The sequence below is a fragment of the Triturus cristatus genome, chromosome 3_2 (assembly GCF_964204655.1).
Source record: "Triturus cristatus chromosome 3_2, aTriCri1.1, whole genome shotgun sequence".
Lineage (NCBI taxonomy): Eukaryota > Metazoa > Chordata > Amphibia > Caudata > Salamandridae > Triturus > Triturus cristatus.
The window spans coordinates 52604919-52677007 of record NC_140584.1 but is presented as its reverse complement, the minus strand read 5'-3'; positions in this window follow the sequence as shown (position 1 = coordinate 52677007).

Sequence of the window (72089 nt, the reverse complement as noted above, 5' to 3'; positions counted from 1 at the left end):
GAGTGTTGACGTTGAATAATAACTTAGGTTATGAAGGTATATGTATTGCCAATGTGTATATTCAGAAAGTAAAAGCAAATGATTATAAGGTGGACCTGGAATGCTTAAAAAAGGATCTGGAGGGTTTATGTGATATCTACCCCAGAAGTGTGTTTTTGATATTGGGCGATTTCAATCATAGATTAAACCCCTTAAAAATTGATCTATGGTGTAGAGATTTGTTAAGTGCCTACAATATAGAGACTGCTAAGTTCCCCAGCTGTTACACCTCACCTCAAGATGTGGTGCTTGGACAATTGTTGGGTTCTATGGGCCTGGTCTGCGTAAATGGAAGAAAGGATGCAGATCGGCCTGCAAAGCGCACCTTTATAATAGGGCAGCAAATGTGTCCGATAGATTATGTTTTTTTTACAGGTTTGGAGTTTTGATCTAATCAAACATTTTGAAGTAGTAAGGGTTGAAGGTAGTGACCACTACCCATTCCTGATGAAATTATATGTAAAAAGGGCTCCCCAAAGACAAAGAGCCTTACAAGTACAGGTAGAATGTCCAAAGCGACTTACAACTCATATTACAGAAGAATATATACAAAAACTAAGTGCATTCCAGCTGACATTCACATTAGAAAATGTATTACCAAAGGAGGATATTACCTGGTATGAAGATATAATAAGGCAATTGGTAGAATGTCTCAGGATAAAAATTAAATGTGGTAAACATGAGTTAGCAAGTAAGGAAAAATTACACAGTAATAACAAGCCATGGTTTGACGAGGATTGTCGCAAAGTAAAAGCCAGCATTAGGCAAAAGGAAACAAGTCTTAGAGGTAGATACAATGATGAACTGTTACTTAACCTTCAGAAACTAAGATCAAAATATAAAACAATCATTAGAGACACAAAAAGAACCTATAAGGATAGATGCTGGGTGAAGTTATTAGAGGCAATTGAAGAAAAAATGGGAAAGGCTTTTGGAAATTAATACAAGAAAGCACTGGTAAAGTTGTAGGGTCCTTGCAGTGCTCCATACCGGAGGACAAGTGGGTCAATTATCTAGAGGAAATTTATGGGAAGTGGCCAAGGATGGTGGAAATAAACACCATTATATGGCCAGGCATAAGGGAAGAAGTAAAAGAGCAATTCTTCCCCAGTCACATTAGAAGTATAATAGCCAGGCTAAATTTAACTCGAGACGCTGGCCCAGATAATTTGCCGGCTGTCATTATAAAAACGAATCCTGAGTGGTGGTCAGAGTTTTTTCGAATATGTTCCAGGGGATACTTAATACAGGGGTCATGCCAGATATTTGGAAAGAGGCAATTGTAAGACCAATACATAAAAAGGGCGATGTAAATTCCCCTAAAAACTATCGTTTAATAAATCTCTTGGACATAGGTGAAAAAGTATTTGCTAAAGTAATTCTGGGATTACTCAAGGATTGGACAGATGAAAAACAGATAGTCCCCCCCAGAACAGGGAGGGTTCAAAGAGGGACATTCGACAGTTGATCACTGTTTTGCTCTCTGGTCCATCGTGCGGAAGTCGATCGAGCAGAGGGGCAATTTGTTCTGCTGCTTTGTGGACTTCCGCGCAGCATTCGATATTGTGAACCGGGAGCAGCTGTGGTCAACTCTGCTAGGGTATACTATCCAGGGTGATTTACTGGCCTTGATCCAGGCCATGCATACAGGGAACTGGGCCCAGATAATCTTGGATGAGGATGGAGGATTGTCTAGGAGGATCCAGATCGGTAATGGGCTGAGACAGGGGTGCGTACTTGCCCCCTTACTTTTTTCCCTGATTATAGCTGACCTGCCCTCAAAATTAAGAAAGGTTAGAGGGGCTAGCCCGAAACTAGGAGGAAACCATATCTCCTGTTTATTATATGCAGATGATATGATAATTATGGACCAGACAGAAATTGGTCTACAAAGAAAATTAAACATGTTTAATGAATACTGTCAACTTAAAAAATTAGTTGGGAACATGGAGAAGACCAAAATCCTATGCTTTGGAAGAAGAAAAACAAAGTTCTCCTGGTATCTGGGCACAGAGACGCTGGAAAAAGTAACAGAGTACAGATATCTGGGGATGTGGTTTGCGAGTAGCCTGCAATGGTATACCCACCTTGATGCATTAAAAATGAGGGCATCGGCTTCCGTGAAGGGTTTAAAAAGATTTAACAGTGTATATGGAGAGAGGAGCCTAGCGCGCATCCAAGATGGTCGCGTGAGCACAGGGCTCCCCGGACCCTTTCTGCTCCTCGGAATTTATCCTGAGAATATCCTGATGTGGTTTATGGAATCTGGGAGATGAAGACCAGCTGAGCACATATCTCTTTTCAAAAATCAACTCGGACCTGGGAATCCTGAGTTGTCGTCGTCGGAACTTTTGGGACCCGCCCGACGGAGGTGACCGGGGTGAAGGTGACCCGTGGGGCCGGGCTGCAATTGAACAACAGCGGCTTCAGCGCGGTGCCAGTTGCCGATCCACCACTTTCGGTTTCGGTTTTGGACTTCAGGAGACCAGCTGGCGGGTGCGCTCGGGGTGGCGAGGTGCTTCCTGGGCCTCTGCACGAGGTTTTCCTCCACCTGCCACTAGAGTGCCTATCGCCTCGGACCCCCTATACCGACATTTTGAGGTCTTCTTGCTGGTGCCCTTACACCTCTGGATTGGAGGTCCCCTTGAGTGACCGTGTTCACATGGGGGGCAAAGGGGGTCCCGAGGGGCGCAAGACCAAGGCCTCCCTCCGCGGGGGAGCGGTCCAGAGCAACAACATGGACCGCTACACCCAGGGCAGAGGGTCCCCTGGCGCTGCTGGCCTCCCCCCGGACGCTGCAGGGGGAGGCACGAACGTCTCTACGGAACTTTACCTGCAGGACATTATGGGCGCCATCGCTGGCATCAGGGAAACCATCGCCACGCAATACGAGGCCCTGGCCCGTAAGATCGACACCGTCGCGATTGATGTCACCCTGATCCGGGCCGACCTCTCCAAAACTAACGAGAGGGTCCAGGCCCTCGATACACGGACCTCCACCCTCGGTGCGGAGGTGTCGGATCTGCGGGCCGCGCTTGGAGACATCAGGGTGGTCAACGATCATATGGCCCGGCGGCTTGAGGACTTCGAGGGACGGGCCCGACGCAACAACATCCGCGTCATAGGTGTACCGGAGTCCTCCGACGGCCGCCCGGTTGACCTCGTGGTCGAGGAACTTATCCTGCAACAGTTGTCCCCGGCTGGCCTAAGTAAGTTCTTTGCCGTGGAGCGGGCCCATCGAGTTCCGGGCGGTCGGCCACGGCCGGGGGCCCCCCCGAGGCCTATCGTGGCCAAACTATTCCACTACAGGGACCGCGACGCTATTCTGCAGGCCTCACGGACCCACGGCCCGGTTCGTCACGAGAACTCGACCATCAATTTTTACCCGGACTTCACGCAACTGGTCCAGAAACAGCGGATGGGATTCCAAGGGGTGAAGCGTCGTCTCCGCGAGCTGGGCCTAAAGTATTCGATGCTCTACCCTGCAAAACTCCGAGTGGAACATGGGGATCGGACAGCCTTTTTTGACTCTCCTGTGGCCGCAAGTGACTGGCTGGACTCGCTGCCGGACGGAGGTGGCCGTCCCGGACCCTCTGCGGGCACCGCAGGTGACGGGTCCCCTTTAGAATGACTTTTGGTCCTTGATTTTGACGTTTTGCACTGTTCAGTTTGGTCTTACTTCTTTTGTATATTGTGTTTCACCAGGACCTGTGAGGGGGGCGGGCGGGGACGGGTCCCTTTCCTCCTCCGGGGTCTTTTCGTAGAATGGGGTTAGTGGGGCGACAGGCACACTGCAAGTTGGGGGGGGGGTTTTGGCCCGCAGGGGTGCAGGGTGGGGGGAGTTGGACTTGGGGTGGGGTTGGGGGGGAGGAGGGGTTGTGTTGTTGTGTGTTTTTTGTTTATTGGGCGAGGTATTGATTTTTGTTCACATCTGGGAACTGTGCTGCAGGCTGGGGGACCCTTGATCTATTGGAGGGGATGGGGGGGGACGGGTTGAGGCTTATGTCATGGAACGTCAATGGGTTGGGGGACCGTATCAAGCGGGGTGTAGTGCTGCAATATTTGCGTCGTTTGACTCCTGATGTGGTGTTTCTCCAGGAGACGCATCTGGTTGGTAATGTTTGTCATGCAATGAACAGGGGGGGATATCGCCTCGTAGCCCATTCTGGTTTCACAACTGGTTCCAGGGGGGTGGGCATTCTCCTGCGAACCTCCCTTCCGGTGGAGATCACTAAGATAGTCTCTGATGACAGAGGGCGCTATGTGTGTTTGATTGGGAGGTGGGAGGGGCAGCCCCTTACCCTGGTTTCAGTCTACGTCCCCCCGGGCCTCCAGAACTCCACCTTCACTGACTTGGGTCGAATGCTGCTTGACCTTCCGGACAGCCTCCTGCTCATGGGCGGGGACTTTAATTCTGTGGTTTCGGGTGAACTGGATCGTCACCCACCAAGGACCCTCCCCGCTGCCCAGGCATGGCTGGGTGGGATGTTGGAGACCTTCGGCCTGGTGGATAGCTGGAGATTAATGCATCCGACCCAATGTCAGTTCACCTTTCACTCGGGGGCGCATGGGAGTCTCTCTAGGTTAGACTACTTCCTTATGCCCGCGGCGCAGACTGGTCGGATTAGAGAGGTCAGGCACCTGGCGCGGGGTATCTCCGACCATTCTCCGCTGTGGCTTCTTTTTGACACCGGGTCGCGGTCTGCAGGGCGGATCGCTCCCATTAACCCATGGTACCTGCGAGACCCTACGACTCGCGACAGCCTGGTTAAGGCTATGGACCAATACTTCCTTGATAACGAGGGGTCGGTGTCGTCTGCAATGTCCCTGTGGGAAGCCTTTAAAACCGTGATCCGCGGACACGCCCTCTCCCAGATAGTGGTGGCTAAGAAGGTCAAGAGTGAGGCAGTGGTGAGGCTGGAGACTGACATCTCGGGGCTGGAGTCGGCCTTGGAGGCGAATGTCACTCCGGACGGGCTCCATGCCCTTAGCCTGAAACAGTTTGAATATAGGTCCCTGGTCACTGACGCGGCCAAAACTATGTATAGGGAGCAGCAGGGTAGACTGTACGACGCCGGGGACAAGGCGGGAAAGTTGATTGCGTGGCTGGACAAAAAGGAGAGAGTGAATCGTGTGGTCCCGGAGTTGCGTGCTGCGGAAGGTGTGTGTGTGACTGAGCCGGATGAGATTGTGGAATGTTTCGCCGACCACCTCCGGGCTGTGTACTCCCCAGTGACTGACAGAGATGAGGACGACTCTCGCCTTCTACTGAGGGATATTGCCTTGCCCGGCCTGTCCGTTGAGGACCGTGAGCGGCTGGACGCCCCCTTGTCGGCGGATGAAATAGCGACCGCGATCCGCTCCCTTCGCTCGGGCAAGGCTATGGGTCCCAACGGGCTGCCCATTGAGCTATATAAATTGCGCCCTGATAAGCTTGCGCCCTTCCTCAGTCGCATGTTCCGTGAGTCTCTCGCGGCGGGTTCCCTTCCGGCTGACCAGCGTTTGGCCACGATAGTCGTGATCCCCAAGGAGGGCAAGCCGCGAGACCGCTGTACTTCTTACCGGCCTATTTCACTGCTAAATGCAGAGCCTAAAATCCTGGCGAAAGTCCTTGCCAATCGTTTGTTGAGCGTCGTGTGCGATCTTATTCATCCGGACCAATGCGGCTTCATCCCGCACCGCAACACCGCTCTTAACTTGCGGCGTCTTCACGGCGCCCTGGCCAGGGCGGAGCTCCTCTCCGAACCGGCCGTGCTGGTTTCTTTGGATGCCACGATGGCTTTTGACACCATCGAGTGGCCATTCCTCTGGGCTGTCTTGGCTAAATTTGGCTTTGGGGAAGGATTTATTGGCTGGGTGAAGCTTCTTTACACGGGACCCATGGCTCAGGTGGTGGTGAATGGGCGCGTCTCTCGGCCCTTCGCCCTCGGCAGGGGCACGAGGCAGGGGTGCCCGTTGTCCCCTTTGCTCTTTGCTCTCGCCCTGGAGCCACTCGCTGCTTGGCTCCGCTGGGAGCCCTCGCTTAGGGGGATCCGGTGGGCCCCGGGCTTCGAAGATCGGGTCTCGCTGTATGCGGACGATATTCTCCTGTATCTCACCTCACCGCGGCAGTCGCTCAACGTCCTCTTTGACGTTCTGACTTCCTTTGGGAACAATTCGGGTCTCACGATCAATTGGTCTAAATCCTGCGTCTATCCCATCTCTGGTGGTCCTCCTCTCCTGCCGCCTCGGCTTCCGATCCAAATATCTCTGAGCGGCTTTAAGTACCTGGGGATATACGTTTCGCTGGACCCGGTGGCTCGCTATGAGCAGAATCTCCTGCGTCCACTCCGGCGATTGCGGGAGGACACGGCCCGGTGGTGTAGGCTGCCCCTGTCCCCGCTGGGTCGGGCCGCGCTGTTCAAAATGATGTCCCTTCCCAGGTTCCTCTATGCACTCCAGAACTCCTTCGACGTTATCCCGGTGGCCTACTTTCGGGAGGTGGAGAGCCTGCAGAGGAGACTGGTGTGGGACGGGCGGGCGCGTATTGCTCTTGCTAAGCTTACTCTCCCCTGGTACGACGGGGGCATCGCGCTTCCTGACATTCGCAGGTACTATTGGGCCTCGCAGCTATCGGCCATTAACCATGCCACGTATGCGCCTGGCTTGAATCCGGCGTATGAGATGGACAAGTTCCTGCTTCCCGGCGGGAACTATAACAGGGCACTTTACTCCCGCTCGGCTGGCCGGACCCTTACGGGTCCTACTAAGATTGCGGTGCGGACCTGGAGGGCTGCCACTGCGGCCACGGGCTGGAGTGAGCGACTAACATGTGCTACTCCTTTGTTTGCCTCCGACCGCCTGGGCAGCCTCTGGACTACGAAGGGGTTTGACCAGTGGGATACGATTGGTATCAGCAAAGTGGGAGACCTGTGGCATAAGGGCACGGTTAAGACTTTCGCGGCGCTCCAGGCCGAATACGAGCTTACGGACAGGGAGTTCTTCCGCTATGCCCAGGTTCGACACGCCCTGCTCTCGGTCTTTGGGGAGGGGACCAAGATCCCGGTTTCCTCGCCCCTCGAGGACCGCATACTTGACGGACATGTCCCTGACAGTACCATTTCTTTAACTTATAAAAAACTGATTAATCATCGGGCTGACCTCTTTGTGCGCCTCCGGGAGGCTTGGATGGGGGATGGGGTGGAATTGGACGACGAGGACTGGCAGTCTGCACTGTCGTCCCCCAAGGAGGTCGCCATTCCAGCCCGTCTCCGGTTGGTACAGCTCAAGATTCTTCACCGGGTGTATGTGACGGGTCCTCGCTTGGTCTCGATGGGATTTTCCGACGACGGGCTCTGTAAGCGGGGTTGTGGGCTCAGCGCCACCTTTCTCCATATCCTGTGGGAGTGCCGCGAGGTGGCGGACTACTGGCGCCGGGTCCATACGATTATGGGACAGGTCACTGGGGTTGTGCTGCTGCCGGAGGTGCGTCGCTGTGTCCTGAATGTGTGGGAGCCCAATGATTACAGCGCGGCTCAGACTCGGTGGGCGGCCCTGGGGAACATGATTGCCAAGAGAGATATAGCGCAGCTTTGGGGCGCCCAACGGCCGCCCACCGTGTCAGTATGGAAGGAGAATATGGACTGGTGTATGTTCAGGGAGAAGACTGTGTATGTGGCCCGTGGTAAGCCGGGGGCATGGGGTAGAATCTGGGGGCAATGGAATGCGTATCGCGGGGGTATCTGTACGCCCCCCCTGGTGGACACCGATATCGCCATGTCCCCCTGACCCTTGATGGTTCCTGGCACCTTTTGTAATAACTACATATGGACGTTCATCTCCCTTGACCCCCCCCCCCCCCCGTCCCCAGCCTCCCGGTACTCCTTCCTTTTGCCGACTGCTTAATGGTCTGCACTGGAGTTCCCCGGAGGAAGCCTGACCCGCACTGTTTGCCCTTATGCCTCGCCTTTTGTTTCTCTTTTAGTTTTTGTGTCTGTTGGACTTAAGTCTCCTGTTCCTTTAGAACTATCCGGAGCCACTACGGGGCTGCGCCCCGGGACTTGACTGCAGCCTTGATAAATGTATATTTCATTCTGTACCTAGCGGCCGGCCCTGGTGGTTGTAGGCCCGTGCTTGTAACCGAATTATTGTTCAATAAAAAATTTAAAAAAAAAACAGTGTATATGGAGAAATGTTCGATAGGCCAGTTTTAAAGGCCTATCTAGCAATGGTTCCTCCACAATTCCTGTATGGCGCAGAGGTCCTCTATTTAAGTGGCAAAATAGATGGGACAAAGAGGAGGGAAATATTCTTAAAAGCTTGTTCTCGCTGCCTAAATCATCTATGGTACAAGCAGCAAGATTAGAACTGGGAACCACCGCTTGGGCTATAACAGCTTGCATGGCTTTATTATGTTTCTGGCAGCGTTTAGGATCAGGTGAGGACCAAAAAAATCTCACAGTGGTGTAAAAATGAAATATCCAACAGTGAGTTGACCTGGGCAAAAGAGACAAGAACCTCAATAAACGAAGCGTATGGTGTGTTAAAGCTAAAGTTGGGCCCTCAGTCCCCCCATTTAAAGATAGATAAGAAAGAACTTAGGTCACTGGGAATGGAAGTGTCTCGAACACATGATCAGGAGTACCTCTTACGGAAAAGCTCAGTTTCCCATATGGTCTTGGCATGGAAAAATGATTTACATTACCCTTATATAGACAGATTACCTAGTTGTCTGTTACGGCGGGAAGTGCTAAGATTGAGAATTGGTCTAAACCCCTGTTACGCGAATAAAAGGGTCAAAAACCTAATGATAGATAGCAATGGAAAATGCACTTGCACTTTGGGTACTACCTGTGATATTTTACATATTTTACTAGATTGCTTGAAGATTTTAGATATACGAAAAGAGATTTTAGGTCCGATTTAAAAAAAATATGATATTAAAAACAGGAAGCAAGCTGTAAATCTCTTAGTAGGAATGATGAACTTAGATATAGCCTGTGCTATTGGGAAATATATAAATAAAGTTAAAATGTTCCTTAAATGTAAAGAGTACTGATGAAATCTACAGCCTTTAAGTTATTAGGAGAATGAGTTATTAAAGGATAGAAGTATTGGGCGAGACATACCAGAAGGTTTATGCGCCTTAAGAATGGAATAATTGGTTTTAACATATTTTAAGATGATATTTATCTTCTATTTTAAAGAGAATTTGTTGCATAGGCTTGTAGAAGATGTATTACATATTCTATGATACTGACTTGCTTATTTTTAGTGAATAAGATGCTGCTTGTTGTATACTTTTATGGTTGTAAAAAACCGAATAAAGTTTTATTGACTGACTGACTTAAATCAAGTATAAACTATAGAAACCATAAATATTTCAGAATAATTACACATTTTCAAAATAAATCTTCCAGGAAATTACATTGAAACCCTCCAACAAACATTTATTTTTTGTGGTCAAAAGATTTGTATGAATGGGAATCACAACAATTTTTCTTGATAAATAATGCTACACATGATGGGACTGTAGTACCTAGCTATCTGATTGGCCAGCCGCAAACATATAAGCAGAATGTTGCAGTGGCCATTACTGGGCTCAGTCCCCAGACGTTTCAAGTTGTCCAAAGTCTTTAATCACACTAAACTTGCGCTCTTCAGTCTTGGACTGCTTCAGTTTTTAAAAAAAATTATAAGGGAGCAGGATAGGGATACTAAGACCCTGAGTCCTTGTGGGGTGGGGGGGGATGGCTCAACCCATGAGAGATTAAAAAGTAAAAATAATTTCAAGCTGTGGGTCCTACAGTATTCCTCCAGTGGAACTCCGTGAACTTTGTCCCGGCCTACTTATACTACTATCCCTCCTGGGGAATAGGCCATCAACCAAGACTCTACATCCATCTCTGTCCTGGGAATCAATACAGTAGAAAAAAATAAAAGACAAGGCAATATGCTAAAATCATGGAACATTTGAAGAATTGAAATAAGGGCCCAAAAGGTTTAAATCAAGATGAAGAACTCTTTGTGCATCTGCTTTGAAGACAATTTTACTTAATAAAACAATTGAGGATGCTACAATCAAGATGAAGTTGATGGAAGAGGCTAACCTGGATTAGCCTTAGGACCGCTTGGACAGCTGAAAGATTACTTTCTAAAAGTTACTTTTCATCAATATTTATTAAAAATTGTACTTCACTATTGAATTGGATCCATATTTCCTCCTGAGGCGGAAGCCGGGAGTTCGTGTGCGCTCTTTTTAAATCATTGTGTGTCACAATTACTGTGTTTTTTAACTGCTGCACTTACTTCAATCCCTGGCATCTTTCAGGACTTCACCCTTGACTCGACCGCGCAGCGGAGCTAACACTGCTGCGGTATCGCAGAATTTGAAAAATATCTTGCCGCCATTGACAGCGTGCGACGAGGCCACGCCCACTTCGAGGCCACGCCCCCCGCCCTCTGGTATAAAACACTGACTGAGAGCGCCTTGTACCCAGATCCATATTTCCTCCTGAGGCGGAAGCCGGGAGTTCGTGTGTGCTCTTTTTAAATCATTGTGTGTCACAATTACTGTGTTTTTTAACTGCTGCACTTACTTCAATCCCTGGCATCTTTCAGGACTTCACCCTTGACTCGACCGCGCAGCGGAGCTAACGCTGCTGCGGTATCGCAGAATTTGAAAAATATCTTGCCGCCATTGACGGCGTGCGACGAGGCCACGCCCACTTCGAGGCCACGCCCCCCGCCTACTTCTCACTCCCTGATAAACATGTGTATTCACCGGACGCGCAGCGGACGGGCACAGCGGGCGCACCGTTTGCGCGCCGAAGGCGTGCCTAAGGCAAGCCCGTCTTCGCGCGTCATCGCCAAGACATCGCCTCTCGCCGGTCCCCCTGCTCAAACCACTCGAACGGCACATCACTATGATAAAAACTGCCTCCTTGCACTAAACCCGGGCCAACGCTGCGATAAGCTACTGGGCTGCATTGGACAGACCGGCCTACATTGTAAGTCCTGTACATTTGTCACACCTAGGCCGTGCCTACCCGGACACAAAGCCAGTACATTAAAACACACTCCGCTCATGATTCTTCAGCTCAATGTCAGATCTCTGGTAAAGCACCATCCTGAGGTCAACACTCTATTGACCGATGAGAACCCAGACATACTATTTCTGTGCGAAACCTGGCTGAAGGATGAGCTTACCAGCATTCCTAATCTTACGCTGACGGATGGATTCTCTATGATATCCATCAATAGAGACTCTAGGGGAGGTGGCATAGCTGTTATTTACAGAACGCTATACTCCTGCTCTTTTATGAAGGAAGACATCATGGGATGTGAGTGCGCCCGCTTCAAAATCACTACTAGCCCTCACTTCTCCCTTTCTGGCCTTTTCATCTACCGACCCCCGGGGCCCACTTCTAAATTCACGGAGGAACTCCTAGAGGCTGCCCACACTCTGGTTGTGACCTCCGCCAACTTTACTATTTTGGGAGACTTTAACCTCCACTTTGATTCCCCCTCGGATCCCATCATTAGCAACCTCCTGGCAGACTTTACAGCCTTACAGCTGATCCCGCATATCCACTCCACTACGCACTCTGCTGGTCACCTTCTTGACCCTGTTTTTACCAATATCCCGGAGGCCAAAGCCGATCCACCCAAACCCATGGGTTGGACCGACCACTTCCTTATTAAATTTGTGATATCGGCTGACATCCAGCCCAATAATGATCTGCCTCCCTCCTGTCTTAAGCGGCCCTGGCACAAATTCCAAAATAAGGAACTCTGCATTATCCTAAGAGAACTCAACTTTGTAACCACTAAAGACATTAATACGTCCTATGCCTCTTTTCAGGACTGGATCATTAAAGGACTTGACACTCTCATACCAGCCAAATGGACTAGAGGACGTAGCTCCCCCTCTAACCCCTGGTACAATGACAGGCTGAAACTCTTAAGAAAGGAATGCAAAGTAGCAGAACGCAACTGGAGAAAGGATTATAAGGACAAGGACAAAGCCTCTTACCTGTCCAAACTAAAATCATACCATAAAGCTATACGCGCGGCCCGCGCATCCTTCCACGCCAAAGAAATTGATTCCAGCCCCAACCCCACAAAAACCATTTTTAAACTAGTTCAAAAGCTGCAAAATTGTGGCAATCTTGCCTCGTGTATCTCCTCCACACAGCAGTGTGAGGACCTCGCCACCTTTTTTATTGAAAAGGTAAGGAAAATTTATAGCACCTTCTCACAGAACCCTTCGGATTACATTAGCTCCTCCAATTCTCCCTTTAAAGGTACCAGATTTTCATGCCTACCGGAAATCTCCCATGGGGATCTACTCATACTTTGCAGAAAGGTTAAATCCGGCGCCCCCTCAGATCCCATGAGGCCGGCTCAATTTCTAGAGGCACTGGACTTCTTTCTTCCATCCCTGGCCACTCTTCTCAACCTCTCTTTTTCCTCGGCAACTGTTCCTACTTGCTGGAAACAAGCATGGGTCACCCCCATTATCAAAAAGCCGACCTTGGACCCCACAAAGCCGGATAACTATAGGCCCATCTCACTGCTTCCCTGGGTATCCAAACTAGCAGAAGCCCATGCTAACATCGCTCTATCAGACCATATGGCCCGAAACAATATCCTGGACCCTTCCCAGAACGGGTTCAGGCCAGGGCACAGTACGGAGTCTGCCCTTCTATCCACCACCGAACATCTTCGGAAGAAATGAGATGCCGGTCAAAGTGCTGCGCTGATACTGCTTGATCTCAGTGCAGCCTTTGACACGGTTTCCATAACATCCTATTGAAACGCCTGGAAGATATAGGGATTAGTGACCTGGCCCTCGATTGGTTCCGTTCGTTCCTGACGGACAGATCCTTCCGTGTCTCAGCACCTCCGTTCACCTCCCGGTCTCACTCAATTGACCAAGGCGTCCCGCAAGGTTCGGCACTCAGTCCATCCCTTTTTAACCTGTACGTACAGCCCCTCGTAGCAGTGGCCAGAGAATGGGACCTCACGCTGGTGTCGTACGCCGACGACACACAGCTGGTGATCACCCTTACTGAGACCCCCTCTACCTCTGCCACGAGATTCAGGGATGGACTGGCTGCAGTCGCCCAATGGATGACGGGGAACTGCTTACAATTGAACGCAGGGAAAACTGAGGTGCTGCTCCTTGGTAAGAACGCCAGCTGTTGGAGCGACCATTGGTGGCCTTCCTTGCTGGGCCCCATCCCTCCCCCCAAAACTTTGGTAAAAAATTTGGAAGTTTGGCTGGACCCATCGTTGAGCTACCAAACACACACCAAAAGAGTGGCAGATACGTGTGTGGGCCTGCTGAGAAGCCTTAACCCCATCCTTGGCTTCTTCGATCCCAAAACACGTCAGCTCATAGTCCAATCTATCATTCTTTCCCGGCTGGATTATGCTAGTGTCCTATTGTTAGGCGCTAATAAAGCAGAGACAACACGGCTTCAACGAATTCAGAATTCTGCGGCCAGGGCTATAGTCGGCCTTCCAAGAAGATGCTCGGCGAGAGCCACCATACACAAACTCCACTGGCTCCCAGTGGAAGCCAGGATCCAATTTAAGGCTCTTATCACTGCCTTCAAAATCCTTAAAACAGAAGGCCCTGTACTTCTCCGCCCACTTCTACTACCCTACACCCCCCAGCGCAATCTGCGTTCCCTAGGGCTACATTTGGTAATGGTCCCCCGTACGAAATTCTGCCGTATCGGGGGGCGTTCCTTCAGAGTTCTGGGAGCAAAACTCTGGAACTCCTTTCCCCTGAACATTCGTCGCCTTGATAATCTATCTGCCTTCCGCAAGGCAATTAAAACTCACCTGTTTCCACTGCCTTAAGCCTTCGGCCTCCCCCCCCCCCCTTCTCAGTAGGTTATGCTATGGTTTCTCAGCGCCGGGACGCCCCGTTGCTGGGGCAGCTGTCGCGCTTCAACAAACTCGTAACAGAACATAACATAACATAACTATTAAAAATAGTGGTTTAATTATTTTTTTAGCTGGTCCTATTCCCGAGATATAGTATTAGCATTTTAAGCTGTACTCTGGTTTTCTAAAATAGCCGGCTAAGAGACTCTACAGACCAAAGCTAATAAAGAGAGAAAAATGCAATACTTAGACCAGAACAGTCAGGATACAATACATCTGCTGGAAGTCTATTAAAACAACGAAGAGACCAATAAACCAAAACGTTTTATATACATCTCCTATAAAAAATAGACATCGGATATAATGCACCAAATGCAAAAAAAAGAAAGATATAGGCCAGCTGGTTTAGTGCCATGTGGGCTACTTACATCGGAATTGTTCAGCCAAAAGCACTAGGGGGCATATTTATGAAACTATGGCTCAGCAAAAGGGCAGGTATGTGGGGTATTTAAGGGAATACGGAACAATCCTACCTTTGCCCCTGCGCTGGCTCTCTATAGCCAGCCTAGTGCCAATGCAGGCATCCTTGCATCATGGCGCAAGGGTCCTTTGTGTTGTAGGCAGGATTGTTTTTTGTGCAGGAAGGGTCATGTTCCTGCACAAAAACAATCCCAGAAGACATATTCCTCTATCTATGTGTGCTGCTGCAGAATGCAGCACACATAGAAAGAGGAAGTAAAGAGGAGGAATAAAGGATTTTCCCCTCATTATGCCTACTCTAGGAAGGTGTAAAGTTTTGGCACATTGCCAGGTTTACAAGTTTTTGTAAATCTGGGAATGTATCAAAATCCATAGGAATTGCCTGGAAACACCCACTGCATTGCCCATGGAATGCCTACCCAGGGCAGAGTAGCGCAACCCAGCAATTTGTGCTGCATTGCGTTGCATCCCCAAAGAGTAGTGTGCCAGGAGACACATGTACTAAGTAGTTGAGAAAGAGGGTGGGCCTCCAATGAGATCTGAGCAATCCCGCTGTGGGGGACTTACTCGTGGCAACAATAGGGGTTCTTGGTCCCCGATGACCCTCAGCAGCCAAGGGGACTTCATCCCTCAACCAGTAGTTCACCAGGAGGTGCATTTGCTGAGTGGTTAAGGAGGGGGCATGGCATCCGACAAGGTCTGAGCATCCCTGCTGGGGGGACTAACTTGTGGCAACAATAGGGGTTCTTGGCCCCCATCACCATCAGCAGCCAAGAGGACCTCATACCCCCAACCACCAGGAGGTGCGTTTGCAGAGTAGTTGAGAAAGGTGGCGAGGCCTCTGATGAGGTCTGAGCAATTCCACTATGGGGGAATTACTTGTAGCAACAATAGGGGTTCTTGGTTCCCAACGACCCTCAGCAGTCAAGGGCACTTCATCCCCCAACCTGTAGTGTGCCAGGATGCACATTTGCAAAGATGTTGAGAAAGGGGGCAAGGCCTTCAACAAGGTCAAAGCAATAGCACTCTGGGGGACTTAGTTGTGGGTCTTATTAAGTCCTGGGGGGGTTCGCAGGGATCGGGGAGTCCATGTGGCCCTCCCATTAATCTTTATTTAGCCCCAGGAAAGGGGTGGTCTCTGGAATTTTAGAGCCCATGTAGGGAGCCCCGGGAGACCCCATCTTTTTATCAATAAAGCCACTGGGAGGTGGTGGTCCCCGATGTTCAATGAGCCTTAGGAGGGGGTCCATCCCCCTCCTATTAACAAAAATGCCCCTTGGACTTGGCCCACCCAGAGTCTGCATTCAAAACAAGCACGGGGGCCTATGCTTGTTAGGTCGAGGACCATCCGGTCTGCCGAAGGCAGAACCGGAAGTCTGAGATTTAATGTTTCTGAGAGTGGCTCTTTAGGCCGCTTCTCTTTTTGCCTCTCCTCCATTGGCTGGCTTCCTAAACGGAGGCCAGCCATTGGAGGAGAGAGTCGTCCCTCCAAATAGGCTCCGTCTTTTTCAGATTTGGGGGCGTGTTCCGTGCTGTTCTTTCCACTTTTAGCCACGCCCTTTTTCGAACAGCAGGAACACGCTCCCGAATCCGAAAATAACGCTGCCTTTCTCCGAGGCATTTCTGCAGCGGAGGGGACCGCTCTGCTGGACCTGGTATGTCGTCAGCAGTGGGGATGCCTCCTGCCCTTGAACCCCTGCTGAATGTAGAGGCGAGGCCCTCCCTCCCCTGGGCCTTCTTCATTCGATCTGTCCCCGCAGTGGAAGCTCCCGCCCCGGCTCTGCCTCTCATCCTCTCCTTGAGCTGTGCTCGGCTGCACGTATTCTGGGCCACGGTTTCATCATCGCTACCAGGCCTGCTCTTAAAGGGGCCGCCTCTGCATCAGAGCCGGCCTAGGTCCCCGTGCCTGCAAAGAGCTTACCTTGCCGTCGTGCTGAACGGGAGATGCAAAACTAGCACCGATCCCTTCTGTTTTCGTAGTTGCCAAGCGGACCCATGTAGTCGCATTCAGCCAGCGTCCCGTTACATTCTGGGACTTTAATTTTACTTTCAACATTGCAGTTATGATCGTAAACATCCCAGCATGCACATTTTTCTTGACTGGAAGTTCGGAAATGTAACTATAAACGCGCACAGTGCCTTTCTACACCCGTTAACCCCCTCGCCTTCTGGATTCGTCTAGAGAAACTACTCCGCTTTTTTCACCTACCACCCCTTATAAATACCCAACTATCGATAGCCACGTTTGTTAGAACGGGAGCCTGTGATAACCTGTCCCACACCGGGCACGTTCATCCAGGCATGCCTCTTTCGTATCTGCCCTGGGCGTTCTACTCTCTGCTTCCGGATGGTGAAAGCAGAATTGCAGATTATGGACTACAGGTGTGTAGGTGGGGGAGGATGTCACACGTGCACGGAGCTGATCAGTGGATGCACCCGCTGCCAGGGCTTTAAGTGGGCCGGGTTTTGAACCCGGTAACTTAAATGGGCATTGAGTGGTCCTATGTTCATATCAAACTTACTGGTAATAACTGACATTTCGGCAATTGATGATAAAAGCATTGAGTAATCCATGTCATTGAACTAGTGTCTGGGTATAGTTCACATCTTTAACACTATTAGGCAAGATTAAGCTACTTCCAGGGTGTTGTAGTTTATTGCTCTTAGAGTGTGTTATTTGAAATAGATAGCCTCTAGCTTTATATAAAGGCCGCGGTTGCTCTGGAGTGAAGCAGAAGGCAGGGTTTCCCACGCTGCCGGTCAGTGGCTCAAATGTGTTTAGAATACATGGCCATCCAATTCCTGGCCTCTCAGCAGAGTGCAGAGCAGTGGCCACATTCCTGTGTGATTCTGTCCCAACGTGTGCAGTAGGTACACAGATGTCGAAATATTGACTTGGAGAATGTGAATGAAAATACAGGGCTTGCAGGTGAGTACGCGCATCGGATGCGTTTGGCAGAGTAGATGCGACGAGGCGGATTCAGGAAAGAGTGAAGAGTGCTGATAAAAGGTTTGTGTATAGATGGACGGAATGTGGATAGGAAACAGGAGTACATCAGTGAACATCTCCGGAAAGATTGAGACATCAAGGCCACTATCCCTTCTATAGGCCACCGTAATGTTTAATCCAGTCTCATGTGGAAAAACTGAAGCATTTTCAATATTGCCAACAATTATGTTCACTCGTTTATCTTAAATAGCTGACAACCACTGACCAAGTCAAATAGGCCTGTCTGCTTTTAGGTGTATGTTAGTTGTTATATTTCTCTGGATGCAATAACCAAGCTCAGAGGCAACCACATACCGGTTGAGTGGTACAGTATGCCTTTCTCCGAGGCATTTCTGCTTCGCCTCGGAGAAAGGCGGTGGTTTTCATGGTGACTCCCTCCCCCTGCTGCCTCCTTTGTTGTTGAGAGCTGAGAGCCCCCTGCAGGCTCTGGGAGCTGAACTTGCGCAGCGCCTGTCACCTGTGTCGGGCTGCTGCTCTCTTCATCCTCCTGGGTGGGGTCGGGGCTAAGCCGTTCCTGCCCATGCGCTCTCCTGCTTGTACGGCGACCCAGAGTTGTCAAGATTACCCCGCCAACTACTCACTTTCTCGGAGGTGCCCTGTGTCCAGCTCCGTGGGTTAAAAGGTCATTAGCTCTTCAGGGTGTGTTATTTGTACAGTCAGAGCAGGAGAGGGGGGCGGCTGAAACTGGTAGCATCCACGCTCTGAGCTCCTCTCTCCCTCCACTCTGTTCCCCTTCCCTCACACGCTAACCTCCCCCCCCCTTTACTTCCCTCCCATCGCAGCCACGCGCCCTCTCTGTTCATCTCTCGAGCTCCCTCCTTGGCGCCACATTTCTTCTTTTCTCATCTCCTTTGCTCTCCTTATCAGTTCCTCTCTGCCCCTCCAGTCCTGCTGTCACTTCCTCCCTCTGTGTCACTCCCTCCCTCCTTCCTTGTGACCCCTCACTTCCTCCTGCTGCCCTTCACCTCACACGTTTCTCTTCCACCACCCAGCTATCTCCTCTCTCTTCCTTTGCGTCACTCTTTCCCTCAAACTCCCTCCTATCTTTCACGTGCGCTTCCTCTTCTTTCGTGCCTGCCCCCTCCCGCCCCCAGCAGTTACACTTCCCTCACCAATCTCTCTCTCTTCATCTTACTTTCTCTTATCTTCTCTCTTCTCATACCCTTTCCTCGCACCCCGCCCCGTCTCCCTTTCTGCGTCTCGTTCTCTCCCTGCTCTTATCTCGTTTTACCACCCTCTGCCCCCTCCACTACCGCTCCTCTTTCTCTCTCGGGGCCCACTCTTTTAACTTCCAGCGGAGTCGGCTCTCCCCCGCCTTCCCCACCCCCACAGAGAAGGTATGTATCACTACCTCACAACATCCCTCTCCCTCACTCTCTCTATCTCACTACCTCACTCTATCTACCTCACTCTCTATCACACTACCTCACTCTCTATCTACCTCACTCTCTCTCACTACCTCACTCTCTATTTCAATACCTCACTCTCTCTCTGTATCTCACTACCTCACTCTCTCTCTGCTAATGCAATAGGTATCACATATGCAAAAAAAAAGCTAATGCCAATAGAAATGACAATGCCATTTATTTACGGATACAAAAATAATTTTAAAAAAAATGAGCAATACCAATAGCTCTACCTATAATATTGCCGAGACCATTCCATTGTAAATGCTTGTTTTTCATTTTTGCCATGGATTCACAGCAAAAGTTTTTTTTTTGTTTTTTTAAGTGATTTTTGGCCCTTTCGAGGCCCCATCACCACACCTAGGGGGGGTCAGGGTATTCCTACCCTGACCCCTTATGTCTTATTTAAATGTTTTTGTGGGACTTTGCTAAAGCCCAGTCCCAAGATGGCTGCCAACACTTCCTAGTTGAAGTGTTGGCAGACAATCAGATCTCACCATGAGATCTGTGCTTAGGCTCCGCTTGTTTGCTTTCCCTTACATTTCTCAACAACTACTAAATGGATTTACACTGGATAACTGGAAGCATGATCTATAAACCAAAATCTACCTTCCTGCCAAATGTGATGTAACTCCATCCAGCAGTTCGGCTGTAGTTGTGCTCAAAGCTACTATGGGAATTAATATGGGAAATCATTATTTTTTAACCACCCCCTTTTTCTCGGCCCCTGCTTGACAGATCACCCCAAAACTTTCCATGCACAACAAGACTCACTATGAAACAATTTGTGGAAAATTTCATGAAGAGTCATCAATGGCACCATGGATTTATGAAAGTCATAAAATGCTTTTTCTATAGAAACATGGCCCTAATTATACCTATCTGCCTACTTTTAGGGTACTTTCCAGCGCTAAACTCGCTTTGCGCTGGATGGTAAAATCCTCCAAAAACATTTTGTGGTGGTTAGCATCACTTTTGTGACGCTAACTCACAGCAAAATGTTTGAAAATCTACCCCTTAATTTTCATCTTTGAGGGGCATTGAATGCAACTTACCTGTTTCCTTGACAAATCTTGTAGTTGGTAACTGAGACTGTCTAATCTTAAAAGTCCTTTTTTTGAAGAAAGAGCAATTGGCTGAGGTTAGTAACCAGAATCCAGAAGGATAACAAATGAATACATAAACTATTACACATACCTTTGTCAACCTAAAAAAATAAAAGGGTTGATGCAAAAACTAAAAATGCAATGTAGGGAGTAAAAAATATGATCTTTTAAAAACTGACAGTAGGGGCATGGTTGAATGTTGTTGATGGTGGACGCCTGACAGGGAGCTCCAATCCTGGGCCTGAATTCCCAGACCATCCGAGGATTGGCACGCCATTCAGGGACTGAGAGTCTGATAATGCAACTCTCAGCACCACACCTTTGGGGGTGCGGCGTCAGGGCTTTCTGCTGAGGGGGGGAGCTGAAGGAGAAGGAGGATGAGCAGCATGGTGTTTTCAAGATGGTGGCCCCCGGTGCTACAAGGGTCACATGAAGTTATATCAAAAACCAGTTGGAGCAATAACCTCTCCCCCCCTGGCATCTGGAGAGTCCGGAGGTTCAGGCTAATGGTGGTGAAGAGGGGCCCTCAGTAACCTTTTCCTGGAACAACATTGGGGCTTGCTGTCTGGTGGGTCCTAGCTGAGCTGACAGGGTACCTTAGTGAACTGTAACAAACGGGTGGAGGAAATCGAAGTCCGGCAGGGAGGAGAATGTAGCTGGCAAAGAAAGCATACTGATTCATCTAAGACACAGGTCCAGTAAAAGCTCATTGGCCAGATTGACTGTTACACCCCCTTTTTTATTGTTTTTGCTTTGATATAGATCGGATAAAGCTACAGAGGGGAGGTATGAAGTAGGGGAAGTCATTTTCTGGAATCCTGATCCTTTTAACACTCCACATCTATCCTTAGACACTCAGTTGACTTCGTCTTTAGCATACAGAAATAAGTTTAATAAAACTAGTTCCTATGGGTTTTTGGGGGGGGGATTAAATGGTAACATTGTCTTCCTACTCAAACGCATCATGACAGACTCAGAGCTGGTGTTATTTGCCACCTCCTTTAAACAGAAATACTCTATTCAATGACGCCTGCGATGAATAGAACCCCACTTTTGTCGATTCTAACATAGGATGTCATAGGACTGAATTGACCCACAACACGACTGAATGTCTTGTGGCAACTCACATGATCAGAAACCGATATTTGCCTCCTACAGGAAACTCACCTGTTAAAAAACGACCAGCACGGACTACTGGAGTTTGCAGGCATCAAAGAAACCGTTCCAGAAACTAAACCTTTGTGGATTCAGCACTGCCTAACTAGTAGTAAGCTGATAAAATGGCTGACTGAGGTTAGTGCATGCTCGTGACATCTATCTGCGGCTTTCAGGGGTGTGATTCCCGACATTATCAACACTGGCCTTTATCCTTCCAATTATAATAAATTGCGCACCGTTGGAGAAGGTAAAAGTAACACCTGTTATTAATAATGCATTAGTAGTGCTGTATAAAAAAAAGTAATTCCGTATTATCAAGTTAGCTGGAACTGCAAAAGATCCTGACCTAGAACTGAAATTCATCTGGGAAATTAAAGCCAACACTACAGCTCAACGAGGGTAGGGCCCGTCCTGGGATCGATGCACAGCCTACATACGTCATTCTACCTGCTGGCAGGACCACTTACCCTCTCATTCTTCACAGGTCAATACAATCTGAACCTTGAGTTGTGATAATAACCTGTTGTTCGTCGGTAGTTTAAAACTGCAAAGCAATCATATTAAATGTTCTTGAAATAATACACGGTTATTTAGTAAATAACTGTTGCCAAGGAGTTGAAAGCAGCACATTCGTGAATCGTTTGCAGTAAGCTTCAGTGAGGGATGACGTCAGCCGGGTATATGTGGGAAATACTTGTGTCACTCTTACAAAGAGGTGCAAAGTGGCCAGCATGTGGTTTCTGTAAGGGATGTGCTGTTATGAGATTTGAGATCTTCTTGGTTGCAGAACTTTAATAAAAAAAAAAAAAAACATTTTCTCTTGATGAAAGGTCGTGCCTCACCCCATGTTGGTATTGCACATCATTATTTGGAATGTAGAGGGATTATTGCAGTGTCGTGCAGCACTTGTTCTGTCATCTTAGTTCCTTGTCCAGGCCCCCTTCCCTTGCTCTGTTCCTCTTTGGTTTGATCAGTCAAATGTTTTTCAGTGTCTTCTCTAGTATTTTCAGAACCTCCTTTCTCCTGCTGTCGAAAGCATGGCTTGCCTTTGTTCTGTGCTGTCTTGGTGGTAGTTTCATTCGTTCTTAATAAAGTACTTGGTCTCTCAGTGTGACATTTGCAAAGTCAGCTTAGATTTAAGGATATGCTTCTATTAAGTTTCACACAATGCGGCCCAGTTTCACTTTTTAGTTTTGCTTTTGAGTAGTTTCTTTACATTTTGTCCTAGCTGTAAGTGCACCCATCACCGTTTTCTACAAAACATTTTTGTCTGCAGGCTTCTCTAATTGCTGTTAGTATGAACATCCCTGATTGTTAATGAAGTGCCTTCCCTAAGAGGCAGTGCAGCTCTCCATCTTTAAGTATGTTTGTTTCTGTTCTATTTTAATACCGCTTTATTGTCCTTTCCAAGCATTGTTTTTCAGTTCAATGCCTTTTACAGTGCTTGAACTTAGCAATGGCTGTACATATAACACAATATATGCAAGACTATTTTATGGCTTTCCGCCAGGCCATTCTTTATAAGCAGATATAGGTTTCTACTCTCTAAAATTAGCAATGTCCATAACTCGTCTTCTTGATATTACTTTCCTGTTAGTTTAGCTTCTTAGCAACATTTTACAGCCGTTTGTACACTTTGTATTGTCATTTTTTTAATGTTCTTCTGAGTGGTTTTGTTTTCAAAGTAATGATGCCTTACTTGTGTCTGGACAGAGCTGTACTCTTCTGATGATCCATAAGGAGATTGAAACACGTGTCAAAAATTACTAGTATCTATTTTACAGATAATATGTTTTAACTGTATGTGCTTGTCGTAAAGGATTATTCTGTGATTTTAAGTGTTATAGAAATCCTTTCCCGAAATAAACTTTACTACTAGTATCTATGAGTGTATGAATTTGGTGGAATTTTACCAAACTGTTAGAAATGGGATTTCTGGTTGGCTAGGGCTTGCGCCAAAGCCAGGCAGAAACCACCACTCTAGTCAGGGCTGGGAAGTTACACGCCAAAGATAACCCCTGCTCACCCCCTTGGTAGCTTGGCACGAGCAGTCAGGCTTATCCCGGAGGCAATGTGTAAAGCGTTTGCGCGCGCACCCAGCAACAACACCCAAGGCCCACCACAAAAGAAACTCCACACAAGGTATTATATAAAAATAGCCTTTGTATTATAATAAACACATTAGATAAAAACACACACCTCACAATGTGCCAACAGGCACGGGCAGAATTTACAAGGGATTATATGTACAGGGGACAGGGCCACATGGGCCACTGTCAGAATTAGCACGAATCACCAAGTGTACATGTAGAACATAACACCAATTAGCACTGTAGAACACAACCAGTAACTACTGGCACAATAATGACCTCAGCGTCATCACACTAGCATCAGGTATAAAACCTATCCTGTATCCATCACAGGGGCATAAAGACATTTATGCAATTTCTCATCCGTCTAGCATTAGACCTAACCACCTAAGTATAGCTACTCTAGGGGCATATATCGCACAGGGAAGTACCATCTCCCTAACACCAACCTAACCAGGTAAAACAACCTCCTAGGCAGAAATAACCACATTTAGAGGTATAAGACACAGGGTGCGCAAAACATGCTATATACAGTACATTTCCTAGCACCAAAATCACATTAGAGTCCAGGTTGGGCCAGAACCTAAACGTAGCAGCTGCCCACTACTTGCTGGGCAGCTGGGGACAAGCACAGGGCCTAAACGCTGCAGCTGGCACTAAGTGCTGCGCAGCTGGGGAAGGCACATAGTAGGCAGGGGCTCTCACTAGCCCCTGAAACAATATCCAGAACGTTGGAGCCACCGAGGCTCGAAAATGACATGTCCCCATGGAGCGCACGGGCTCCTGAAATAATGGTGCGCCAATATAGAAAAGGGGCTTGCCCCAAAGTAATGTGGAGCGCACTGGCGCTCTCTGGGCAAACAATGCTGGGTTGGAGCCTCTCTGGCTCAAGACAATTCTGCCCCCGCATCGCTAGAGCCACCCGGGGCTCTAAAAATACAATACGGACCATGCCCGCCTCGTTGGAGCCTCGTGGCTCAAAACCAATTATTCCCACATCGTTGGAGCCACGCACAGGCTCTAAAGATATACATCTGTGCCCCGTGTTGGAGCACGCCGGCTCAGAAAGTAACTAATGCCCCCGATGGAGCGGCCCTCTGCCATGTGGGGGCCGCTCTGGCAGGAGGCACCGGCACTGGTGCCTCTGTCTCCCCCTTCGCCCCCAGCCCTCATTACTCACCGGCTGGGGCGAAGGTAGGACTCTACTCGTGACGCTGGCGGGGCTCCTTCTGCTCCCGGGTGCTTCTCGATGGAGCCTGCGAGGCTCCGGGACTTCAGTTTGCCGGGCAATGGCCGCACTTCCCCTTCCGTCCCGCGGCCCCGCCCACAACCAGGCGGGCCGCGGGCTCGGCGATGCTTTTTAAATGCAGCTCGGGCCGCGGCGGTGAATCTCGGCTACAAAATGCGGGGTGGCACCCGCATTAAATAATGGACCAAGCTGGGTGGGCACCCATAACGGCCGCCAATGCTGGGTGGGCACCTGCGAGATAAGCATAAGGCAGGGTGGGCTCCCGCCCACCGTAAGTAACAAAAAGCGGCAAAGAGGGGTAGGCTCCCTCCATGCAATCAGAGTGACGGGGGACTCCCGCCAAGGCACACAACGCGGGGTGGGCACCCGCATTAAAGGTATTCACATAAGCGGGGTAGGCTCCCGCAATTACGATACAGGTATCACGGGGGAATCCCTAGGTAGGGGATTCCCCCAGCAGGGGCAGCAGCGCCGCGCTGCGCAGCCCCACATTCTCCATCAGCTGGGCAGCTCCTCGAAGGTAGCGCTGCCAGGGCGCTGGAACCCAGGAAAAGAAACAGAGCTCTCACCAGGCGCTGGAAGATCAAAGCAAGCCTTGGCAAAAAGCAAAAATAAAGCAATAGGTCCAAGAAGTCCATCAGGTAGCCAGGGGCTGGGCAGGGCATCCAGGGGCTGGGCAGGGCCCAGGGAGGCAAGCCTTCCCCTGGGCCCCAGCTGCAGCATGCCCCTGGTAGATTCAAGACAAAACGCAAGAAGACTTTGTAAGGGGACACAGCCCCTTTTTGTACACCAAATCCTTTGTTCTCAAAGGTGCAGGGAAGGGGCGAACCAGATACAACTGGTTCCTGAGCACTTTGTTTTGCTCAGCCCCTCTCCCTATTCACAGCACAGGCCAGGGTCATCAGTCGCACCACAGGGGGCGGAGCCAGCATTGTGTGGGGAAAGCCCAGCCCTATTCAGGACCCAGGTGTACTCCTCCCACCCATCTAGCTGTTAATCTCCCTATTCACCACTGGGTGACTCCTCCTGACTCTGGGGATTCCCTAGCCCGTCACCTGACCTCAGCCAGCCAATCACGCAACAGGCAGTCACTGCACATTTATGCCAGCGTCTAGAAGTGGCACTTCCACACTAGACACAGCCACGCCGCACACATCATCGCGCAGCATTTAATCACACGAGTCCGCACATACCAAACTCGCACCTGCACTCCCCACGCATCAGGAACTAACATGGTCACTCAGATCCCCCATGCATTCCTATGGGAGGGCAGGTCAGTCTCACCAAACCATACATAGAGCAAACGCGCTTTCCACTGGGACACAGTGTGAATGCGCCTAGAGGCCTAAATCCACTAATACACCATAGGGATAAAGCTAATATACTGCAAAAAGTTCTTGGGGGTGAACTTGCCAGAAGGGCCAAGTCCAACACAACCCCCTTCAGGGCAAAACGCAGGGCAGACCAATCACCACCGTGATGGTCTTCCCTGCTTGGGGCGATAGAACACGGACGCAGGCCCGCACTGCAGGGACACTCTCCGGTTCTACGCCATTCTCAATCAACATGGTTCCATCTGAAAAAAAAAACAACCGAAAAAAAACTCAGGCCCAACTAGGCTACCCCACTGGTACTACCTAGTTGCCCACGGCCAGGACCAGGCCCTAGGCCACCCAGATACCACTGGTCCTTGCCAAACCCAGAGTGGGGGGCAGTAACCCCTGGCATACAAGCCATTCTCCACTCTCCCTCTCAGTGTAGTTCCCAACTACCACTGATCCTTCAACCTAGGGTCCACGCCCTCAGGCTGACCAGAGGTCACGGGCAAGAATGCCCCACCCTACCTCTACTTCTGGGCTTCCGCACCCTCCCAGGGAAGCACCCACCAGAACACAACTCTCCCACCAGTTCAGGACCTCTCTCCACCAACTGGTCTACCACCTGGGATCCAAGGGGTCAGAGGCGAGGACTCCCTCCCTTTGCACCCCCTTCCACTGTAGAGCAGGGTCTCTTCACCCAAGATGAGCCTCCCCTGCCCTCAGGACTACAGCTGCCCTTACGTCCAGATCCGGAAACACCGACTACTGGCTCCCCAACCGAGGGACGTACCCTTTGGTCAGATGCCGGGCGAACCAGGACTTAACGAGGGTGACACATACCTAATCGGTCCTGTGACAGTCTGCCTGGCGCTGATCTCACGACCTCCTGTCCATCTGACAGTGCGTGCAGACCCCCCAGGACAGAAGTGGCGACACCACGGTCACTCAGTGGCGACTCAGCCATCCCGGCTAGTCCCTGACCTACTGGTTCCCACTGGGGAATCCCTCCCCCTCTCACCCCTCCCTCTGGAATTCCGCACCCTCCCAACTGGAGCGGTACCGCCAGACACCAGGACTACTGGAGCTCTGATTACAGACCCTCCACGTCCTCTAGACACTGGGAGATCCTCCTCAAATGACCTATTGGTACAGCCTAGGCCCCCGACCTGATGTTCCCTAAAGAAACCATCCAGGCCCTGAGACTGGGTTTCGGGCACCTGGAGACACGCAGTCCCACCCACTCCTTCTCCGCAGAGAACGGCCGTCAGCCCCTACACCGAGACCTAGCTGGGCTACTCTGAACCTCTTCCACCACGCTGGGCTGGAAGACACCTCAGCCACTACTTTTGGAATCAATCCCCAATGCAAGTTTCCTATCCCAGAGAACTCACACCCAATCAACTAGCAAGTTCCTTATTTCAGAGAACTCACACCATTCATCCACACACACACCCCCAGACTAGTAAGACAGTTTCTACCGCCCCTGATTTCTCAACCTGACCACCACGTGACACAGGTACTATTACTCCGGGAACTGGGAATGGGACGTTCACATTCATCCAGCGCATTACACATTCATCCCCACCCCTCCCAAGACTGGTAAGACAGTTTCTACCGCCCCTGATTTCTCAACCTGACCACCACGTGACACAGATACCATTACCCCGGGAACTGGGAATGGGAATACATGCACTGGACACACATCTGCTGCTACCACTGGATCCCACCCTTACTGGTGAATCCAGAAACACATTTCCACAGAAATGACACTTAAAAACAAACTTAGAACAATAATCCCTATACCATGTGACTATCTAAATGCAGAGTTTTGTGGTGCAGCCAGTTGCTGCTGCGGTACAGCGCAAACGCAAGTCCAAATCCCACCGCTGATCACCAATGTTAGAAATGGGATTTCTGGTTGGCTAGGGCTTGCACCAAAGCCAGGCAGAAACCACCACTCTAGTCAGGGCTGGGGAGTTACACGCTAAAGATAACCCCTGCTCACCCCCTTGGTAGCTTGGCACGAGCAGTCAGGCTTATCCCGGAGGCAATGTGTAAAGCGTTTGCGCGCGCACCCAGCAACAACACCCAAGGCCCACCACAAAAGAAACTCCACACAAGGTAATATATAAAAATAGCCTTTGTATTATAATAAACACATTAGATAAAAACACACACCTCACAATGTGCCAACAGGCACGGGCAGAATTTACAAGGGATTATATGTACAGGGGACAGGGCCACATGGGCCACTGTCAGAATTAGCACAAATCACCAAGTGTACATGTAGAACATAACACCAATTAGCACTGTAGAACACAACCAGTAACTACTGGCGCAATAATGACCTCAGCGTCATCACACTAGCATCAGGTATAAAACCTATCCTGTATCCATCACAGGGGCATAAAGACATTTATGCAATTTCTCATCCGTCTAGCATTAGACCTAACCACCTAAGTATAGCTACTCTAGGGGCATATATCGCACAGGGAAGTACCATCTCCCTAACACCAACCTAACCAGGTAAATCAACCTCCTAGGCAGAAATAACCACATTTAGAGGTATAAGACACAGGGTGCGCAAAACATGCTATATACAGTACATTTCCTAGCACCAAAATCACATTAGAGTCCAGGTTGCGCCAGAACCTAAACGTAGCAGCTGCCCACTACTTGCTGGGCAGCTGGGGACAAGCACAGGGCCTAAACGCTGCAGCTGGCACTAAGTGCTGCGCACCTGGGGAAGGCACATAGTAGGCAGGGGCTCTCACTAGCCCCTGAAACAATATCCAGAACGTTGGAGCCACCTAGGCTCAAAAATGACATTTCCCCATGGAGCGCACGGGCTCCTGAAATAATGGTGCGCCAATATAGAAAAGGGGCTTGCCCCAAAGTACTGTGGAGCGCACTGGCGCTCTCTGGGCAAACAATGCTGGGTTGGAGCCTCTCTGGCTGAAGACAATTCTGCCCCCGCATCGCTAGAGCCACCCGGGGCTCTAAAAATACAATACGGACCATGCCCGCCTCGTTGGAGCCTCGTGGCTCAAAACCAATTATTCTCACATCGTTGGAGCCACGCACAGGCTCTAAAGATATACATCTGTGCCCCGTGTTGGAGCACGCCGGCTCAGAAAGTAACTAATGCCCCAGATGGAGCGGCCCTCTGCCATGTGGGGGCCGCTCTGGCAGGAGGCACCGGCACTGGTGCCTCGGTCCCCCCATTCGCCCCCAGCCCTCGTTACTCACCGGCTGGGGCGAAGGTAGGACTCTACTCGTGACGCTGGCGGGGCTCCTTCTGCTCCCGGGTGCTTCTCGATGGAGCCTGCGAAGCTCCGGGACTTCAGTTTGCCGGGCAATGGCCGCACTTCCCCTTCCGTCCCGCGGCCCCGCCCACAACCAGGCGGGCCGCGGGCTCGGCGATGCTTTTTAAATGCAGCTCGGGCCGCGGCGGTGAATCTCGGCTACAAAATGCGGGGTGGCACCCGCATTAAATAATGGATCAAGCTGGGTGGGCACCCGTAACGGCTGCCAATGCGGGGTGGGCACCCGCGAGATAAGCATAAGGCAGGGTGGGCTCCCGCCCACCGTAAGTAACAAAAAGCGGCAAAGAGGGGTAGGCTTCCTCCATGCAATCAGAGTGACGGGGGACTCCCGCCAAGGCACACAACGCGGGGTGGGCACCCGCATTAAAGGTATTCACATAAGCGGGGTAGGCTCCCGCAATTACGATACAGGTATCACAGGGGAATCCCTAGGTAGGGGATTCCCCCAGCAGGGGCAGCAGGGGCAGCAGCGCCGCGCTGCGCAGCCCCACATTCTCCATCAGCTGGGCAGCTCCTCGAAGGTAGCGCTGCCAGGGCGCTGGAACCCAGGAAAAGAAACAGAGCTCTCACCAGGCGCTGGAAGATCAAAGCAAGCCTTGGCAAAAAGCAAAAATAAAGCAATAGGTCCAAGAAGTCCATCAGGTAGCCAGGGGCTGGGCAGGGCATCCAGGGGCTGGGCAGGGCCCAGGGAGGCAAGCCTTCCCCTGGGCCCCAGCAGCAGCACGCCCCTGGTAGATTCAAGACAGAACGCAAGAAGACTTTGTAAGGGGACACAGCCCCTTTTTGTACACCAAATCCTTTGTTCTCAAAGGTGCAGGGAAGGGGCGAACCAGATACAACTGGTTCCTGAGCACTTTGTTTTGCTCAGCCCCTCTCCCTATTCACAGCACAGGCCAGGGTCATCAGTCGCACCACAGGGGGCAGAGCCAGCATTGTGTGGGGAAAGCCCAGCCCAATTCAGGACCCAGGTGTACTCCTCCCACCCATCTAGCTGCTGATCTCCCTATTCACCACTGGGTGACTCCTCCTGACTCTGGGGATTCCCTAGCCCGTCACCTGACCTCAGCCAGCCAATCACGCGACAGGCAGTCACTGCACATTTATGCCAGCGTCTAGAAGTGGCACTTCCACACTAGAAACAGCCACGCCGCACACATCATCGCGCAGCATTTAATCACACGAGTCCGCACATACCAAACTCGCACCTGCACTCCCCACGCATCAGGAACTAACATGGTCACTCAGATCCCCCATGCATTCCTATGGGAGGGCAGGTCAGTCTCACCAAACCATACATAGAGCAAACGCGCTTTCCACTGGGACACAGTGTGAATGCGCCTAGAGGCCTAAATCCACTAATACACCATAGGGATAAAGCTAATATACTGCAAAAAGTTCTTGGGGGTGAACTTGCCAGAAGGGCCAAGTCCAACACAACCCCCTTCCAGCCAAAACGCAGGGCAGACCAATCACCACCGTGATGGTCTTCCCTGCTTGGGGCGATAGAACACGGACGCAGGCCCGCACTGCAGGGACACTCTCCAGTTCTACGCCATTCTCAATCAACATGGTTCCATCTGAAAAAAAAAACAACCGAAAAAAAACTCAGGCCCAACTAGGCTACCCCACTGGTACTACCTAGTTGCCCACGGCCAGGACCAGGCCCTAGGCCACCCAGATACCACTGGTCCTTGCCAAACCCAGAGTGGGGGGCAGTAACCCCTGGCATACAAGCCATTCTCCACTCTCCCTCTCAGTGTAGTTCCAAACTACCACTGATCCTTCAACCTAGGGTCCACGCCCTCAGGCTGACCAGAGGTCACGGGCATGAATGCCCCACTCTACCTCTACTTCTGGGCTTCCGCACCCTCCCAGGGAAGCACCCACCAGAACACAACTCTCCCACCAGTTCAGGACCTCTCTCCACCAACTGGTCTACCACCTGGGATCCAAGGGGTCAGAGGCGAGGACTCCCTCCCTCTGCACCCCCTTCCACTGGAGAGCAGGGTCTCTTCACCCAAGATGAGCCTCCCCTGCCCTCAGGACTACAGCTGCCCTTACGTCCAGATCCGGAAACACCGACTACTGGCTCCCCAACCGAGGGACGTACCCTTTTCGTCAGATGCCTGGCAAACCAGGACTTAACGAGGGTGACACATACCTAATTGGTCGTGTGACAGTCTGCCTGGCGCTGATCTCACGACCTCCTGTCCATCTGACAGTGCGTGCAGACCCCCCAGGACAGAAGTGGCGACACCACGGTCACTCAGTGGCGACTCAGCCATCCCGGCTGGTCCCTGACCTACTGGTTCCCACTGGGGAATCCCTCCCCCTCTCACCCCTCCCTCTGGACTTCCGCACCCTCCCAACTGGAGCGGTACCGCCAGACACCAGGACTACTGGAGCTCTGATTACAGACCCTCCACGTCCTCTAGACACTGGGAGATCCTCCTCAAATGACCTATTGGTACAGCCTAGGCCCCCGACCTGATGTTCCCTAAAGAAACCATCCAGGCCCTGAGACTGGGTTTCGGGCACCTGGAGACACGCAGTCCCACCCACTCCTTCTCCGCAGAGACCGGCCGTCAGCCCCTACACCGAGACCTAGCTGGGCTACTCTGAACCTCTTCCACCACGCTGGGCTGTAAGACACCTCAGCCACTACTTTTGGAATCACTCCCCAATGCAAGTTCCCTATCCCAGAGAACTCACACCCAATCAACTAGCAAGTTCCTTATTTCAGAGAACTCACACCATTCATCCACACACACACCCCCAGACTAGTAAGACAGTTTCTACCGCCCCTGATTTCTCAACCTGACCACCACGTGACACAGGTACTATTACTCCGGGAACTGGGAATGGGACGTTCACATTCATCCAGCGCATTACACATTCATCCCCACCCCTCCCAAGACTGGTAAGACAGTTTCTACCGCCCCTGATTTCTCAACCTGACCACCACGTGACACAGATACCATTACCCCGGGAACTGGGAATGGGAATACATGCACTGGACACACATCTGCTGCCACCACTGGATCCCACCCTTACTGGTGAATCCAGAAACACATTTCCACAGAAATGACACTTAAAAACAAACTTAGAACAATAATCCCTATACCATGTGACTATCTAAATGCAGAGTTTTGTGGTGCAGCCAGTTGCTGCTGCGGTACAGCGCAAACGCAAGTCCAAATCCCACCGCTGATCACCAATGTTAGAAATGGGATTTCTGGTTGGCTAGGGCTTGCACCAAAGCCAGGCAGAAACCACCACTCTAGTCAGGGCTGGGGAGTTACACGCTAAAGATAACCCCTGCTCACCCCCTTGGTAGCTTGGCACGAGCAGTCAGGCTTATCCCGGAGGCAATGTGTAAAGCGTTTGCGCGCGCACCCAGCAACAACACCCAAGGCCCACCACAAAAGAAACTCCACACAAGGTAATATATAAAAATAGCCTTTGTATTATAATAAACACATTAGATAAAAACACACACCTCACAATGTGCCAACAGGCACGGGCAGAATTTACAAGGGATTATATGTACAGGGGACAGGGCCACATGGGCCACTGTCAGAATTAGCACAAATCACCAAGTGTACATGTAGAACATAACACCAATTAGCACTGTAGAACACAACCAGTAACTACTGGCGCAATAATGACCTCAGCGTCATCACACTAGCATCAGGTATAAAACCTATCCTGTATCCATCACAGGGGCATAAAGACATTTATGCAATTTCTCATCCGTCTAGCATTAGACCTAACCACCTAAGTATAGCTACTCTAGGGGCATATATCGCACAGGGAAGTACCATCTACCTAACACCAACCTAACCAGGTAAATCAACCTCCTAGGCAGAAATAACCACATTTAGAGGTATAAGACACAGGGTGCGCAAAACATGCTATATACAGTACATTTCCTAGCACCAAAATCACATTAGAGTCCAGGTTGCGCCAGAACCTAAACGTAGCAGCTGCCCACTACTTGCTGGGCAGCTGGGGACAAGCACAGGGCCTAAACGCTGCAGCTGGCACTAAGTGCTGTGCACCTGGGGAAGGCACATAGTAGGCAGGGGCTCTCACTAGCCCCTGAAACAATATCCAGAACGTTGGAGCCACCTAGGCTCGAAAATGACATTTCCCCATGGAGCGCACGGGCTCCTGAAATAATGGTGCGCCAATATAGAAAAGGGGCTTGCCCCAAAGTACTGTGGAGCGCACTGGCGCTCTCTGGGCAAACAATGCTGGGTTGGAGCCTCACTGGCTGAAGACAATTCTGCCCCCGCATCGCTAGAGCCACCCGGGGCTCTAAAAATACAATACGGACCATGCCCGCCTCGTTGGAGCCTCGTGGCTCAAAACCAATTATTCCCACATCGTTGGAGCCACGCACAGGCTCTAAAGATATACATCTGTGCCCCGTGTTGGAGCACGCCGGCTCAGAAAGTAACTAATGCCCCAGATGGAGCGGCCCTCTGCCATGTGGGGGCCGCTCTGGCAGGAGGCACCGGCACTGGTGCCTCGGTCCCCCCATTCGCCCCCAGCCCTCGTTACTCACCGGCTGGGGCGAAGGTAGGACTCTACTCGTGACGCTGGCAGGGCTCCTTCTGCTCCCGGGTGCTTCTCGATGGAGCCTGCGAAGCTCCGGGACTTCAGTTTGCCGGGCAATGGCCGCACTTCCCCTTCCGTCCCGCGGCCCCGCCCACTACCAGGCGGGCCGCGGGCTCGGCGATGCTTTTTAAATGCAGCTCGGGCCGCGGCGGTGAATCTCGGCTACAAAATGCGGGGTGGCACCCGCATTAAATAATGAAACAAGCTGGGTGGGCACCCGTAACGGCTGCCAATGCGGGGTGGGCACCCGCGAGATAAGCATAAGGCAGGGTGGGCTCCCGCCCACCGTAAGTAACAAAAAGCGGCAAAGAGGGGTAGGCTTCCTCCATGCAATCAGAGTGACGGGGGACTCCCGCCAAGGCACACAACGCGGGGTGGGCACCCGCATTAAAGGTATTCACATAAGCGGGGTAGGCTCCCGCAATTACGATACAGGTATCACAGGGGAATCCCTAGGTAGGGGATTCCCCCAGCAGGGGCAGCAGCGCCGCGCTGCGCAGCCCCACATTCTCCATCAGCTGGGCAGCTCCTCGAAGGTAGCGCTGCCAGGGCGCTGGAACCCAGGAAAAGAAACAGAGCTCTCACCAGGCGCTGGAAGATCAAAGCAAGCCTTGGCAAAAAGCAAAAATAAAGCAATAGGTCCAAGAAGTCCATCAGGTAGCCAGGGGCTGGGCAGGGCATCCAGGGGCTGGGCAGGGCCCAGGGAGGCAAGCCTTCCCCTGGGCCCCAGCAGCAGCACGCCCCTGGTAGATTCAAGACAGAACGCAAGAAGACTTTGTAAGGGGACACAGCTCCTTTTTGTACACCAAATCCTTTGTTCTCAAAGGTGCAGGGAAGGGGCGAACCAGATACAACTGGTTCCTGAGCACTTTGTTTTGCTCAGCCCCTCTCCCTATTCACAGCACAGGCCAGGGTCATCAGTCGCACCACAGGGGGCAGAGCCAGCATTGTGTGGGGAAAGCCCAGCCCAATTCAGGACCCAGGTGTACTCCTCCCACCCATCTAGCTGCTGATCTCCCTATTCACCACTGGGTGACTCCTCCTGACTCTGGGGATTCCCTAGCCCGTCACCTGACCTCAGCCAGCCAATCACGCGACAGGCAGTCACTGCACATTTATGCCAGCGTCTAGAAGTGGCACTTCCACACTAGAAACAGCCACGCCGCACACATCATCGCGCAGCATTTAATCACACGAGTCCGCACATACCAAACTCGCACCTGCACTCCCCACGCATCAGGAACTAACATGGTCACTCAGATCCCCCATGCATTCCTATGGGAGGGCAGGTCAGTCTCACCAAACCATACATAGAGCAAACGCGCTTTCCACTGGGACACAGTGTGAATGCGCCTAGAGGCCTAAATCCACTAATACACCATAGGGATAAAGCTAATATACTGCAAAAAGTTCTTGGGGGTGAACTTGCCAGAAGGGCCAAGTCCAACACAACCCCCTTCCAGCCAAAACGCAGGGCAGACCAATCACCACCGTGATGGTCTTCCCTGCTTGGGGCGATAGAACACGGACGCAGGCCCGCACTGCAGGGACACTCTCCAGTTCTACGCCATTCTCAATCAACATGGTTCCATCTGAAAAAAAAAACAACCGAAAAAAAACTCAGGCCCAACTAGGCTACCCCACTGGTACTACCTAGTTGCCCACGGCCAGGACCAGGCCCTAGGCCACCCAGATACCACTGGTCCTTGCCAAACCCAGAGTGGGGGGCAGTAACCCCTGGCATACAAGCCATTCTCCACTCTCCCTCTCAGTGTAGTTCCAAACTACCACTGATCCTTCAACCTAGGGTCCACGCCCTCAGGCTGACCAGAGGTCACGGGCAAGAATGCCCCACCCTACCTCTACTTCTGGGCTTCCGCACCCTCCCAGGGAAGCACCCACCAGAACACAACTCTCCCACCAGTTCAGGACCTCTCTCCACCAACTGGTCTACCACCTGGGATCCAAGGGGTCAGAGGCGAGGACTCCCTCCCTCTGCACCCCCTTCCACTGGAGAGCAGGGTCTCTTCACCCAAGATGAGCCTCCCCTGCCCTCAGGACTACAGCTGCCCTTACGTCCAGATCCGGAAACACCGACTACTGGCTCCCCAACCGAGGGACGTACCCTTTGGTCAGATGCCTGGCGAACCAGGACTTAACGAGGGCGACACATACCTAATTGGTCGTGTGACAGTCTGCCTGGCGCTGATCTCACGACCTCCTGTCCATCTGACAGTGCGTGCAGACCCCCCAGGACAGAAGTGGCGACACCACGGTCACTCAGTGGCGACTCAGCCATCCCGGCTGGTCCCTGACCTACTGGTTCCCACTGGGGAATCCCTCCCCCTCTCACCCCTCCCTCTGGACTTCCGCACCCTCCCAACTGGAGCGGTACCACCAGACACCAGGACTACTGGAGCTCTGATTACAGACCCTCCACGTCCTCTAGACACTGGGAGATCCTCCTCAAATGACCTATTGGTACAGCCTAGGCCCCCGACCTGATGTTCCCTAAAGAAACCATCCAGGCCCTGAGACTGGGTTTCGGGCACCTGGAGACACGCAGTCCCACCCACTCCTTCTCCGCAGAGACCGGCCGTCAGCCCCTACACCGAGACCTAGCTGGGCTACTCTGAACCTCTTCCACCACGCTGGGCTGTAAGACACCTCAGCCACTACTTTTGGAATCACTCCCCAATGCAAGTTCCCTATCCCAGAGAACTCACACCCAATCAACTAGCAAGTTCCTTATTTCAGAGAACTCACACCATTCATCCACACACACACCCCCAGACTAGTAAGACAGTTTCTACCGCCCCTGATTTCTCAACCTGACCACCACGTGACACAGATACCATTACCCCGGGAACTGGGAATGGGAATACATGCACTGGACACACATCTGCTGCCACCACTGGATCCCACCCTTACTGGTGAATCCAGAAACACATTTCCACAGAAATGACACTTAAAAACAAACTTAGAACAATAATCCCTATACCATGTGACTATCTAAATGCAGAGTTTTGTGGTGCAGCCAGTTGCTGCTGCGGTACAGCGCAAACGCAAGTCCAAATCCCACCGCTGATCACCAATGTTAGAAATGGGATTTCTGGTTGGCTAGGGCTTGCACCAAAGCCAGGCAGAAACCACCACTCTAGTCAGGGCTGGGGAGTTACACGCTAAAGATAACCCCTGCTCACCCCCTTGGTAGCTTGGCACGAGCAGTCAGGCTTATCCCGGAGGCAATGTGTAAAGCATTTGCGCGCGCACCCAGCAACAACACCCAAGGCCCACCACAAAAGAAACTCCACACAAGGTAATATATAAAAATAGCCTTTGTATTATAATAAACACATTAGATAAAAACACACACCTCACAATGTGCCAACAGGCACGGGCAGAATTTACAAGGGATTATATGTACAGGGGACAGGGCCACATGGGCCACTGTCAGAACTAGCACAAATCACCAAGTGTACATGTAGAACATAACACCAATTAGCACTGTAGAACACAACCAGTAACTACTGGCGCAATAATGACCTCAGCGTCATCACACTAGCATCAGGTATAAAACCTATCCTGTATCCATCACAGGGGCATAAAGACATTTATGCAATTTCTCATCCGTCTAGCATTAGACCTAACCACCTAAGTATAGCTACTCTAGGGGCATATATCGCACAGGGAAGTACCATCTACCTAACACCAACCTAACCAGGTAAATCAACCTCCTAGGCAGAAATAACCACATTTAGAGGTATAAGACACAGGGTGCGCAAAACATGCTATATACAGTACATTTCCTAGCACCAAAATCACATTAGAGTCCAGGTTGCGCCAGAACCTAAACGTAGCAGCTGCCCACTACTTGCTGGGCAGCTGGGGACAAGCACAGGGCCTAAACGCTGCAGCTGGCACTAAATGCTGTGCACCTGGGGAAGGCACATAGTAGGCAGGGGCTCTCACTAGCCCCTGAAACAATATCCAGAACGTTGGAGCCACCTAGGCTCGAAAATGACATTTCCCCATGGAGCGCACGGGCTCCTGAAATAATGGTGCGCCAATATAGAAAAGGGGCTTGCCCCAAAGTACTGTGGAGCGCACTGGCGCTCTCTGGGCAAACAATGTTGGGTTGGAGCCTCTCTGGCTGAAGACAATTCTGCCCCCGCATCGCTAGAGCCACCCGGGGCTCTAAAAATACAATACGGACCATGCCCGCCTCGTTGGAGCCTCGTGGCTCAAAACCAATTATTCCCACATCGTTGGAGCCACGCACAGGCTCTAAAGATATACATCTGTGCCCCGTGTTGGAGCACGCCGGCTCAGAAAGTAACTAATGCCCCAGATGGAGCGGCCCTCTGCCATGTGGGGGCCGCTCTGGCAGGAGGCACCGGCACTGGTGCCTCGGTCCCCCCATTCGCCCCCAGCCCTCGTTACTCACCGGCTGGGGCGAAGGTAGGACTCTACTCGTGACGCTGGCGGGGCTCCTTCTGCTCCCGGGTGCTTCTCGATGGAGCCTGCGAAGCTCCGGGACTTCAGTTTGCCGGGCAATGGCCGCACTTCCCCTTCCGTCCCGCGGCCCCGCCCACTACCAGGTGGGCCGCGGGCTCGGCGATGCTTTTTAAATGCAGCTCGGGCCGCGGCGGTGAATCTCGGCTACAAAATGCGGGGTGGCACCCGCATTAAATAATGGAACAAGCTGGGTGGGCACCCGTAACGGCTGCCAATGCGGGGTGGGCACCCGCGAGATAAGCATAAGGCAGGGTGGGCTCCCGCCCACCGTAAGTAACAAAAAGCGGCAAAGAGGGGTAGGCTTCCTCCATGCAATCAGAGTGACGGGGGACTCCCGCCAAGGCACACAACGCGGGGTGGGCACCCGCATTAAAGGTATTCACATAAGCGGGGTAGGCTCCCGCAATTACGATACAGGTATCACAGGGGAATCCCTAGGTAGGGGATTCCCCCAGCAGGGGCAGCAGCGCCGCGCTGCGCAGCCCCACATTCTCCATCAGCTGGGCAGCTCCTCGAAGGTAGCGCTGCCAGGGCGCTGGAACCCAGGAAAAGAAACAGAGCTCTCACCAGGCGCTGGAAGATCAAAGCAAGCCTTGGCAAAAAGCAAAAATAAAGCAATAGGTCCAAGAAGTCCATCAGGTAGCCAGGGGCTGGGCAGGGCATCCAGGGGCTGGGCAGGGCCCAGGGAGGCAAGCCTTCCCCTGGGCCCCAGCAGCAGCACGCCCCTGGTAGATTCAAGACAGAACGCAAGAAGACTTTGTAAGGGGACACAGCCCCTTTTTGTACACCAAATCCTTTGTTCTCAAAGGTGCAGGGAAGGGGAGAACCAGATACAACTGGTTCCTGAGCACTTTGTTTTGCTCAGCCCCTCTCCCTATTCACAGCACAGGCCAGGGTCATCAGTCGCACCACAGGGGGCAGAGCCAGCATTGTGTGGGGAAAGCCCAGCCCAATTCAGGACCCAGGTGTACTCCTCCCACCCATCTAGCTGCTGATCTCCCTATTCACCACTGGGTGACTCCTCCTGACTCTGGGGATTCCCTAGCCCGTCACCTGACCTCAGCCAGCCAATCACGCGACAGGCAGTCACTGCACATTTATGCCAGCGTCTAGAAGTGGCACTTCCACACTAGAAACAGCCACGCCGCACACATCATCGCGCAGCATTTAATCACACGAGTCCGCACATACCAAACTCGCACCTGCACTCCCCACGCATCAGGAACTAACATGGTCACTCAGATCCCCCATGCATTCCTATGGGAGGGCAGGTCAGTCTCACCAAACCATACATAGAGCAAACGCGCTTTCCACTGGGACACAGTGTGAATGCGCCTAGAGGCCTAAATCCACTAATACACCATAGGGATAAAGCTAATATACTGCAAAAAGTTCTTGGGGGTGAACTTGCCAGAAGGGCCAAGTCCAACACAACCCCCTTCCAGCCAAAACGCAGGGCAGACCAATCACCACCGTGATGGTCTTCCCTGCTTGGGGCGATAGAACACGGACGCAGGCCCGCACTGCAGGGACACTCTCCAGTTCTACGCCATTCTCAATCAACATGGTTCCATCTGAAAAAAAAAACAACCGAAAAAAAACTCAGGCCCAACTAGGCTACCCCACTGGTACTACCTAGTTGCCCACGGCCAGGACCAGGCCCTAGGCCACCCAGATACCACTGGTCCTTGCCACACCCAGAGTGGGGGGCAGTAACCCCTGGCATACAAGCCATTCTCCACTCTCCCTCTCAGTGTAGTTCCAAACTACCACTGATCCTTCAACCTAGGGTCCACGCCCTCAGGCTGACCAGAGGTCACGGGCAAGAATGCCCCACCCTACCTCTACTTCTGGGCTTCCGCACCCTCCCAGGGAAGCACCCACCAGAACACAACTCTCCCACCAGTTCAGGACCTCTCTCCACCAACTGGTCTACCACCTGGGATCCAAGGGGTCAGAGGCGAGGACTCCCTCCCTCTGCACCCCCTTCCACTGGAGAGCAGGGTCTCTTCACCCAAGATGAGCCTCCCCTGCCCTCAGGACTACAGCTGCCCTTACGTCCAGATCCGGAAACACCGACTACTGGCTCCCCAACCGAGGGACGTACCCTTTGGTCAGATGCCTGGCGAACCAGGACTTAACGAGGGTGACACATACCTAATTGGTCGTGTGACAGTCTGCCTGGCGCTGATCTCACGACCTCCTGTCCATCTGACAGTGCGTGCAGACCCCCCAGGACAGAAGTGGCGACACCACGGTCACTCAGTGGCGACTCAGCCATCCCGGCTGGTCCCTGACCTACTGGTTCCCACTGGGGAATCCCTCCCCCTCTCACCCCTCCCTCTGGACTTCCGCACCCTCCCAACTGGAGCGGTACCGCCAGACACCAGGACTACTGGAGCTCTGATTACAGACCCTCCACGTCCTCTAGACACTGGGAGATCCTCCTCAAATGACCTATTGGTACAGCCTAGGCCCCCGACCTGATGTTCCCTAAAGAAACCATCCAGGCCCTGAGACTGGGTTTCGGGCACCTGGAGACACGCAGTCCCACCCACTCCTTCTCCGCAGAGACCGGCCGTCAGCCCCTACACCGAGACCTAGCTGGGCTACTCTGAACCTCTTCCACCACGCTGGGCTGTAAGACACCTCAGCCACTACTTTTGGAATCACTCCCCAATGCAAGTTCCCTATCCCAGAGAACTCACACCCAATCAACTAGCAAGTTCCTTATTTCAGAGAACTCACACCATTCATCCACACACACACCCCCAGACTAGTAAGACAGTTTCTACCGCCCCTGATTTCTCAACCTGACCACCACGTGACACAGGTACTATTACTCCGGGAACTGGGAATGGGACGTTCACATTCATCCAGCGCATTACACATTCATCCCCACCCCTCCCAAGACTGGTAAGACAGTTTCTACCGCCCCTGATTTCTCAACCTTACCACCACGTGACACAGATACCATTACCCCGGGAACTGGGAATGGGAATACATGCACTGGACACACATCTGCTGCCACCACTGGATCCCACCCTTACTGGTGAATCCAGAAACACATTTCCACAGAAATGACACTTAAAAACAAACTTAGAACAATAATCCCTATACCATGTGACTATCTAAATGCAGAGTTTTGTGGTGCAGCCAGTTGCTGCTGCGGTACAGCGCAAACGCAAGTCCAAATCCCACCGCTGATCACCAATGTTAGAAATGGGATTTCTGGTTGGCTAGGGCTTGCACCAAAGCCAGGCAGAAACCACCACTCTAGTCAGGGCTGGGGAGTTACACGCTAAAGATAACCCCTGCTCACCCCCTTGGTAGCTTGGCACGAGCAGTCAGGCTTATCCCGGAGGCAATGTGTAAAGCGTTTGCGCGCGCACCCAGCAACAACACCCAAGGCCCACCACATAAGAAACTCCACACAAGGTAATATATAAAAATAGCCTTTGTATTATAATAAACACATTAGATAAAAACACACACCTCACAATGTGCCAACAGGCACGGGCAGAATTTACAAGGGATTATATGTACAGGGGACAGGGCCACATGGGCCACTGTCAGAATTAGCACAAATCACCAAGTGTACATGTAGAACATAACACCAATTAGCACTGTAGAACACAACCAGTAACTACTGGCGCAATAATGACCTCAGCGTCATCACACTAGCATCAGGTATAAAACCTATCCTGTATCCATCACAGGGGCATAAAGACATTTATGCAATTTCTCATCCGTCTAGCATTAGACCTAACCACCTAAGTATAGCTACTCTAGGGGCATATATCGCACAGGGAAGTACCATCTACCTAACACCAACCTAACCAGGTAAATCAACCTCCTAGGCAGAAATAACCACATTTAGAGGTATAAGACACAGGGTGCGCAAAACATGCTATATACAGTACATTTCCTAGCACCAAAATCACATTAGAGTCCAGGTTGCGCCAGAACCTAAACGTAGCAGCTGCCTACTACTTGCTGGGCAGCTGGGGACAAGCACAGGGCCTAAACGCTGCAGCTGGCACTAAGTGCTGCGCACCTGGGGAAGGCACATAGTAGGCAGGGGCTCTCACTAGCCCCTGAAACAATATCCAGAACGTTGGAGCCACCTAGGCTCGAAAATGACATTTCCCCATGGAGCGCACGGGCTCCTGAAATAATGGTGCGCCAATATAGAAAAGGGGCTTGCCCCAAAGTACTGTGGAGCGCACTGGCGCTCTCTGGGCAAACAATGCTGGGTTGGAGCCTCTCTGGCTGAAGACAATTCTGCCCCCGCATCGCTAGAGCCACCCGGGGCTCTAAAAATACAATACGGACCATGCCCGCCTCGTTGGAGCCTCGTGGCTCAAAACCAATTATTCCCACATCGTTGGAGCCACGCACAGGCTCTAAAGATATACATCTGTGCCCCGTGTTGGAGCACGCCGGCTCAGAAAGTAACTAATGCCCCAGATGGAGCGGCCCTCTGCCATGTGGGGGCCGCTCTGGCAGGAGGCACCGGCACTGGTGCCTCGGTCCCCCCATTCGCCCCCAGCCCTCGTTACTCACCGGCTGGGGCGAAGGTAGGACTCTACTCGTGACGCTGGCGGGGCTCCTTCTGCTCCCGGGTGCTTCTCGATGGAGCCTGCGAAGCTTCGGGACTTCAGTTTGCCGGGCAATGGCCGCACTTCCCCTTCCGTCCCGCGGCCCCGCCCACTACCAGGCGGGCCGCGGGCTCGGCGATGCTTTTTAAATGCAGCTCGGGCCGCGGCGGTGAATCTCGGCTACAAAATGCGGGGTGGCACCCGCATTAAATAATGGAACAAGCTGGGTGGGCACCCGTAACGGCTGCCAATGCGGGGTGGGCACCCGCGAGATAAGCATAAGGCAGGGTGGGCTCCCGCCCACCGTAAGTAACAAAAAGCGGCAAGGAGGGGTAGGCTTCCTCCATGCAATCAGAGTGACGGGGGACTCCCGCCAAGGCACACAACGCGGGGTGGGCACCCGCATTAAAGGTATTCACATAAGCGGGGTAGGCTCCCGCAATTACGATACAGGTATCACAGGGGAATCCCTAGGTAGGGGATTCCCCCAGCAGGGGCAGCAGCGCCGCGCTGCGCAGCCCCACATTCTCCATCAGCTGGGCAGCTCCTCGAAGGTAGCGCTGCCAGGGCGCTGGAACCCAGGAAAAGAAACAGAGCTCTCACCAGGCGCTGGAAGATCAAAGCAAGCCTTGGCAAAAAGCAAAAATAAAGCAATAGGTCCAAGAAGTCCATCAGGTAGCCAGGGGCTGGGCAGGGCATCCAGGGGCTGGGCAGGGCCCAGGGAGGCAAGCCTTCCCCTGGGCCCCAGCAGCAGCACACCCTGGTAGATTCAAGACAGAACGCAAGAAGACTTTGTAAGGGGACACAGCCCCTTTTTGTACACCAAATCCTTTGTTCTCAAAGGTGCAGGGAAGGGGCGAACCAGATACAACTGGTTCCTGAGCACTTTGTTTTGCTCAGCCCCTCTCCCTATTCACAGCACAGGCCAGGGTCATCAGTCGCACCACAGGGGGCAGAGCCAGCATTGTGTGGGGAAAGCCCAGCCCAATTCAGGACCCAGGTGTACTCCTCCCACCCATCTAGCTGCTGATCTCCCTATTCACCACTGGGTGACTCCTCCTGACTCTGGGGATTCCCTAGCCCGTCACCTGACCTCAGCCAGCCAATCACGCGACAGGCAGTCACTGCAAATTTATGCCAGCGTCTAGAAGTGGCACTTCCACACTAGAAACAGCCACGCCGCACACATCATCGCGCAGCATTTAATCACACGAGTCCGCACATACCAAACTCGCACCTGCACTCCCCACGCATCAGGAACTAACATGGTCACTCAGATCCCCCATGCATTCCTATGGGAGGGCAGGTCAGTCTCACCAAACCATACATAGAGCAAACGCGCTTTCCACTGGGACACCGTGTGAATGCGCCTAGAGGCCTAAATCCACTAATACACCATATGGATAAAGCTAATATACTGCAAAAAGTTCTTGGGGGTGAACTTGCCAGAAGGGCCAAGTCCAACACAACCCCCTTCCAGCCAAAACGCAGGGCAGACCAATCACCACCGTGATGGTCTTCCCTGCTTGGGGCGATAGAACACGGACGCAGGCCCGCACTGCAGGGACACTCTCCGGTTCTACGCCATTCTCAATCAACATGGTTCCATCTGAAAAAAAAAACAACCGAAAAAAAACTCAGGCCCAACTCGGCTACCCCACTGGTACTACCTAGTTGCCCACGGCCAGGACCAGGCCCTAGGCCACCCAGATACCACTGGTCCTTGCCAAACGCAGAGTGGGGGGCAGTAACCCCTGGCATACAAGCCATTCTCCACTCTCCCTCTCAGTGTAGTTCCCAACTACCACTGATCCTTCAACCTAGGGTCCACGCCCTCAGGCTGACCAGAGGTCACGGGCAAGAATGCCCCACCCTACCTCTACTTCTGGGCTTCCGCACCCTCCCAGGGAAGCACCCACCAGAACACAACTCTCCCACCAGTTCAGGACCTCTCTCCACCAACTGGTCTACCACCTGGGATCCAAGGGGTCAGAGGCGAGGACTCCCTCCCTCTGCACCCCCTTCCACTGTAGAGCAGGGTCTCTTCACCCAAGATGAGCCTCCCCTGCCCTCAGGACTACAGCTGCCCTTACGTCCAGATCCGGAAACACCGACTACTGGCTCCCCAACCGAGGGACGTACCCTTTGGTCAGATGCCTGGCGAACCAGGACTTAACGAGGGTGACACATACCTAATTGGTCGTGTGACAGTCTGCCTGGCGCTGATCTCACGACCTCCTGTCCATCTGACAGTGCGTGCAGACCCCCCAGGACAGAAGTGGCGACACCACGGTCACTCAGTGGCGACTCAGCCATCCCGGCTGGTCCCTGACCTACTGGTTCCCACTGGGGAATCCCTCCCCCTCTCACCCCTCCCTCTGGACTTCCGCACCCTCCCAACTGGAGCGGTACCGCCAGATACCAGGACTACTGGAGCTCTGATTACAGACCCTCCACGTCCTCTAGACACTGGGAGATCCTCCTCAAATGACCTATTGGTACAGCCTAGGCCCCCGACCTGATGTTCCCTAAAGAAACCATCCAGGCCCTGAGACTGGGTTTCGGGCACCTGGAGACACGCAGTCCCACCCACTCCTTCTCCGCAGAGACCGGCCGTCAGCCCCTACACCGAGACCTAGCTGGGCTACTCTGAACCTCTTCCACCACGCTGGGCTGTAAGACACCTCAGCCACTACTTTTGGAATCACTCCCCAATGCAAGTTCCCTATCCCAGAGAACTCACACCCAATCAACTAGCAAGTTCCTTATTTCAGAGAACTCACACCATTCATCCACACACACACCCCCAGACTAGTAAGACAGTTTCTACCGCCCCTGATTTCTCAACCTGACCACCACGTGACACAGGTACTATTACTCCGGGAACTGGGAATGGGACGTTCACATTCATCCAGCGCATTACACATTCATCCCCACCCCTCCCAAGACTGGTAAGACAGTTTCTACCGCCCCTGATTTCTCAACCTGACCACCACGTGACACAGATACCATTACCCCGGGAACTGGGAATGGGAATACATGCACTGGACACACATCTGCTGCCACCACTGGATCCCACCCTTACTGGTGAATCCAGAAACACATTTCCACAGAAATGACACTTAAAAACAAACTTAGAACAATAATCCCTATACCATGTGACTATCTAAATGCAGAGTTTTGTGGTGCAGCCAGTTGCTGCTGCGGTACAGCGCAAACGCAAGTCCAAATCCCACCGCTGATCACCAATGTTAGAAATGGGATTTCTGGTTGGCTAGGGCTTGCACCAAAGCCAGGCAGAAACCACCACTCTAGTCAGGGCTGGGGAGTTACACGCTAAAGATAACCCCTGCTCACCCCCTTGGTAGCTTGGCACGAGCAGTCAGGCTTATCCCGGAGGCAATGTGTAAAGCGTTTGCGCGCGCACCCAGCAACAACACCCAAGGCCCACCACATAAGAAACTCCACACAAGGTAATATATAAAAATAGCCTTTGTATTATAATAAACACATTAGATAAAAACACACACCTCACAATGTGCCAACAGGCACGGGCAGAATTTACAAGGGATTATATGTACAGGGGACAGGGCCACATGGGCCACTGTCAGAATTAGCACAAATCACCAAGTGTACATGTAGAACATAACACCAATTAGCACTGTAGAACACAACCAGTAACTACTGGCGCAATAATGACCTCAGCGTCATCACACTAGCATCAGGTATAAAACCTATCCTGTATCCATCACAGGGGCATAAAGACATTTATGCAATTTCTCATCCGTCTAGCATTAGACCTAACCACCTAAGTATAGCTACTCTAGGGGCATATATCGCACAGGGAAGTACCATCTACCTAACACCAACCTAACCAGGTAAATCAACCTCCTAGGCAGAAATAACCACATTTAGAGGTATAAGACACAGGGTGCGCAAAACATGCTATATACAGTACATTTCCTAGCACCAAAATCACATTAGAGTCCAGGTTGCGCCAGAACCTAAACGTAGCAGCTGCCCACTACTTGCTGGGCAGCTGGGGACAAGCACAGGGCCTAAACGCTGCAGCTGGCACTAAGTGCTGCGCACCTGGGGAAGGCACATAGTAGGCAGGGGCTCTCACTAGCCCCTGAAACAATATCCAGAACGTTGGAGCCACCTAGGCTCGAAAATGACATTTCCCCATGGAGCGCACGGGCTCCTGAAATAATGGTGCGCCAATATAGAAAAGGGGCTTGCCCCAAAGTACTGTGGAGCGCACTGGCGCTCTCTGGGCAAACAATGCTGGGTTGGAGCCTCTCTGGCTGAAGACAATTCTGCCCCCGCATCGCTAGAGCCACCCGGGGCTCTAAAAATACAATACGGACCATGCCCGCCTCGTTGGAGCCTCGTGGCTCAAAACCAATTATTCCCACATCGTTGGAGCCACGCACAGGCTCTAAAGATATACATCTGTGCCCCGTGTTGGAGCACGCCGGCTCAGAAAGTAACTAATGCCCCAGATGGAGCGGCCCTCTGCCATGTGGGGGCCGCTCTGGCAGGAGGCACCGGCACTGGTGCCTCGGTCCCCCCATTCGCCCCCAGCCCTCGTTACTCACCGGCTGGGGCGAAGGTAGGACTCTACTCGTGACGCTGGCGGGGCTCCTTCTGCTCCCGGGTGCTTCTCGATGGAGCCTGCGAAGCTTCGGGACTTCAGTTTGCCGGGCAATGGCCGCACTTCCCCTTCCGTCCCGCGGCCCCGCCCACTACCAGGCGGGCCGCGGGCTCGGCGATGCTTTTTAAATGCAGCTCGGGCCGCGGCGGTGAATCTCGGCTACAAAATGCGGGGTGGCACCCGCATTAAATAATGGAACAAGCTGGGTGGGCACCCGTAACGGCTGCCAATGCGGGGTGGGCACCCGCGAGATAAGCATAAGGCAGGGTGGGCTCCCGCCCACCGTAAGTAACAAAAAGCGGCAAAGAGGGGTAGGCTTCCTCCATGCAATCAGAGTGACGGGGGACTCCCGCCAAGGCACACAACGCGGGGTGGGCACCCGCATTAAAGGTATTCACATAAGCGGGGTAGGCTCCCGCAATTACGATACAGGTATCACAGGGGAATCCCTAGGTAGGGGATTCCCCCAGCAGGGGCAGCAGCGCCGCGCTGCGCAGCCCCACATTCTCCATCAGCTGGGCAGCTCCTCGAAGGTAGCGCTGCCAGGGCGCTGGAACCCAGGAAAAGAAACAGAGCTCTCACCAGGCGCTGGAAGATCAAAGCAAGCCTTGGCAAAAAGCAAAAATAAAGCAATAGGTCCAAGAAGTCCATCAGGTAGCCAGGGGCTGGGCAGGGCATCCAGGGGCTGGGCAGGGCCCAGGGAGGCAAGCCTTCCCCTGGGCCCCAGCAGCAGCACACCCTGGTAGATTCAAGACAGAACGCAAGAAGACTTTGTAAGGGGACACAGCCCCTTTTTGTACACCAAATCCTTTGTTCTCAAAGGTGCAGGGAAGGGGCGAACCAGATACAACTGGTTCCTGAGCACTTTGTTTTGCTCAGCCCCTCTCCCTATTCACAGCACAGGCCAGGGTCATCAGTCGCACCACAGGGGGCAGAGCCAGCATTGTGTGGGGAAAGCCCAGCCCAATTCAGGACCCAGGTGTACTCCTCCCACCCATCTAGCTGCTGATCTCCCTATTCACCACTGGGTGACTCCTCCTGACTCTGGGGATTCCCTAGCCCGTCACCTGACCTCAGCCAGCCAATCACGCGACAGGCAGTCACTGCAAATTTATGCCAGCGTCTAGAAGTGGCACTTCCACACTAGAAACAGCCACGCCGCACACATCATCGCGCAGCATTTAATCACACGAGTCCGCACATACCAAACTCGCACCTGCACTCCCCACGCATCAGGAACTAACATGGTCACTCAGATCCCCCATGCATTCCTATGGGAGGGCAGGTCAGTCTCACCAAACCATACATAGAGCAAACGCGCTTTCCACTGGGACACCGTGTGAATGCGCCTAGAGGCCTAAATCCACTAATACACCATATGGATAAAGCTAATATACTGCAAAAAGTTCTTGGGGGTGAACTTGCCAGAAGGGCCAAGTCCAACACAACCCCCTTCCAGCCAAAACGCAGGGCAGACCAATCACCACCGTGATGGTCTTCCCTGCTTGGGGCGATAGAACACGGACGCAGGCCCGCACTGCAGGGACACTCTCCGGTTCTACGCCATTCTCAATCAACATGGTTCCATCTGAAAAAAAAAACAACCGAAAAAAAACTCAGGCCCAACTAGGCTACCCCACTGGTACTACCTAGTTGCCCACGGCCAGGACCAGGCCCTAGGCCACCCAGATACCACTGGTCCTTGCCAAACGCAGAGTGGGGGGCAGTAACCCCTGGCATACAAGCCATTCTCCACTCTCCCTCTCAGTGTAGTTCCCAACTACCACTGATCCTTCAACCTAGGGTCCACGCCCTCAGGCTGACCAGAGGTCACGGGCAAGAATGCCCCACCCTACCTCTACTTCTGGGCTTCCGCACCCTCCCAGGGAAGCACCCACCAGAACACAACTCTCCCACCAGTTCAGGACCTCTCTCCACCAACTGGTCTACCACCTGGGATCCAAGGGGTCAGAGGCGAGGACTCCCTCCCTCTGCACCCCCTTCCACTGTAGAGCAGGGTCTCTTCACCCAAGATGAGCCTCCCCTGCCCTCAGGACTACAGCTGCCCTTACGTCCAGATCCGGAAACACCGACTACTGGCTCCCCAACCGAGGGACGTACCCTTTGGTCAGATGCCTGGCGAACCAGGACTTAACGAGGGTGACACATACCTAATTGGTCGTGTGACAGTCTGCCTGGCGCTGATCTCACGACCTCCTGTCCATCTGACAGTGCGTGCAGACCCCCCAGGACAGAAGTGGCGACACCACGGTCACTCAGTGGCGACTCAGCCATCCCGGCTGGTCCCTGACCTACTGGTTCCCACTGGGGAATCCCTCCCCCTCTCACCCCTCCCTCTGGACTTCCGCACCCTCCCAACTGGAGCGGTACCGCCAGATACCAGGACTACTGGAGCTCTGATTACAGACCCTCCACGTCCTCTAGACACTGGGAGATCCTCCTCAAATGACCTATTGGTACAGCCTAGGCCCCCGACCTGATGTTCCCTAAAGAAACCATCCAGGCCCTGAGACTGGGTTTCGGGCACCTGGAGACACGCAGTCCCACCCACTCCTTCTCCGCAGAGACCGGCCGTCAGCCCCTACACCGAGACCTAGCTGGGCTACTCTGAACCTCTTCCACCACGCTGGGCTGTAAGACACCTCAGCCACTACTTTTGGAATCACTCCCCAATGCAAGTTCCCTATCCCAGAGAACTCACACCCAATCAACTAGCAAGTTCCTTATTTCAGAGAACTCACACCATTCATCCACACACACACCCCCAGACTAGTAAGACAGTTTCTACCGCCCCTGATTTCTCAACCTGACCACCACGTGACACAGGTACTATTACTCCGGGAACTGGGAATGGGACGTTCACATTCATCCAGCGCATTACACATTCATCCCCACCCCTCCCAAGACTGGTAAGACAGTTTCTACCGCCCCTGATTTCTCAACCTGACCACCACGTGACACAGATACCATTACCCCGGGAACTGGGAATGGGAATACATGCACTGGACACACATCTGCTGCCACCACTGGATCCCACCCTTACTGGTGAATCCAGAAACACATTTCCACAGAAATGACACTTAAAAACAAACTTAGAACAATAATCCCTATACCATGTGACTATCTAAATGCAGAGTTTTGTGGTGCAGCCAGTTGCTGCTGCGGTACAGCGCAAACGCAAGTCCAAATCCCACCGCTGATCACCAATGTTAGAAATGGGATTTCTGGTTGGCTAGGGCTTGCACCAAAGCCAGGCAGAAACCACCACTCTAGTCAGGGCTGGGGAGTTACACGCTAAAGATAACCCCTGCTCACCCCCTTGGTAGCTTGGCACGAGCAGTCAGGCTTATCCCGGAGGCAATGTGTAAAGCGTTTGCGCGCGCACCCAGCAACAACACCCAAGGCCCACCACAAAAGAAACTCCACACAAGGTAATATATAAAAATAGCCTTTGTATTATAATAAACACATTAGATAAAAACACACACCTCACAATGTGCCAACAGGCACGGGCAGAATTTACAAGGGATTATATGTACAGGGGACAGGGCCACATGGGCCACTGTCAGAATTAGCACAAATCACCAAGTGTACATGTAGAACATAACACCAATTAGCACTGTAGAACACAACCAGTAACTACTGGCGCAATAATGACCTCAGCGTCATCACACTAGCATCAGGTATAAAACCTATCCTGTATCCATCACAGGGGCATAAAGACATTTATGCAATTTCTCATCCGTCTAGCATTAGACCTAACCACCTAAGTATAGCTACTCTAGGGGCATATATCGCACAGGGAAGTACCATCTCCCTAACACCAACCTAACCAGGTAAATCAACCTCCTAGGCAGAAATAACCACATTTAGAGGTATAAGACACAGGGTGCGCAAAACATGCTATATACAGTACATTTCCTAGCACCAAAATCACATTAGAGTCCAGGTTGCGCCAGAACCTAAACGTAGCAGCTGCCCACTACTTGCTGGGCAGCTGGGGACAAGCACAGGGCCTAAACGCTGCAGCTGGCACTAAGTGCTGCGCACCTGGGGAAGGCACATAGTAGGCAGGGGCTCTCACTAGCCCCTGAAACAATATCCAGAACGTTGGAGCCACCTAGGCTCGAAAATGACATTTCCCCATGGAGCGCACGGGCTCCTGAAATAATGGTGCGCCAATATAGAAAAGGGGCTTGCCCCAAAGTACTGTGGAGCGCACTGGCGCTCTCTGGGCAAACAATGCTGGGTTGGAGCCTCTCTGGCTGAAGACAATTCTGCCCCCGCATCGCTAGAGCCACCCGGGGCTCTAAAAATACAATACGGACCATGCCCGCCTCGTTGGAGCCTCGTGGCTCAAAACCAATTATTCCCACATCGTTGGAGCCACGCACAGGCTCTAAAGATATACATCTGTGCCCCGTGTTGGAGCACGCCGGCTCAGAAAGTAACTAATGCCCCAGATAGAGCGGCCCTCTGCCATGTGGGGGCCGCTCTGGCAGGAGGCACCGGCACTGGTGCCTCGGTCCTCCCATTCGCCCCCAGCCCTCGTTACTCACCGGCTGGGGCGAAGGTAGGACTCTACTCGTGACGCTGGCGGGGCTCCTTCTGCTCCCGGGTGCTTCTCGATGGAGCCTGCGAGGCTTCGGGACTTCAGTTTGCCGGGCAATGGCCGCACTTCCCCTTCCGTCCCGCGGCCCCGCCCACAACCAGGCGGGCCGCGGGCTCGGCGATGCTTTTTAAATGCAGCTCGGGCCGCGGCGGTGAATCTCGGCTACAAAATGCGGGGTGGCACCCACATTAAATAATGGAACAAGCTGGGTGGGCACCCGTAACGGCCACCAATGTGGGGTGGGCACCCGCGAGATAAGCATAAGGCAGGGTGGGCTCCCGCCCACCGTAAGTAACAAAAAGCGGCAAAGAGGGGTAGGCTTCCTCCATGCAATCAGAGTGACGGGGGACTCCCGCCAAGGCACACAACGCGGGGTGGGCACCCGCATTAAAGGTATTCAAATAAGCGGGGTAGGCTCCCGCAATTACGATACAGGTATCACGGGGGAATCCCTAGGTAGGGGATTCCCCCAGCAGGGGCAGCAGCGCCACGCTGCGCAGCCCCACATTCTCCATCAGCTGGGCAGCTCCTCGAAGGTAGCGCTGTCAGGGCGCTGGAACCCAGGAAAAGAAACAGAGCTCTCACCAGGCGCTGGAAGATCAAAGGCACAGGGTCAAGACTGATTTGCATATGGCCATGACTAAACTGGGGTGGCGTAGTGGGCAAAAGAACGATGGATTTAACCCAGATCTCTTGACTGGGGGAGAATGTCTGCATTGTCAGCATTCCGTCCATCAATTGTTTGTTGTAACGCTTTTCGCCCTAAGTGGGATGGGTATTCCCAGACGTGGGACCCGTGCTCACTACGCCACTGGAGTCAAGCTATCCTGGCTGATGACGGCTGATAGCCAGAAACCGGTCCTAGGATGCTTGATTCCGGTCCAGGGAAGACATGGCTTGGCAGTTCGGGCTGGACTGTTCCCATGAGGCACAGGGTCAAGACTGATTTGCATATGGCCATGACTAAACTGGGGTGGCGTAGTGGGCAAAAGAACGATGGATTTAACCCAGATCTCTTGACTGGGGGAGAATGTCTGCATTGTCAGCATTCCGTCCATCAATTGTTTGTTGTAACGCTTTTCGCCCTAAGTGGGATGGGTATTCCCAGACGTGGGACCCGTGCTCACTACGCCACTGGAGTCAAGCTATCCTGGCTGATGACGGCTGATAGCCAGAAACCGGTCCTAGGATGCTTGATTCCGGTCCAGGGAAGACATGGCTTGGCAGTTCGGGCTGGACTGTTCCCATGAGGCACAGGGTCAAGACTGATTTGCATATGGCCATGACTAAACTGGGGTGGCGTAGTGGGCAAAAGAACGATGGATTTAACCCAGATCTCTTGACTGGGGGAGAATGTCTGCATTGTCAGCATTCCGTCCATCAATTGTTTGTTGTAAAGGAAGATCAAAGCAAGCCTTGGCAAAAAGCAACAATAAAGCAATAGGTCCAAGAAGTCCATCAGGTAGCCAGGGGCTGGGCAGGGCATCCAGGGGCTGGGCAGGGCCCAGGGAGGCAAGCCTTCCCCTGGGCCCCAGCAGCAGCACGCCCCTGGTAGATTCAAGACAGAACGCAAGAAGACTTTGTAAGGGGACACAGCCCCTTTTTATACACCAAATCCTTTGTTCTCAAAGGTGCAGGGAAGGGGCGAACCAGATACAACTGGTTCCTGAGCACTTTGTTTTGCTCAGCCCCTCTCCCTATTCACAGCACAGACCAGGGTCATCAGTCGCACCACAGGGGGTGGAGCCAGCATTGTGCGGGGAAAGCCCAGCCCTATTCAGGACCCAGGTGTACTCCTCCCACCCATCTAGCTGCTGATCTCCCTATTCACCACTGGGTGACTCCTCCTGACTCTGGGGATTCCCTAGCCCGTCACCTGACCTCAGCCAGCCAAGCACGCGACAGGCAGTCACTGCACATTTATGCCAGCGTCTAGAAGTGGCACTTCCACACTAGACACAGCCACGCCGCACACATCATCGCGCAGCATTTAATCACACGAGTCCGCACATACCAAACTCGCACCTGCACTCCCCACGCATCAGGAACTAACATGGTCACTCAGATCCCCCATGCATTCCTATGGGAGGGCAGGTCAGTCTCACCAAACCATACATAGAGCGCACGCGCTTTCCAATGGGACACAGTGTGAAAGCGCCTAGAGGCCTAAATCCACTAATACACCATAGGGAAAAAGCTAATATACTGCAAAAAGTTCTGGGGGTGAACTTGCCAGAAGGGCCAAGTCCAACACAAACCAATCAAACAGCTGGAATCCTAGTTTACTTATCCAAAGTCATAATAGTTCTGTAAAAATTGTAGGCATACGAAGCAGATAGATTTTGTTTTGCAGGTTAATTGATGCATTTCATCTGGAATGTTCCTCAATTAAATTGGCAGTCTCCCATAATTCCCAACGTCCATTTTCTGGGTTTATATACGTTAATCAATGTGCCAACTTTATATTTTGATTGATTGTTTCTTTGTTTAGTTTTGCATTACTTATGCTTGCACCATTCCTACTCTTGAAGTGTCCTCTTGGTGAGCGACACCCGGCCAGCTCACACTTACAGGTTCAGTTCTTGACATTCTTTCGTAAAGTCTCTTGGATGGGGGGACACGAGGCTGGATTAATCAGATGTGAAGCAAATGTTACCTCTTTTATCAGAGACGCCTCGCTCCTTGGCATCTTCCAAGCGGGGAATAAACTTGCAGGGATTCTGTGGTTTGACACACAGGCCTTTGGGGATATTTAACAGAGGGAAATAAATAAATTAATAAATTGAGACAAAGATACTTCACTTATCAGTCATATTTTATCTTTGGAATCTTGTTGTGGTGGGGAGAGGATGTGGCCTAATGGCTAGAGCGGTCAACCTTGAAGCTGGGCAACCGGTTTTGAGTCTCAGCAGGGACGTTCAACATCCTGTGATTCTGGGCAAATCACTGAATCTCCCAGTGTCTAACAAAATTAATGTGTATGTTTGTAATGCAACTGGTGCTCATGTAGAGCGCTCTGATACCTTTGGGTTGAGTTTCTGCTATATAAAACTTCCCCCCCAAAAATGTCCTTCCTATACATTCCTACCTTATTTCCACCCAGAAGCGAGTAATTGAGTTTATTAGCTAGGTATCATTATCCCCACCTTTTTGTCTTGATGAAACCCATTTGACCCCTAGAGGTTTGACGTATAGCTGAAACATGTTGACAATTTTTTTTATTTATTTATGGATATAGGGTTTAACAGTACATCCAGAATCATCCGTTATGTTTTTTTTAACCTTGCCAGAGACGCACCCAAAAAATAGGTTTAAGGTTAGCCCCTACAAATGATAAAAAATGACTATGCATGTGATATGATCTGATCCCAGAATATCATGTCAAGCGCTCCCAGGTGTGGTTGAACCATCTAGATTGTCCTAGGACAAGATAAATCATCCTATGATGAAGAAATAGACTTTAGTCTAAATGAGAATGGATTCCACGTTAGACTTCGGAGATGTCCCTATAGGCTAACTGCAATTCTAATACAACTAAAATGTATTCATTTGGGACTCACTGGCCCTTTTGTACATGCAGGTTTCTCCTGACTAACCGTGGCCTCATTGGGTAACACAGATATAAACCTAATCCCAATCATAATCTCATCCTTTCTCCCATCCTTCCCTTCGAGTAGGATAAGAACCCAATATTCATTGGACAAATCCTCAATGGTAAACCGATGATGGACATACCAGGGTACCGCAGTTTTATCAAATCTCCCAGGATAATCTCAGCCACTTTCTTTTCAGTCAGTGTTTCAGTAGAACGGCACATCGCTCGAATTCCTCTTGAGGGACCTTGCCATTGTGTAGGTATGAAAGTGTCATAAAACGACATGTTAAAGGTATGGCATCTTTACAGTTTTAGGATCTCTCCCTGAATGGTGACAACAGCTTTCTAGTGCTAAGTAGGACACATGGTTTCAGCAGTACTGCCCTGGACAGTGTAGGTTAGAGAACTGGAATTATTGACTAACCCCATGACTATTGGCCACACACCCCATAGCTCTAGTTACCTCGGTTTTGTCACTCTGGGCTGTGGTCTTTTCAGCCCACAGCGAGGTCAAACTAATAACCTCAGTGTGTGAATTTGGGGAATTTTGTACTTCTTGAGGTATGAATGTCTTTAATTTCTTCGGTGGTCTGTGTAGTTAAAATCGTCCAGTCCTTGCAATGAGATGGCCCACCCTACACTGATGTGCCATCAGACTGCGGGTATATGGATTTCCCTGCTGTCACTTGAAAGGCTATAGGGGAACACAATGAAGTTGCTCAGTCTCATCTCATCATCTCCTTTCCCTACATGCAGGAGTCTCGCCTTTGTGAATTTAAGATATAGGGAAAGGGAGGCCCTTGAGTGGACTGGGTCCCGTCAGGTCTCAGAGCCGCCAATAATTAAAGACAGGCTTTGAAATGGGTCTGTATCGGGCTCTGTGTTCAGGTCCTTAACTCTACTAGCAATAAGACAGTTAGATTTCCCAACAATGACTCTTAGCCCCATTAAGGCTCCTTGTCAGCGGCACAATCCCTGTTTACCTTTCACGTTTTACTTTATCTTGCATTCCCATAGATTATTTGCTTTTTTCAAGATGTTGAGTTTCTGTGGTACGTTTCATGCAACAAATAACTTGTTTATAGTGTTTACTGTGAATTGAATCACTTCAAGGTGTCTGGGTGAGTTCAGGCCATGGGTGAGTGTTTACGACGCCACACCATTGAGAACTCTGAAGTCAGAGAAGATGGCAATGGGAGATTCTCACATTGACTCTCAATGGATCATCAAGGTTTTAGACTGCACGCACATTAAATCCTTGACCTTTCAGCAGAGCACTTAGAGTGACACAGACATATGTGCTAATGGTAATGGTGGGAAAGTGTGAGATGTGCGAATGAAGCATTGCAGAAAGATGTGGAGAGAAAAAAGATCATATATGTCTACCAGAAAGACTGCAGAACAAATGGGTATGAGGGAGGAAAGGGAATGTCTTAGACTCTCCAAAGGCCATTGCCTCTTCCACTGAATTTAGCATTATTTAATTCACAGGTTTATATTGTCAGAATTGAAACACTCCCAATTCTAATTATTCACAACAAAATCACTTTTATTAATTTGTCTGCTACTGCTAACAACCTTTGACAAAGCCAATAGGCCTGAATTGTTTTAGATATGTGGTTGCTGTTGTGTGACATGTCTGGATACAGTAAAAAAAATCTCGTTGAGAGGGACCCAAGTACTAATCTGGCAAAGTGTGTGACTCTTAAGATTTCATTTGACTTTTAAGCCTCATCCTTAATTAAATAGGCCATTCCTCCTAGAGATGATTCCTCGTTACGCTTCTTCTCTACTCCCCTTCCAGGGCCTTCACCTCATTTATCCCATTTAAAGCACTGGAGAGATGAGAAGTAGAGCAGCGGCACAAGGAAAGAGGTGCACGCTTGTATCCGTGGCCCCTTGTGGCAGTGAGAAAGATTCAGCTCAGAACTCTCTTCAGATTGGGATCCTGTCTGTTTTTAACCATGTGTAAATGCAGGCAGTCATGCATCACCACCTTGCAGAACCCTTCTCACCTGTTAGGGAAACTGCAAGACGACAGCAGATGGCAGAGTTGCCCTTTGTTCAAACTTCTAAGGTAACACAGCATTCTTATGCTTGCTACCCTTGCAAACGGACCTCTAAGATTCATTATTTTTGTATGTTGACTCCGAAGAAGGTATTTTACCAACTATATATACTGCTTGACTTGCACTTGACTTACCCTTTACTGCTTGATTGCTTTTCGAGAGCACTTGGAGTTTATGCATTACTTTTTCAAGACTATGTGAAAAATAAATCATGCATTAGTAGAGAGACTAACTCCTATCAACTCCTTATCCCTCTTCCAAATTACTCTTCTTTCTTTTGAGTTCTGTCAGGCTCGCACACAGGTGGTTTAATTCTACATATTTACTTCCTGAGGTTCTCATTCTTAGACTTATTCTCTTCCCTTCCAGCAGTCGGCACCTCCCAATGTCAGACTACAAAAGTAGAAAATTCTCTGCATGTTATTTATTTTCGCCTGCCTGGAAGCAATAGATTTGGGTCTAGTTCCAAGGGTTGGGTGCCAGGAAGTTTTTCATTATGAAGAGAAAGGGCTGGGTGCTCTGGAGATGAAGAGGTGGGGCAGCATATGTATAGGCGGACTAGCAGGTGACAATGCATTGCAGTGAAGAGACTATACCTCTATGAACCTGTCTGGGCCGGGGGGATGGGTGTTAAAGTCTTCACTGGCTGAGATAGGCAGTGGTATAACACAGGGTGCGAGGGTGGAGACATTGTTGGAACAAGCTAGAAGGTCTTCTAAGGAGAAGATAGAATTCTCTGAAATGGAAGGAATGGGAGCAAATAGTTTTCACAGCGACTCAAGCAGACCGAGGTCCAGCAGTTTTTGTTTGAAAAGACAAAATACTAACCAGCGCCTATATAAAGATACCCTGAGGAAGGGCAAGGATCCAGTCTTCAAGGTACTTGGTTGTCGGACCCTTATCATAAGCACAAGAGTTGATGGTGCCCCAGAGGAAATAATGTGTCAATTGAATTTACCAAGAGGTGTTTAGGAGACCTGACAAAAGATATTTGCAGCAGTCTCATAGTTTTGATGGACGCAAACAGGAAGATTCTGGTCTTGTACATTGACGTCTCGGGCATAGGAAGTGGAGGTCCTGGGTAACTCCTGATCAAGTGTGGTCATGAGTTCATGCTTTACCCCTGTTTCTTCAAACCCAGTAGGTGCTGTGAATAGTCTGGGGGAAGTGTGATTGATTTTGGTGGTGCCATGTAAGTAAACAATATCATTGTCCCTTTTTCTAGGTGTGGCACACTTTGGATCCCGGATCTGTATTTTTGGCACGATAGGTGTGGAGAATTTACAGTTGTTATAAACTGCATCTGAGTCAGTTCAGCAAGATTGCATTTTCTCCACAAGAAGACGTTAATCTTATTGTTCAGGCTCTTCTCAAACAATGAGCCTGATTCACATCAGTAAATGAGGTTACAACTATACATTTACAACTTAATTGCCTTATTTGCACCTGCCAGAAACAAAGGAATGCCTAGAGGGTGCACATGAATTTACAGGAGTAGATGTCTCTGCTACAAGTGAGGAGAAATCAGCACTTGTGCATCCCACATAAGGGGTGGTAAGTGGGCATTCCAAGGCAGGACTTGCCTTGGAAGTTTGGCAACACCCAAAAACATACATTTATGGGCATCCTTAAACTGTGATCTTACCACTATCCACCCTGGAAATTTTCTGAGGTTCATTCCTGCAAATGGCTAGAGAACTCCCCTTCAAGGTTGGACAGGGCAATGGGTTACTTCTCCTTTTGTTGGGGCTGTAAGGGGAGATCTTTCGTCATGTGAAAAATGTTTTTCCTTGTTGAGAAAGAAGTGTACATTTGTACAGAGGGCTCCATTCCCCCTGTGCGAACTTGTCCACAGTGGAGAATTTCCTACAGGGACATAGGGACCTTGGGGAATAGTCATATGACCTTCCCAGAAGTACCTCTCGGAACCTGGACCTGGCACAGCTCTCCTAGCAAACATCTTGGAATGTTTCTGAATTCCAAAAAGTAGTATCAGCACCTGTGCATAGATGTAAATCTACGGAGATAGATTTAATACTTTTTTGTTATTTACACCTATTGTCTTTAGGAGTGGGCATTCATCCTCTTATATTTGATTTACCTCAAAATTTGAATTTAGTGCTCGAGATATGTAATAGAGCTTAGACAGATCAACCTTAACATTTTAGGGACATGGGCAGCAAAGTTTGACAGCTTTGGGAGGAAGGGAATCTGCAGACTCTCAACCCTCAATTGTCTATATTTGTGAAAGTTGTTCTGTTAAAGAATCATCTCAGGAAGTCCTTGGGATTGCCTTTGGTGTTGTGAAATATGTAGGTTCTTTCATTTGAGCCTTTGGATAAAAAGCTTAGAAGTATACATAGGTGACTATGAAATCGAAGACCCGATATGTATTAGCCACATGCTTTCCAATGCTGCCAAAAAGATTGCTATTGAGACCAGTTCTGTGTTTAATTTCTTTTTACCAAGAGTTTAAGTTGCTTCATATTGGTTCTGCCTGCTCAGACTTCATTGTATAGTATCGAGGAGCAAACGAAGTGACATCTATTATGGGTAGTCGTGCAGGGCTGATTTATTAGTCTATGAAATAGTCCTTTCAAATGTTTGATTGTTTATTTGCCCTATTGGTACAGTTAGCAGGGATTGTAAGCTGGTTACAGTGCTAAATGTCAGTTTGTTAGTATGTCTATTGTTTAGAATTACAGAGAGGCATATGTAGAGTTGTGCCAAGCAATTGAGGAGTGATTCACAAGAGAATTGATCATGGTCTGATCAGAGCAATAGGGCAGACATGGTCTATTGATCTCTAATCGTGGAGGCTGAGTTAGTTTACTTCTGTCATCCTGAAGTCCTGCTTACTGTGGCTTAGCAAACTGTGCCAATCACACCGCTTTCTGCATGCCAGGGTAATGAGGATGAGCAGTCAAAGGCTTTTCAGGGAGGTAGTGTGAGGAGCAAGAACTCAGATGTCAACAGTTAACTATCAGACACAAGGACATATTGTCCAGCCCAGTGCTTATCTTTTTGTGTAAAAGAAAGTATATTAATCTCACAGCCAAACAAATTCTACATAATTTGATGGAAAACATAATACAGGGTTGTAATCAAAGGTGTTTCTAAGAGTGAGGTGCTACATCCCCCCAGTGTCCTCTCTGTCTGTTAGGGTCAGTAACCAGTATCTAGATTCCACAAAGCACTGTAGCTTAGACACTGATCAGGCATAGGTGCAGACAGCGTCAAATACTCTCCCCGGTGAAATGTGCCACACAGTTCTATGAATATTTTCCCTCAAACAGAAGCCTCACGCATGTGAGGCAGAGTCATTAGCGTGTGCTAGTCTCTTGTCCCAGTCAGTGGCGGCCAGCATCACTCGCAGGTGTCTTGGGCGTGCGGTGAGGAGGGGCGCAAGGTAGCGCAAGGTGAAACAAAAATATATTTTTTTTAAATATACACTTTCCTTGCCACCGGGTCCCACCACCACGTCTCTGCTCCTTGCTCCTGCTCTCCTCGTGGGACAGGAAGCCAGGAAAAGCAGCCAGACTCACCTGACCAATCACAATGCAGCATTGCAGAGTTATGGTTGGTAAACACCCAGGCTCCCCTGACCAATCACAAAGCTGCAAGGCAGCATTGTGAATGGTTTTGAGCGTCCTGGTTTGATGGTCAGCCAGGGAATAAGAGCCTGGGCTTGTAATGCAGCCTGCATGGAGAACGGGGAAAGTGTGCATGACTGATTTGAGTACCCCGAGAGGGCAGACCAATCAGTCATTGTGCACTTAGTAGTGGGCAAACCACTGCTCCCTTGCTCCGTGATCAGTGCAGACCTGCCCGCAAAGGAAACATAAAATGATAATAACTCAACTTTATTATAATTTTCTGTTTCCTTTCCTTTATACTGCTCAAAAACAGTGAGGCAACACTCCTCCGCCATAGCGGAGGAGCCGCCACTGGTCCCAGGTGCAGGATAAGCCCCGTGTTTACCTGCTGGATATCAGTGCAGCGGCAGCAGTGCTGCAGATGCAGTCTGTGCTCCTGCTCTTAGGGTGGCAGCACCTCTCATGCTAGCCTGCAGCAGCACCCATGAGACAGTACTCGCAAGATGAGATTAGTGAGGTAGGTCTGCAAGGCAAGGATTTATATTCGCCACTTGCGGCATTCAGGCAGTGTCATTCACAGTGATGGGTCTTCGACAGTTGTGGTCTCCAAGCTGATCAGATCTTTGTGTTTCTTCAGTGATGCCACTTCCCTGTCTCGATGGAATGCCGGTCAACACAGTGATACTTGAACTTTATCATTCTTATTGTAGCTCAAATGGAAACCACACTAAAAGGTCCGTGGGCACCCCCTCATGGCACAGCCAGTCCTGGCTTTGCTGTCTTAGTCATCTTTCTTAGAGTCCTCCACATGCCTGGAACATCCTGGGCCTCTCTCACCTCTTGGACAGCCTGTCCTCTGGCAGGGCCCAGCATGCTCTTTTCCCTCTCTCACCAGACAGACAGGTTCTAAGCATTTCAGATAAACCCTCAGCTCCTCCAGCAGAAAATGCCAACAGTCAATCAGCCCTGGTTGCACAGCAGCTTTTCGAGTATTCACTGAAACGCTCCCTTCTTTCGCCAAAAAGAACTTTGGACCGTAACAAACTGGAGTGATTTGGATCCCACTTTTATACACATTTTCAAGACAACAGGTGTGGGTTCACTGTCTATGGCTCCAACATCAGTTAGAGTTGGGTCTCCTTCAAATGCAATTTTAGGCTGCTCCTCAGACACAGTCTTTAAGCAAAGTGTTGTTTTTCACAGCATGAAGCATTGTCAAAACATGGGCACAATACATTTTGAAATCTCTTCATCAGGTTTTCATCAGCTTTCCTGAAGCAATATTCAGAGACAAACAGAAGGGAGGCCCTGCCTAGAAATTTCATCACCTTGAACAATGGAAAATGCAGTTCCACCCCTGACCACCAAATGACAGTTCTCAAGAAGTCCTAATCAGTAGCGATTTGCTAACAAGGTGGTGTACACAGTTTATTTATGCGAACAAACTCGCACCTAGATTCTGATTATTGGCTGAACTATAGTTCGTAGAGATTATGGCTACACCATCACATAGTTTTTCCAAACAAACTGTCAATATTTTCTTATGAGTACTAGTTGCCACTGAAAATGGATGTGCTAATTTCTCGAGAGTTAACTTTATAGAGCATTTTCCTTGCAACAATGAAACTCGATGGATGTCAGCAGTGAATAATGATGACGAAAAGAAAACCCTAAGTTGCCATACAACAAACATCAAGTAAAGGTAAACCCCAAAACCTCTCCACTATAAGTGACTCCTAAATTCAAAATCTAGTCCTGTTTCCATCTTCTCTCTTTACATTGTCTCTAGCCACAGGACTGCTGGCAACACACATCCACTGTCTTGGAAAATTGAACTCATCTGCCATGCTAAATTAGGGCATTTACAGAATCCTACTTCACTCTTACAGCACATACACATACTTGACCTGTATGCAGGATTCCAGCACAAGGTTCTGAGGTTCACATAACAATGGAAGAGCTAGTAAATTTGCCTCTCCTTGACTTAGAGAAAAAGGCCTGGTCCCACCACTGACTCATCAAACATGGTATGCTGCCACCACTGCGTTATGTGATACTCTCAGATCATGGACAGTACACTTTGCGCACACCAGCAGGGTACAGAACAGGTTCTGGTCCTTGCATTACCATGGACAGGCCTCTGCACACATGCTACATTAGTGTGATGTCAGGACCAAAATAAACATCAGGATACCAGTTTCACATGTAGTGGGACACTCAGGGCATTGGTGCGTGCCCATTTGCCATTAATGGGACATCCCTGTCCCAAAAGTCACTTATATTAGAGAAGGTATATGGAGGTCATCTTTACTTGATGTTTGTTGTATGGCAACTTGGGATTGATGAATCTGGCACACCTGCAGCCAGGACACACATACACGCACCGGAAATTAAGAAGCGCAAGCAAATCCAGATAAGACAGTAGGCCTGCTCCACTTATACATCCAGGATCTGGAACAACATCCCTGTATTAATCAGGAGAGCCCCAATCTGGCTTTAGGGGAAATAGTTGAAGATATACATCCTTAAAGAACCCTACTTCGCGACACAGTAACAGCTGATTTTTGATCCCAGAACCCAATTTACCCCTCCAATCACTCATACTCTGTCAACTCTGAAACCTCCCATTCATACCATTTACACAAACTCATACACACTCATAACAACCAGCCGTGTGCCCCAAGAGGTTTCAGAGTTGAGTGGGGTTTATAGTAATTGCATAGTGTTATTTTATTGCCTATGAAATGGTACATTAATGATTATCTATGTGAGGTAAATGATTGTGGTAATATTGTTTTTTACATTGGATATTGTGAAAAAAGTGATAAAAATAATAAGTAATGAAATAAATGTATTCATAATACTGTTGTGTCAGTAATTCTTCTTGAGATTAAATTCAAGCACAAAGCAATATTGGTTAAGTGGGAATGTTTGTTGCTATTTAAAATGCTCTGGAATGCCTCTACAAATTGTTCACCTCTTATTTCCCGACTAGACACCGAAAGTCAGCTCTGAAAATGATCTTACTGTGCTGCTGCATGGGCACAAGTGGCATGTGGGAAGGTCATTATACTTTCCCTTTGGAACTTCTTTCTTTTAACTCCATGTGTTGAGTAGGGTCTCAGAAATGTCTGGCAACAACTGAAGCCTTGGCTCGTACAGCAAGCTTTTGGCCTACAATGACTATAAAATTGAATTTCTGATGGGCTGGTCTTGTCTCTGGTTTACTTCACCTGTTCCCTGATTTAACCACTACTCTGAACCACCCTCCAGTTGAATGAGTGCTTACAAAATTATAAATAAAACATAAGTGTAGTCCTTCATTAAAATGTAGATTTTGCCCTAGGTATTTTTTTTTATTTTTTTTATTTTTATTATTTATTATCAGTAGTATTATTATTTAACCATTATGCATACATAGTCTTGTGCCTACATCCCTGAGGCCGGCATTCTAAAATGATGTTCGTAGTAGAAGCAACTTGACACAGCTGTTACCCCGACAACCCAGAGGTCCGGCAGCGATTTAGACTTCACGTGATGTAATGGCTTAGGTCATATAAGAACTTCACAAATATACGATCTATACGAACACATTGTAACAAGAGAAATAAGAAAAGGAAAAACAAAAAAAAACCCTACTCCCCCCACCCCACCTGTCAGCTCCGCAGTTAAACAACATTGCTTTTTGCCCACCCGCCGACTCCCTTAGTAATAGAGAGTGCTCCACCGCTGAATGGGCCCTGTGATTCGTCGTGCGGGATAGTTACCAATAGTATTAGACTCAACACCCCCGCCCAATAGTATGTTGTGGACTGACAGCCCCAGAAGCCCCAACAGCCCTCAGGCAGCAGTATTCCCCATAAGGTCTGCCCCTCCGGCCGCCAACCAGTTCACCAATGGAGCCCATATATCTTTGGGCCTCGACCTGCTGGGCATTAATTCCCAGTAGCACGTAAGCTGATCTTTGCAATATACTGCCGCCCTTAACCATTCTGCAATTGTAGGAGGATGCTTTGTTTTCCAGTGCATGGCCACCTGACGCTTTTGTAATAGCAGTAACATAGCTGCAAGTTTACGGGAGCTCCTCAGGACCCCCAGTACAAAACTTAGCAGTACCATCAGCGGTGTGGCTGTAGTTCGAAATCCAGTGATTTGCCCAATGTGTAAGAAAATTGACTCCCAATATTGCGCTATTTCCCCACAGTGCCATGCCAAATGTGTAAATGTGGCTGAAGGCGCCCCACATCTCCAGCAGTTCGTGTCCGGATGTAGGCCCATGCGGAAAAGCTGTGGGGGTGTGCGATAGACTCTATGTATGAAATTGAAATGTACCAGCCTCAATCTGTAGTTGGGCGACAGGTGTTCCAGCTGGGAACAACAAAACTGCCATTGTCGATCCGTAACAGTTATACCTGCCTCTGTTTCCCATTCCACTCTGGAGATAGGGGAAAAGATGGGGGAGTGCTTTTGTGTTATGCTATAAATTTGCGTTATCAGTTTGTGGGGAGACGGATTCGACAGTACATTTTCCAGTGCCGGCAATGCAGGGGGTTCCCCCGGGAAGCTCACATATCTAGCTCTGCATGCAGCCCTGAGCTGATAGTACAACAGCATGTCCATTGCTATGGGCTCTCGAGCCCCACACATCTGCTGGAGTGATATGAATATCTTCTCAGGATATAGGTCGCCCCCTTTAACCAAATCATGTACCGCCGCCCTCTTAGCGGCAGCCTTATCCATCAATGGCGTTAGAAGTGGGTTTCCTCCCAATGGCATAGATGGTGCGTACAATTCCTGCAGGCCCGCTCTCTTTGCGATACCTCTCCAAGCCCAGCGGGTTACCTCCACTGTGTCTATTTCCAGATGAGGTATTTTATACGGCTGATATACGGCCGCGTTCAAAGGTAGAGGGGCCACACGATCAATTTCTATCGCCACATGGGGCTGGAACGGGGTCGGGTGGTGCCAGTAGTGCAGATACTGCGCCTGTGCACTGTAGGCATAGAGTTCAAAGTCCGGGGCGCCCAGACCTCCCTGCACCAATGGCAGTGTCAGCAGTTTCCAGGAAACCCTAGGTTGTTTGCCCGCCCAGACCAATTCCAGAACGAGAGATCGGAGCCGCTTGAAAAAAGTAGAATTCAGGGGCATAGGGATGTTTACAAACAGGTATAATAATTTGGGTAGGATTACCATCTTGGTGATCGCAATGCGCCCCATCAATGACAGCGGTAGCGCTTTCCATCTATGAATTTTACTCTCTATCCAGTCAACTACCCTGCCATAATTGGCCATCCAAATTTCCTGCAGGGAACTGCTCACCTTGATCCCCAAATATCCTGTTGGATCCCCGGCACGGCGTATCGGAAATTCCGTGTCAAATTGAGTGTTGGTATCGGTTAGTGGGAACAGCACGGATTTAGTCCAGTTTATTTGGATACCCGACAAACCCACATATCTAACCAGCTCTCTCATGATCGCATCCAAATTGTCGCTTGGATTGACCAAATAGATAGCCATGACATCAGCATACATGGAAGTCAGAAGGCCCCTGGAGGTGAATCCAATACTTCTATGTGTATGGTGTTGACGTAGCCGGGCCACCAATGGTTCCGTGGCTATAGCAAACAGCAGGGGCGAAAGAGGGCAACCCTGCCTTGTCCCTCTCGTGATGTCAAAAGGGTCCGAAATCTGCCCGTTCACCCTAACTCCTACCACCGGGTTTATGTATATTATTTGCATCTGCTTGATAAACAAGGGGCTAAGACCCATTTTGGGTAATAAAGTAAAGAGGAATTTCCACTCCAAGGAGTCGAAAGCTTTAGTCACGTCTAGCAGCGCAGCCACTGCCTTAACATTGGGGCCAAAAAATGCAGGAGCTTAAATAGAGTGCGCAAATTGTGAGCGGTCGAGCGCCCGGGTATGAACCCGGACTGATCCGGTAATGCAATCTGCGGGAGCATCGGTTGCAACCTATTCGCTAACAACTTAGCATCGATCTTGGCATCCAAGTTGATTAGTGATAAAGGGCGATACGACTCTTGGCGAGTGGGATCCTTATCGGGTTTGAGTATGGTGATGATAATTGCCTCACGCAACGTGGGAGGGATCGTGCCTGTTTCCATGGCCTCCAAACATACCTGTAGGAGCCGAGGTGCTAAAATATCAACATATTCTTTGTAAAAGGCGGCAGACAGACCATCTGCCCTGGCGCCTTATCAGCCGGCATACCATTGATTACTTGTCTTATATCCTCCGCCGATATTGGCAGTTCCATATATTCCCGGGCCCTGTCATTAAACCATGCTAATGCCACAGTGTTTAGGTACTCTGAAATATTCGTCTGAGAGGGGTTACATTTGCACGTATATAGCTGTCGGTAAAACCCTTTCATCGTTTGCAATATATCTGATGGCGATCTCGCCACCCCCCGTCGTCTGTGTGTAGTTCAGTAAGATAATCAGTGCCCCTAGGGGATCTGAGTAGACTCGCAAGTGTTTTCCCTGCACGCTCACCCTCACTATAACGCCTTGCCTGAGTGTATTTGTGCAAGAATTTCATTTCCCTCTCCGCCTCCTGTTGGAATTCAGTTAACTTAGAGCGGAACTGGGCCACGACATCTGGGGCAGGATTGGTCAATAACACTCTTTCTAGTTCTCTAAGCTCACGCTCTATTCTGCAAAGGGTATTACGGATGTCTTTAAGAACCCCTGTTCGTAACGCTATTCAATTCCCCCTAGTAACCACTTTAAACTCCCGAGCACTCCCGGAGAGTCCACCGAGCCCTCATTCAGTGCGAAATAATCCACCAACTTCCCCCGCAGCTCCTTCCGAAAAACCTGATCCAGGAGCGCGCCCGAGGGAAATCTCCAGGTAACCGGTTGTCTATAGGGCTCTGGGATGTGCAGCTTTATATAGGTGAGCGCGTGATCCGAGAATGTTCTCGGGTGATGCCCAGCTTCCAAAACCTCTGTATGTATATCCTTGGACACGAGCCAATAATCCAGTCTGGACCATGCGTTTTTATGGTGTGTCACACATGTGCCCACCCTCGCTGTGGGATGAATCTCCAGGTATCTACTAGCTGAAGATCCGACATAATTTCGGATACCATACCCGCAGCTTTAGGGTGATGTTCGCGAAATGTCCCCTGTCTGTCTATCGCAGTCGAGAGTACTACATTAAAGTCCCCCCCACAACACCGCCATCTTGCCCAGTGTCTGTAGTTTCTGCCAGAGAAGATGGAAGAATTCAGGAAAGTCCGTATTAGGGCCATACGTGTTAACCAACACTGCCGGGGTGTTGTACAGGAAGCCCTGCAGTATAATGAACCTCCCCTCCCTGTCCGCTATGACGTGATGTGTTTTCCAGTGTAATCCTTTACGAATAAGGATCGCAACACCCCTAGAGTAGTTTGAATATCCTGCCTCCACCACCTCACCCCACCTGTTACTTCTAAGCAATCCCGCCGCTGCGGTGGTTAAATGTGTTTCTTGAAGCAGGCAAACGTCAACCCCATGCCTGGCAAGGTAACAGTGGATCAATCTGGTCTTCCTGCAATCGTTTAGGCCTCTGACAATCCATGAAATACATGTAAGGACTGTCATTACAGCAGAGTAGCTAGTAAACAGATACAGGTAGCGGGACCCCCGCCAGAATGCAATGTATACAGGTAACGCAACCGCGAGATATGATGTACTATAGCGATCATCTCCCTACCGTGGGCTGTGTCAGCCAGTGAGCTTGTGCAAAGAAGTGCAGATTCTGACAGAGTTAAACAACAAAACAGTACCCCCCCCCCCGCTCCCGCTCCCCCTCCAACACCAACCCCCCAATTAGGTTGTGATATAATCCTCCCCTCCCCAACTAACCATAAACAGACTGTCCACAGTCGTGAACATGAGGGATTCATCCCAGGGGGGTACGTGGGTCCGCCGGCATTACACCCCTGCACTCTTGGCAGGGTGGCCGAGATATCAGCTCACTGCCCTGAGTCAGTGAACCCCACCTACCATTGAAGTATTATACTCATAGTGCAGTAAGACATGGCAACAAATCTCTACCTTATACAACAATAACAATCTCGTATGATACGTTAGCAATTAGAGTATGAAAGCCCAGCTAGGGCACTTAGCAGAATGTCCAGGGCGCCGGTCATGGGCCATCAGTCATTATCGCTCAGTTGCGCACCAGTTATAGCTTCGCCTGTCTGTTTGCGCTCTTTCGCCAACTGTTTCGCGTAGGATAGAGCAGCTACAGTGTCCGTGAAGAATGTGGGCCGCCCATTTCCCTGAACGCGCAGCTTGGCAGGGTAGATCAAGGCATATTTGGTGCCAATTTGTTGGAAGATTTTCTTTGTGGGTAGGAATTCACGTCTTGCCGCTTGAACCTGCAGCGTGAAGTCCGGATACAGTGCGATGTTATTTCCTTTGTATTGAAGATCTCCTTTCTCTCTTGCCAGCCTTAGTATCGTGTCTCGGTCTCTATAGTTTAAGACTCTCGCCAATATTGGTCTTGCTGGTGCCCCCGGGCAGAGCCTGGACCCCAGCGTCCGGTGCGCTCGCTCGATCAAGAACATCGCAGACAGACCAGAGCCAAACAGATCGGTCATCGTTGTCTCTATGTATTTCTCCATGTTCTGGATATCTGTGGATTCCGCAACCCCGTGATTCTGATATTGTTCCTCCGCGAACGAGCTTCTAAATCCTCATTCTTTTGGCTTATCACACGGAGTATACCATCCATTTCCCGTATCCTCTTGTCCAGCTCTGTGTGACCCTCCTCCGTCTCGGTCACTCTTGTCTCCAGTACATTGACACGTCCTTCCTGTTTATACATACGCTGCGTTATCCTGTCCAATCTCTCCGCTAGCGAATCCATTTTAGAGTCCAAACCTTGAAGACTCGACTTCAGATCCCGAAACATCTCCCGGATATCATCCTGGTGACCAGTGTCCACATCAGCTGTTTTAGCGGTCTTTTGTCAAAAGTTATCCTGGGTTGGCGTGTGTCTGGCTTCCCCATCGTTACAGACCGCAGAAGCGGCGAGGGAGCGGCAAGTCACGACCCGTGCCACACCGCAGACGTGCGAGAAATGCCCCACCGCAGGAGCCCCGGGGCCCCGCCATCAGCCAAGGAATCCCCACAAGCACCGACTCCACCACTCCCGCCAGATCCGCCCAGGAAGTATGATTGTCAGGTCGCAGGCACCCCCGCTCGGCAGCGCCCAGGGCCGGCACCAACAATCAGGTCTCCCGCCAGGCCACCAGTCGCCACCATCGCACCCCCACAGCCAAGGACCATCGGCAGACACGCTATATGGAAATCTATATAGCAAGGAGTTGTTCCATACACAGACCGTGTTACTGGTGCACAGGGGGCGCCGCCTCCTGTCAGCTCCTCCACCTTGCGCCTCACCGTTAGCTCCACCCCTGCAGCTGCAGGTAGGAAATGTCTCTGTGTCCCTCTTCTAAGTAGTGCAGAGGCAGGTACAACATTTATGCAGCCATTACCGAACCTGGACACATCTGCCAATGGGCACGTGCAGCGCTCCCACAGCGCAAGAGGCGTCAGTCGCAGGGGGCACACTCAGCAACCTCCACTACCTGCCCCAGGATCTCGTGGCATGGGGCCTACGCAGTTGCGGTAAACAAGGCGATTGGAGCTATGATCGCAAGACACCATGTAGCGCGAAGTCCATCGAGGTGTATTTATCACTTACCGGAGCCCGCTGCTACAACACACCTGCGGTCCGTCTGCCAAGCCGCCATTAAACTCAGGCCAGGCTCCGGTGCCGATCTCCGACGGTGCCCGGCAGTCCGCGCCTCCCCGGACAGCCGCGCGTACCTCCCGCCCCGCTCCCAGGCAGCGAGAGCAGGGCAGAGGTCAACGCGCTTCTGGCAGCACTTGCCACCTTTGGGGCCCGGATAACGTCCGAGGAAAGCAGAGTAGGTCCTATCCGCTCCTCTCGGCCTCCCGGTCCCGGCCCACAAGCTGCGTCGGCAGGCCAGACAATCACCTGAGGTCCCGGCTTCAGCTGGGCTCTCGCAGCAGTGGGCCCGCTCTCTCAGCAGCGTTTACACCCACCGGCAACCCCTCCAGCGCCCGATCTTGTGCCTTCGCGCAGCTAAACAGTTCCCGCTGTGATTCTGTTCGGTGGGCTCCCGATCCCAGGGAGCTATGTCGGATAAATGCCGGATTTTTTTGTCTCGGCCGGCGGAGCCGCGCTGGTGTGCGGCCATTTCGCTGCACAGAGAAGCCACGCCCCTTGCCCTAGGTATTTTAAATTAGAGTTTACAGTTCTAGCAAACCTCAAGGAGGGTGATGCAATCTCTCCTTTACCTACCTGCACTTTTCTGAAAACTGGACAACATGTATGTGCTAAATAAAATCAAGCATGAAGGAGGAGAGGAGTAATGTTGCTAGACTGCAAAACGTTTTAGGGAGAATCATATCCCACTGGAAGCATGTAACTTATACAGCCATCTCAAACAAAATCATAATGCAATATTTTAATGTGAATCCCAGAGATAGCCCAGTTAATTCAATCTTACCAGATACATTGTAAAGGACCAGTAAGCCCGACATACCACATAACTCTGTACTTCATATTGCATTAAGCCAAGTATGAAGACAAAATAATCTAAATAACATTCTATCTCTATGTAACTGAAAATGGACAGACTGTGTCAACACCATCAGTAGTAAAACAAAACAGCCAAAGAAGCAATAAGATATATC